Consider the following 60,948-nt stretch of genomic DNA (forward strand, 5'->3'; position numbering starts at 1 on the left):
GTACACGCTTGTTCGTGTTGACATGCCGACATGAAAATATGTACCTGCTCGTTAAGGAATGGTCACATGACTACAGATCGTCGTCAGATGTGTCCGCCCATGCATGTAGAAGTAGATGACGGCTCAATGTGTGAGAAGGTTGTATGTTTTTGCCTTCTCTGCAAGGTTGTCTCGTAAATGTACAATGTGGCCACGACATTGTCACATCAAACATGCAGACGAATTTTAGATTATAAAAAAACATCCCCTTGATTGATAAACGTTGTTGTTCTTTTTATACTTTTATGGGTAAAAAGTAAATCATGTACCACCGTTGGTGGTTCCTTTGAGTAATAAAGAGACTTTGAGCGTCTCTGGAAGGTTGTCTCGTAATGCACGATGTGGCAACGACATTGTGATATCAGACGTTTTAATAACCCATGCAGACGAATTTAAGATGGCAAAAACATTCGCTGCATTCATATCTCCATGTACATGCCATTCCCTTACAACCCCTTGGGGATTCCGGGTTAGAGTAAGTCCCAGCAAACTATGCTGGTCGTAAGAAGGGACTTTTCTAAGGATCGGGTGGTCCGGGTTTGTTAGATCCAGACTCGAACAAGGACTTTAATTTTACACCCGATATCGCTGTGGTGTTGATCGGTTTGTGATAATAGAGGAGGTAGAGCTATCTATTTCTGATATTTATATCCGATGTGCCATGCGTATTCCCGTCAATCCTTAGTTTCACATTTATAAATCTTAAGTGGAAACTTCCACCTGTGATAGCTTTATTCACGTTATTCATGACACAGAGAGCCGGGAGCACATCCCTGGGCAGAGTCGTGAAACCTTTATAAACAAGAGTATCTTGTAGAGGTTAAATAGCTTTAAACATTTACTCGGGTCAGGATGTGCCATGGCTGTAAATAACCCCTACTTGTCTGTAACAGGGATTCGGAGTTTTATGTTCGTAATAAAATGAATTTGCGCTTCCTTTTTGTTCGGCCCCAGTTATCCATGGATGTTGTTTTTATTCTGTTATGATAAATACCCTATAAATGCACGACGATAGCCGTCCAATCAAAGAACACCACCGTGCGAGAGAAACGATGTGCTAGGCTTGTCATAAGTGGACAAGTAGATGTAGATTGGGTATTTATCATGATACACTTTCGAGCAGGGGGCACGGGTGGCCCAGTCGTCTACGGCGCCGCTATTCGCTGTGCAGAGTTGCGTCCCTTGGGCACGCCAGAAACCTATGATTGTGGGTTCGATTACCGGTTCGCCCCGATTTTGTTTCTAGGTCACCGAAGTGGTAAACGTCTGAGACCTGCATCACTTGAGGCTCTCCTCCAAAATTAAGCTTACACGCCGCGATATAACTTGAATGCTGTTAAAAACGGCGTTAAATACAACTCACTCGTTCACTTCCGAGCAAAGAAAACTGTACACTTGAAATTGGATTTGACAAAAAATTACAAACGTTATCAAAATGTTTCTAGGATGAAAAAAGTCGCCGAAACACTGCAAACTTAAGGTCCAAAACGCAACTTTGATACCCGTATCAAATACATCACCATAGAATAACCATTTCTTGTTTGTTTAAGTTTAGCCACCATCAAACAAGGTGTATAATGCCCGGCAGTGTATAATGGAGTGAATACACTGAGTAAAAGATAATGGTTCGGTCCCTGTTGTATTTTGTACGGAACTTTTTATCCCCAGGATTCGCCATCCTTAAGTTCCTTTTAACTGTCCTTCCAACATATACTACTGAGTGGTCAAACGCCGCTTCGAACAGTATTTCGGCCATGTCACGGCGTGTCAGCTTCATGTGGGAGCTATCGCCGTAGGATGCGCGTGTTTACCCTGTTAACCACTTTGGAAAAACCACGAACACGGGTATCATGCTGATAAATCTGCAATCACATATATAACCAGGTTCAATTGAGGATTCGTGCCTTCCTCACGTTCACTATAGGAGGTCATTCTGCATGGCGGGTATCGGCACCTTAGTGGACTTGCAACATTCATATACCGTAGACTACGTTTATAACGAACACGCTTATAACGAACTGGCGGATATAACGAACTGGTTTTTAGATATCTGCCATTTTCTGTATATATGCTGTATGTATATATATATATATATATATATATATGCTTATAACCAACTACGGTTATAACGAACTGGTTTTTAGATCCCTGCCATTTTCTGTATATATGCTGTATATATGCTATATATATATATATATATATATGCTTATAACCAATTACGGTTATAACGAACTGAAATTTGTGGTCCCTTTGAGTTCTCTATAACCGTAGCTTACTGTATGTTATATTGTTGTCAAAAGCTGCCATATCATCCCATGTTCTTTTTTTTTTCCGATATTTCGCAATGTAATTTATCCAATGAAGATATATAGTTTACTTCCCACCCTCTCCCCTTCATGCACTTGTTACGCGTCAGGACATGACACACCATTTGACCTCCATCCTCATCCTCCATCTTCATCATGTGGCAAAGGGAATCTAATTGATTATAGTTTGTCTTCAAGAAATATCGACTATTTGAGTCTACCATATAGAGACTCGCCTACTGCTGTAGGCGACAAAGATCTAGATCGCCTCTTTTTCTCAAGTGGGAATGAAATTCAACAACACGAACATGAATGCAGCTGCACCGTGGTTACCGCTGCCAAACCAAAACTACACATTGCACAAATTGATATCATCATACTTTTTTTTTTATCCTTAACCAGGAAAAGTACACATCTACTCATTCTCATGCCAGGGCACAGAATCTCCTTATATATCACTAAGCCGCTTGGGCAGACACGACTTAGCGTAGATAGCAATCCAAACTGATACGCCAAGTGTACAGGGCTGTTTGGCAATTACAGCATGTCGGGCGCCGTCCACGACTAGATGGCTCTGGCTGTGTGATAACATCTAAACTGACGAACGCGACACCCGCGGACACTAAGAGACGGAGGATCATACTCCATTATATCACCTAGTAGAACGGAGGTAGTGATTAGTTGTTATAATTAACCGCCAGCAACGGCTTAATAAACAGCAGATAAAACTAAACTTGCGTGGAAACTAAACATCCTATAACACAGAGAGAGAGAGAGAGAGAGAGAGAGAGAGAGAGAGAGAGAGAGAGAGAGAGAGAGAGAGAGAGAGAGAGAGAGAGAGCGAGAGAGAGAGAGAATTATTATGAAGGAATATGATCTGAGAATAACTCAGTCTGGCAGATTTAAGGGCTATCACCGTCAGGAAATGAGTTACGTTTGTTGTTACGATACACGTTACACAGTCACGGACGTACCGTTAGAGGGGACCTAGCCATAGGCTGCCATACATCTGTGTTATGGCGGTCCATAAGTAATCGAGTCGGAGAAACCAGTGGTTGATAACATGAACAACGATTCACGACATCGGTATTGTGACCTATTCCTTAAGGGTCACGAAAGACATGGACGGGTTTTAGAGACAGCCATGCAGATGTGGGAACCCGTTCTATACCTAATTGTTCACTGTAAACAGAGATGGATGTTAGCAGACACGTAGTAGACCTATATATATGCTATCTCTGTATGTTCAGGAGGAGAATCAGAGGTACTGGCGGTATGTCCTATCCCGTGTCCCCACTGGATGTAGGACCCGTGAAGACCCGGGTAGAATAGGTCTTCAGCAACCCATGTTTGCCGTAAAAGGTGACTATGCTTGTCGTAAGAGGCGACTAATGGGATCGGGTGGTCAGGCTCACTGACTTGGTTGATGTATGTCATCGATCCCAATTGCGTGGATCGATGCTGATGATGTCAATCACTGTATTGTCTGGTCCATACTCGATTATTTACAGACCGCCGTCATATAGCTGTAATATTGCTGAGTGCGGCGTTAGAAAACAAACAACAACAAACCGTCTGCTTGCCCACTAACTCATACCAAGCAAGGATTATATCATATATACCAGGATTATATCATATCAAGCAAGAATTATATCATACATACCAGGATTATATCATAGACCTTCCTCCTTCCTAGTCTGGGGGCACGGGTGGCCAAGTCGTCAGCACCTTACCCGTACTCGTGGGTTTCACCGAAGTGGTAAACGTCTGAGACCTGCATCACTTGAGGCTCTCCTCCCACATTAAGCTTACACGCCGCGATATAACTGGAATGCTGTTAAAAACGGCGTTAAACACAACTCACTCACTCACTAAACGTCTGAGACCTGCATCACTTCGGGCTTGTTAACTCACTCACTCACTCACTCACCTCCCTAGTCTAGTGGTAGAGTGTCCGCCCGGAGAGCGGAAGGTCCGGGATTCGATCTTCGGCTGCGTCATACCCAAAAGACGTTAAAAGATGGTACTTGTTGCTACCCTGTCTTACACTCGGCATTTAGGGGTTAAACCAAAGACTGGTCGGCTCGCAGTCAGTAGACATGGTATCTCAGTGGGCTAGCACTATAAAATCTATATACAAGCAGTCACACACACACACACACTCGTGCATGTACGTCGCTATATAAGTGCAATAATATATATATATATATATATATATATATATATATATATATATATATATATATATATATATATATATATATATATATATATATATATATAGGCATCACACCTCAACTACTTTAAAAACCTAACATGTCAAAAAATGTTTTCACCAGCGAACAACGTATTACACGGTAGTGCATGGTGTTGAGAATGCCCCAATCCGAGGCCGACAAGCCTGACGACTGAGTGTCTCTTCAGGGCTCTGTCAGCCCCCGAGAGTATCGCCGCTGTCAGCCGAGTCGAGCAAGGCAGCGTACGGCGACACACGAGCACTGCGCTGAAGGGAATGCATTGGAAATATGATGTTCAGTGAAACTACTCGTGTACACCGGAGAGGGTGGCCAGACCAGTGCTAGCGAGGTATTTATTTGTGACGGAGTGACCCGCGTGAGACGACGTAGATGGTGTTGAAGGCGCAGGTGTCGTCGCCTCACAGCAAGCCTACATCCTGTACTTGGGATTTCCACAGCGGAGGTGTGACAGACACTAGTCAGTTGGACCGTTGTGATAATGTCATCCTGATAGAGAAAAGTTACTGGTGTTGCTCCCCGATGTGGATTTTCTAGTGTTGCCTTGGTGGATGTATGCAGCGCGTCACTGCTGTTTTCAACTGCTGATTACGACTAAAGGGTATGTGAACAATTTTAAAATCAGGATGTATATTTTCCGCAGGTTTGGATGGTAACAGGCGTAACTGCTTTCAAACGGTACGGATGATCTTAGATGCGCATGGGCCTTACCTGACAATCAGATAGAAGACCAGCCCCTCCGTCAAGGACGTTCAGGTGAAAGGTACAGTCTCAAGTGCTGACTAAAGATTGATGTGTTAACAGGTTTTTCTAAAATCCCGACAAAATCATCCAAAATTATACACGAGCTATACCCCGAAGCCAAAGCGCCTATTACCAAATGCACTTCTCGGGCATACAATAACGTTTGAGTGGTGTCTCTTTGCCACGGATATAATTATTAAGGTTGTGCGCTAGCCTGGCATCAAAGGAGGTCGTGGCTTCTCGGTTTGCTGGAACTATTCCAGTGACAGTGCCAGGATTATCAGCAGAAGTGATCAGAGAGGTGATGAATTAACGCCCGTGTGTGTCACTGTCGATGACGATGGAGCTGTGACGCTTTATCAGATCTGTAGCCTTCACCTTTCCGCGACAAGGTAAGAGTCGGTAGTTGTTACTTTTATGGATAGCTATTGATAAGATACATGTCGAAAAAGTAAACAAACATAACTAACATCGGTCGATCTCCGACGAATATGGAGCCGTGAGACTTTATCGGGTGTATAGTCTTCACCTTTCTGACAAGGTTAGAGTCGGTATAATGTTTTATTGAAATATATGTGGAAAAGGTAAACAGGAATAAGACGCATCATTTATGGATTTAAAGAAGTGTAGTGGACTGAAATGACGTCAATGTGATTTAAATACCATGGCGGTGAAGCATGACGTTATTGCGTGTGAAATCAAATTACTGCCGTGAGAGGGCAATTTAAAATGCCCGTTTAGGTTCTACCTGGGGTTTTAACTATTCAGAATAGAACAAATATGTCGTTATAGTAGTTAGGTTAAATTGTGATAGAAAAGGTTTTTTCTCTCAAAATTATTAGTCAGTTTATACAGTTCATGTCTGTCTAACATTTGGTGTGAGCGATGTGTGATGACGACTATCCATCAACTTCTGCAAGAATGGTCATTGCCATTGACTGTCAGTGATGTAGACAATTCATGTATTATAGCATCGAATGCTTCAACGTGTGGTAATGGTGGTAGTGTCGACAGCTCTTGTGTACTGGGCGATGCTGACTGACGGAGTAAATATGTCAGTTATACATCTACTGCAACGCACTACTTTTGTGTGATGCGAGTAAATATGTCAGTTATACATCTACTGCAACGCACTACTTCTGTGTGATGCGAGTAAATATGTCAGTTATACATCTGCAGCAACGCACTACTTCTGTGTGATGCGAGTAAATATGTCAGTTATACATCTGCAGCAACGCACTACTTCTGTGTGATGCGAGTAAATATGTCAGTTATACATCTACTGCAACGCACTACTTCTGTGTGATGCGAGTAAATATGTCAGTTATGCATCTACTGCAACGCACTACTTCTGTGTGATGCGAGTAAATATGTTAGAAAGTCTACTGAAAGCTAGTATGTGATACTACTGACAAAGCAAATAAATGTTATAAAGTCTTCGTAAACTACTGTGTATACTGAATCTGACAAGGCAAGTATATATGTTATAAAGTCAGTTAATCAGTTAAGTCTACTGAAAGCTAGTATGTGATACTACTGACAAAGCAAATAAATGTTATAAAGTCTTCGTAAACTACTGTGTATACTGAATCTGACAAGGCAAGTATATATGTTATAAAGTCGTCTGTAATCTACTACTGTGTTAAAACTTACAAGGCGAGTTAATATGTTATAAAGTCTACTGTGAGCTACTGTGTGATACATTCTAGTGTAACGAACAACCGAGGCGAGTTAATATGTTATAAAGTCTACTGTAAGCTACTGTGTGATACATTCTAGTGTAACGTACAACCGAGGCGAGTAAATATGTTATAAAGTCTACTGTAAGCTACTGTGTGATACATTCTAGTGTAACGTACAACCGAGGCGAGTTAATATGTTATAAAGTCTACTGTAAGCTACTGTGTGATACATTCTAGTGTAACGTACAACCGAGTCGAGTAAATATGTTATAAAGTCTACTGTAAGCTACTGTGTGATACATTCTAGTGTAACGTACAACCGAGGCGAGTAAATATGTTATAAAGTCTACTGTAAGCTACTGTGTGATACATGTTAGTGTAACGTACAACCGAGGCGAGTTAATATGTTATAAAGTCTACTGTGAGCTACTGTGTGATACATTCCAGTGTAACGTACAACCGAGGCGAGTAAATATGTTATAAAGTCTACTGTAAGCTACTGTGTGATACATGTTAGTGTAACGTACAACCGAGGCGAGTTAATATGTTATAAAGTCTACTGTGAGCTACTGTGTGATACATTCCAGTGTAACGTACAACCGAGGCGAGTAAATATGTTATAAAGCCTTCTGTAACGTACTACTCATAATAATAAGGCGAGTAAATAGTAAGCACTCGCTGACTCCAGACTCAATGGGTGTGTTGGGTTTTGTCAACACATCGACCACGAAGAAATCTGTGATGAAGGGCGGAGCAGGCACTCAGCAAGCCATCGCAATAATACTGATGTAGTTGAACAAGCAGTAGTATCACAACTGTGACATCACTGTCGCATAACTACATCACTGTCGCATAACTATCGAAATGTAGAATTTGCCGTTGATCAGTCGGATGGTAAAGCTTGTAACGACATTATGAGAGTGAGATTCAATGCTAAATGGTTCCTTGTGTGTACACATGACCGTCAATGTGTAAAATGACTGAAATTTCCACTTAGGCAAATTACAAAATGCTTAAATATTTCAGTTATTTTACAAATAAAAATTCTGTCCGTTTATTTTATCATGATAACAAATTTCAAACATTTTAATCTTAAATTTTATCACCGAATGACTGAAAATGATAGGATTAAAAGAAGACGAAAGTCAATGTATATGTATGTATTGTTTGGCTTCTAATCCTAGCATTATTACTTTATTGTGATGTTTTAAGCCCTTTTGAACTTGTTGATAATTTTCAGTCAGTCTGTCAAGAGATTTTTTAGTCAATTTGTAAAATGACATAAAATATTTAGGCATTATATAAATTGCCTTAGTGATTCATATATTGAACATTTGTTTTATACATAGACTTAACCTATATACACATATAACGCCTAACTGTTAGATTTCATGTTGTCATTAACACAACATATTATGACGGCGTCTGTAATACAACCCGATAGTCCAGACTGGAAGATACACCTTTCCAGAACCCCAGTTCAAAATAACATGACAGCCATCCACCGTCATTGAACATCTATAGGAGTGTGATGATTTTGAAAGAAAGAATAAAACTGGCACCTCAATTGGACAAAATAAATAACGGCAGGCATTCCGGTCGTATTATGGGCCCCAACTCATGTGTCACTTATGTTCTCTTAAATAAATACTCTTGGGCGAAATATTATATAAAATAAATATCCCCGATCCAAACACCCAATATTACCGAGTGCGATGCAAAACAACATCACCCATTCACTCACTGTTAACTCAAAGTAGTTCGCGGTGCCGTTGGGTTATTGGGGAGTGAGTGAGTGAGTAGGGTTTTACGCTGCTTTTAGCAATAATCCAGCTATATCGAACCCGGACGAGCGAACGCTTTAACCACTAGGCTACCCGACCGCCCCGTTGGGTTACTGGAATTAAGCGACATAACCCTTTCCATATCCAATAGAAATCTTTGCATAAAGCAGAGTCGATTGTACGATTCCGACTATATCATGAGCACTATCAAATAGTAATGACACGAGGTGTTCGCGAAAAGGTGAGCGTCACAAACACATACAAAGGCAAGTCAATTGTTCACCTGAAGACATTGTTAACACCCAAAGTGTCATTATAGATTTTTGATTGAGTGTATGGTCCATGTTACCGTCAGTGTTTGGGGGATTGCAACTAGGATATGATTGACTCTGACCCCTCTATAGTGTATAACATGACTTCTGCCAGTCCCACAAAGGTATCGCAGGGTCTGACAAGGCGAGATGTCTCTTATTTATCCCTTTATCTATGGTTTATACATTGCTTCGACCGACACTTGTGTGTGGAGGTGAACCACGCTTAACGGTGCAGTGATCCTTTTGTTCACATGACAATCGCATTGTGTAATTATTACATAGAGTGAAGTTTATTTGAACAAAATACGACACACTGGCGGTATTGCTGAGTCTAACAATGAGGGAGGAATCTTCGAGCCGCATTGATTACAGCCTTATCTTCTTTATATTCGTTTAAGTGTGTTTATAGCTTTACAATTGCGACATTGGGTTTGAACCAATTGGGTTACGATTTGGAGCGTCATACATCGTTTCTAATATAGACAAATAACCGGTTGCAGTTACATTGTAGTGTAGTTAGGGTGGTTAGAGCACCTGTTTATAAAGACTCATTTGTTTCCCGAAACTTTCAAATGTAGTTGTGTTTTGCTAACATACACCTGGTCTTGAAAGAAAGTACTAAGATGACTCTATTATTGAAGTCAGGATTATCTCTGTACTGAAGGGGCGGTAGGGTAGCCTAGTGGTATAAGCGTCCCATCGACACATCGAACACAGAGGTTCGATTCCCATTTGGGTACAATGTGTGAAAACCCTTTCTGGTGTCTCCCGGCGTGATTTGGGGGAATATTGCAGAAAGAGGCTTTTAAAAGCACACTAATTAACACGTTCACTGCACTGAAATGAAGTGGTGAAAGGTTTTCCTCAGTGAGTACAGAACTTTCTTTTCAACACACACGCGAAACATACAGACCAATATATATAAACTAGGATATAATTCTAATAAGATTTCTTATTTACATGCACCGAAATTAACCACAAAATGTAAGTTTAAAAAAAATGTTTTTCAGAAATTAATTGAGTTCATAATCTATTTAACGTCTGTCACCATTACTTAAATTTGTTCTTATTCTTATTCTTATATACACATGCAAAGAACACAACACCCCTTCTCACTAGGACATCATGTGATATATGAAGGCAGGTGAAGCAACTGAAATGGCCCACAAATAATTACAGCAACATTTACAAAATATTATATCGTCTATTTCGGTTGTTTGTATTTCAATATGAGTTTCCCACAATGTGAATACAAACAGGTAATAATATACACTGCAAAAGAAAGTATACACCAATGTTGGATGGTGGCTAAAAATGAAACACAAAAATGGTTATTCGATGATGATCTGTTTGATGCGGGTATCATAGCGATATTATACATGCATAATTTCAATGAGTATTTCACAACCGGTCGCAATTTCACAGTTTATCATAATGTTTGTTTGTTGTTTAACGCCGCACTCGGCAATATTACAGCTATATGACATCGGTCTGTAAATAATCGAGTCTAGACCAGACAATCCAGTGATTAGCATCATGAGCATCGATCCACGCTTTGGGATACGATGCGAGCATCAACCAAGTCAGCGAGCCAGACCACCCGATCCCGTTAGTCGCCTCTTACGACAAGCATAGTTGCCATTTACGGCAAGCATGGGTTGTTGAAGACCTTGTCTATCTCGGATCTTCACGGGCAGTACACCGTAATGAGCAGAGTGAAGCAGTTCTTGTCAATATCAGTTTGAGTGTATACTTTCTTTTGCACGGCAGTGTATTTTGTCACAACACTTATAAGGATACGATTTTTAGATACGACTTTTTTATATAGAATAATAAGTGCTGCATAACATTTTTCCACGAGCGTAAAGATGGATCTGCGTATGTGTCATTGTGACATTAATACCGTGTACCAAGACGCATGTCTCTGCAACCTTCTCAATTAACCCGGATATCGTGTTGGACAAGGGACATTAATGTGGTAACTGAAGACTTAATTACTGGCAACTATAGTGCCGAGTGACCTCCCAGTAATGGGATACCCCCATCCAACTACTATCAGGTAAATTGGGATTCAGTTTCCATTTGACGTTAGCTGTAGGACGTATCATTAAGTACTGGTTATCGTGGTTGGTTGCACTTAAACTAAGCCTGACATTGGTCGGTGTTGTCTGTATTAATGTTCCTGGATTATGAAGCATTTAAGATTCTAGTTTTACATCACAGTGTAATTGAAAGTGAACAGACATCTATTTGGTGTGATGCAAGGTTATGTGGTCGGGATTTCGTCATCGTTTCCGTCTACAAACCAAACTTACGTTACAGTCCATTAAATTGCTTTTAAGGTAATTGTTGGGTAATGGCACTTGTGTCAGTGGATGTTTCATGCAGACACAGACACAGACACAGACACAGACACAGACACAGACATGCCCTGCACCTTGCACCCGAGGCTGCTGTAGGTATGTTTTCAATACTTTTTTTTCCTGCGTACACTACTGTACTTGATGCAACACGATGCTAAATATTATTGTAGAGAAACCTGGTTTATTCGTACATATATATACATATATGAGATAGCTACGCGATACATCGCAAAGAACAGTGAAGAACGAAGCGTGCTTTATTTCATGATAAAACATTGTTCTATCATGACATCATTCTGGAGATTCATAAAAGGGGTTGCAACTTGATGACGTCGTGTTTTGGACGACGTTATTTTTGAGAGGGGAATGTTTAGTGAGTTACTCCCAATAGATGTAGCTGGGCAACGCAGATAAACGCAATGGCATCCAAAAGTGAGAGAGATATGACAATCGGTATAGGGAGAAAAGGTATAGGTAACCGACTTGAGGATTGTGAGAATATGCAGGAAATACCAACCTGTGCATAAAGTGGACTAGTCCCATATTGCCGAGGTCGGATTCTATTGAGGGAGTCATCTTTTTTTAAATACGGGCAAACATGTTTAAAGCTTGTACAATTTATCATCATCCTTAAAGAGGCTGTGCATTCCGTTGGTATCTCATATAAGAAATATACGACTCGTGGGAGTTGTTTATTGTACAATGAAACACTGATGGTAGAATATTCTCCCTGCACTGTTTTATTTTCGATAAACAGCTCCCACCCGTCCTTTATTTCTTACATACACCCATACTTGTTGGGTCCACGTTACTTGAAACACATGTGTTGTTTGTGTGGCCTTATATAATGTACAGAGAAACTACGTATACGTTTATAACAAACACCCTTAAACGAACTGACGGGTATCCCGTCCATTTGCTGTAAATATGCTTATTACGAACAACGGTTATAACGAATTATAATTAGTGGTCCATTTTAGTTCGTTATAACGGTAGTTTACTGTATATACATATATCAGCAAAATACGTGTATCTAAATACGAACCGCATTTTGAATGTAACCATATCTAGTGGAGCGTTCGACCCATTGTATATAAGTGTAGGCAACTATCATACAACCCACCGCATTGCTATGCCAGAAGATCGTGAACCAGGTAGATGAGAATATTAAACGTTTATGGTAACCCTACAACAAATCATTTCACTATTCATGCTTTAAAAGCATTAAATGTAACGTATAGCGTATAGGCTCATTTCAGTTCTGACCGCGTCTATGGTATAGTGGATAGAGCGTCTGTCAGAAAAAAAACGGATGGTCGGTGTTCGATCTCCGGCCCCATCACACTTAAAAGCTTTAAAAGATGGTACTTGTTCTTACCCCGCCTGGCTCGGCACTAAGGTGATAAAGCACGGACGAGCTCGGAGTCAGTATACTGTGTCTGGGTGGGGTATTCGTGTTAAATTACGGCATGTGTCTTATATTACACAATATCCTTCTTGACTCTAAAAATAAAAAAATTCAGAGTGTGGAATAGAGCTAGCTACAGCTGGCTAGACTTACTTTTGTATGCGTTTCTAGATTATTTCTTTCATAAAATAAATATATTCCACGGTCATGCTGCAGGACTAGCTAGCACTATAAAACCGGCATAAGTCTTGACTAGTACAAGCAGCCTCACACACACACGCATGCACGTCCCTGAATAAGTACAATAATCTTGAACGCGACGATAAACCCCATTTGACTTCAGCTCATATCAGCTCTCGAAATGCCTGTATACACCAGCATCGCGACATTTGTCCCCGAATCACCACATGCACCAACGCTATCAGATTAAAGCAACACTGAGACTGCTGAAGCTTACAACCTTTCCAATAGAATATACTGATGTATATTAATACAAGATCATCATAACATTAACTTATAAGCTTACCATATAGAACCCGACAACAATGTTGGTCCAGTTCTACGCTTGAGTGTAATTCATCTTCTATGCTACAAATCCCTTACCCTCCCTATACATTAACCTATGGTGATAGATAAACTTCCTGTCTTCAGAGAAAGTTGACTAACAAGGTTTGTGACGACGAATGTACTACGGACAACATTCCTGTGATGTAATATGGATTTATGTGGTCCTGCTAAAGTACCGTAGACATGTGGGAAGCATTGTTATCGTGATAGACTGCAGCTGCCCAACTGGACATGATGGGCGGGACAATCCCTGTGCTCTATTAACTCAACTACCTCTCACGAACAAGCCTCACTTTAATACGTCACCGGTTAATCATTTCTCATTAATTTTACTTATAAAAGTTGGCATCTAAGTCGAATTTAATGTATTTTATTCGATTTCCCAGCCAATATCACCTTAATTTACTATTGCACCAAACCTTTCTTTCAATACTTCGAAACCGCGCAGACATTCCTGATAAAATCACGAACAGTGTTACTGGTTGTCGAGATGGGTTTCCTCAAAAGTTTCAATTTCCGAATGGAAAATACCTTGAAAATAATTGTGAATCCGAATTTATTATGCATATGCAGATATTTATTATCCGAATTATATGTAAAACACAACCGCAGTGTCGGGCCTGTCCATCGTGCGGACCAATGAAGCTGAAACACCTCTTCCCTAAAAGACAACACCACAACATATTCAAGAGGTTCGATTTCGATTTCCAATATAGCCCCCATGTCATTACTCAGCTACTTGTGGTCAAAACGTATTGGAATTTGGTACGTGTGTCGTTACTATGGGGCTCAACATACCGGGTATTTTGCGATAGTTTTAATTGGTACCTTGATATGACATTTGCTCTTCAATAATACTGAAAGCTGGACGTTCTTATGGCCACTACTCGGACATCGTCTTTCATACTGTTAACATTGGGCACTTGTGTTGTAACAAATGGGTCACAACAAATGTGTTGCATTCTTCACGATATTTTATTTTTTAACCTTCATTTGACCATGTGCTTAAAATTAAAGTATCTCAAAATACATTTACTCTCTCCGTAAACATCTCCTCATCAGAAATCACGGGGCCAATGAAGCTGAAACTTCGTACGCTTCTTCCCAATGCTGACACCTGAAATTATGCAAGAGGTGATCGAATATGAACGCAAATGCATATTAAACAAGCAGTTTATGTTAATTACTAAGTAATGTTTGTACAAACTGTGATTAAATTTGGTCCACGTGCTCAACATATATGTTGCAATACAATGTAATATATATTTTGACCTTATATGGTCTTGATCTTGCTTTTAATTTCCTCAGAATGCATATTTGTTTCTGTAAACTTCTGCTCCCCTGAAACTGCCAGACCAACTGATGTTTGGCCTGTATGTTTCTCCTAATGATAACATCATACTCAATTTGTTAGATTTAACAACCAGGGCGCCGTTGTACAAGCGATCTTAGCGCTGAGGTGATCGTAGGTCCCATAGACATGCGACAGTCGTAGCGCTAAGGTTGTTTTGTACAACGGCACCCAGATCTGAAACTCCGATTCGCTACAGCTCTTGACAGGGGTGTCATATCGGGGTACAAGATCTGCTTTTAATGAGATTGATAGTGTTTATGACATACGGAGCCCATCACATATGTACAGATAAGTGTACAAGTACATCCGTTAAAGGGAATATAATTATGTATAATATTTAGCATTCCTTTACATTCAACGGTAGAAATATCTGTATCTCTAGGAGTGGGTAAAGATGCGATGCTGTCTACTGTAAGAATGCAATTATCTTTAGCCTTCATCGCAGCTGCGGTCGGCGTGAACGTAATAAATGGTTTCTTTTGCTTTGCTATATCTCTTAAAGACGCTATGCTTCACTGTCGGGTGTCCATTTCTATTCCAGGTCAAGGCGTTGTAATCTGTGCCGTTTGTTAAATTGAGACATTGTCTCTGTGTAATAAGAGGAATCTATTTGAATAATATCCTCGAGTGGTGTGGATACGGAGGGGGCGATGGGTTGATGGAAAAATGGAGATGGGAGGTGGACAGGGGTTTGTTGGTGGGTTGGTTGGTGGAAAAGCCGAGGTGGTGAGTGGTAGTTGTGGAGGCAGGTGGTTTGATGAAATAGCAGAGATGCAGGTGAGCTGGAGGGGTGGTAGATAGTTTGTTAGAAGGGCGACGATGGTGTGTGGGGTGAAATGTTGGGGTTGGTGGGCATTGTTTATAGGATGGAAGAGCTGAGGTTGGTCGATGTTAGAGCGGAGGTAGTGCTTTAAGTGACGTACACGTGTCTTTATGCATACGTGTGCGTGCATGTGTATGCATGCGTGTGCGTTTTTAAAAGCGTGTGTCTGAGTACACGTGTGCACGTGTGTGCTTGTGTGCGCGCGTGTGGATGTGTTGATGGAACAGAGAAGGTGGGAGGATGTAGACCGCACAGAGATGGTGGGTTGGAGTAGGCTCCTAAGGGAAGTAACGAAGGACGTGACGCAGTAGAGTTAGTCAAATGGCCAGCAGTGAGACAGAGCTAGCGTTCTAAGAAATGCCTACGCGATGATGCTCCACCTGCGGCCACTTGACATGTGTAGCATATCAGTCAGTGGACGCAAGTACTGTACATCCATGTAGCTCGCAGCCGTCAAGGACGTGTCTACTCAAGGTGACGTAGTTTTGTTTAACATCCACGTTACCGTGTAGACTGGGAGTATAGGAATTCCACTTACCAGTATTATAAACTATTCTAGTTGCCGGGGTGATATATATTGTTTATTGTTTATGTTTACCTTTGATCGACACGCACTGTTCAGTGAAACAACTCTGGTCAGTCAAGAAAGGCCCAAAATGGATGCAAGGGTTATGTAACCACAACTGGCACACCCCTATAATTGATAATGGAATAGCCTCTCCAGTGTCCCCTTAGAACGACAGTAATTATACAGTAATCGCTTATGAGTATAAGATAATATAAGAAATTAAAATATATTGATTAAATGAATTAAATATACTAATTAAACTAACTAAATTAATTAAAATAAATATATAATTAATTTTATTTAACTATATTAATACATATTTTTTTCTAGTGATGTTATTATGTATTATGTGATTGTTGAGTGGCTTTTTATAGAAACCAGTTACATGAGATTATTTTATAACACTTAGTTAATCGCTTTTGATTATCTTAATTACACGCTGCATATAAGACTTCAGACTTCAGTTTCAAATAGTTCAAACTATGGCTGGGCTGAGAACAGTTGAGTATGTCTTGTCTCAGAAGGGGTAACCCCACGTTTTTTTGTGTTCAATGACTATGCTGTGGCAACATGGGCTGACTATGGCGCTTTGTACGCTATCGGTCTGTGGAACCACCACCTGACAACTGGACCAAAGACAATTCCTTAAACACAACGCCTCATTGTCTCATTCATCTGTATTGTTGTAGCTGTATGTCAAAATGCAGGGATCTATCCAGACCTACTCAAGCAGATATTCGGCCCCAAGTCTGCAGCAACTGTTAGAAAATATTGGAATTAAACCATTCCCAATTTCCTGTCTTAATTATAACTGATAGCATGGCTCTGGTGACTTGTATTTCACTGATAACATGATTTATAGAAAGGGAGATGCTTTGAGGATTTGTTTATATCATTGCATTGAATGTTAACATACCTCTGAATTTAGGAAAATATGAACTTGAATTTGAACAAGAGCTTGAAAAAAATAACGGATGGTTTTGAATCTTAGATAAATCCCTGAAATGATAAACAATTTACCTTTCCCCTATATAGAATATTTATACGTCATAGCTGATCACTCTGGGGTACGCCTACAGACTTAAAAATATAAAGGTAAATTTCATGTACAAATTTTAGCTGCTGAATTGTTAAAGAAGTGATATGGTTACGCTTTTGACAGCTTGGTGATAAGAAAGCAGACATGCGTGATACGGTAGGGTAAAAACTGCCTCCCCAGTTCTCACAGTCCCTTTAATGATAACGAGTACGTGTGATCGAGATAGTCTCTTAACTTAACCTTATAATCTCAGCGCTCTCTCGGCCCCAAGTTTCAAACAAATTCGTCCTTTTAGGGACGTAGGTTTAACTGAGGACTACACACATACAGCCCGCGGCATGCTTTAGATAAATATGTACAAGAGGAATATCAAGGTTGTTTAGTGGATCGCACTATGACGCTCGCGCGAGGAGAGGCGCACGTGTGTAACGTGGGATGTTGCGCTCTGAATGGAGCCAGGTGTTGCAGTCATGGGGATGTTTTGAAGGGGACGAGGGCTTGAAGATCTTACCCATATTTCATAGTGATTTGTTTTCTTTGAAAACACAACTTACGAGAGACGGTCTTGGTTATTGTGGTGTCGCTACTGACACGACTTTAGGTTCGTGTTATCATGCGATGTGTCGGTTGCTGGGTATCTTCGTCTTAATCTTGTGATTGTTGAGTCACGTGGTTCTTCAAAGATGCGTATGACACGTTACTCATTGCATAGATGTATTTTACTATATTAACCCCCTTTCATATTCAATAATTGACAGATTAGGGATATCGGTTGTATTCAAATGGAGAGTAACTTTTCATTGTATTTTTAATGATACTGCTTATCCCTGTGAGTGAGTGAGTGACTGGGTATTTGAGTGAGTGGGTGAGTGTGTGTGTGAATGAGTGACTGGGTATTTGAGTGAGTGGGTGAGTGTGTGTGTGAATGAGTGACTGGGTATTTGAGTGAGTGGGTGAGTGGGTTAGTGTGTGTGTGAGTGAGTGAGTGGGTGTTTTAATGAAGTGAGTGAGTTTTACGTGGCAATATTCAAGCCTTATGACGGGACAAAGCCAAAATGATCTTCATGCGTTGTACCAATATTACGATTCGAACCCGGATCTGGAACCTGCTGAACATACGCTTTAAACACAGAGCTAACTGAGCCCCTTTTACAACGAATAGCAAGAAAATATGACAGTCATATTATTCCATATACATTATGCTTTTCATTCCATGTCACTTTGCCGCCACATTGATGTTATTGATCAGTATGCACAGATATGTAGTAGCGTATTTCACAGCTTCACATGGGGAGTGGTAGAGTAGACTGTGAGTCAGCGTACGGTGGCTACACCTTCCTGTAGACTCACCATCTTGTCAACATCCTGCAGTGTCCCTGGTTCTGTATACTGAAGGTCATAAGTTAAGCAACCATGTAAATCGTGATCAGGAGATGCAACAGTGGCATATGTATCACACGGACGTACACGACACTGAATACCCAAGACATGGGGATACATGACATTCAGTCACTATAACCTGGTATTGTACCCTCCCTGGATCTCTGTAACCTGCTGTAGTACCCTCCCTGGATCTCTATAACCTCTTGTAGTACCCTCCCTGGATCTCTACAACCTGCTGTAGTATCTCTATAACCCGGTGTAGTACCCTCCCTGGATCTCTATAACCTGCTGTAGTACCCTCCCTGGATCTCTACAACCTGCTGTAGTATCTCTATAACCCGGTGTAGTACCCTCCCTGGATCTCTATAACCTCTTGTAGTACCCTCCCTGGATCTCTACAACCTGCTGTAGTATCTCTATAACCCGGTGTAGTACCCTTCCTGGATCTCTATAACCTGCTGTAGTACCCTCCCTGGATCTCTACAACCTGCTGTAGTATCTCTATAACCTGCTGTAGTACCCTCCCTGGATCTCTATAACCTCTTGTAGTACCCTCCCTGGATCTCTACAACCTGCTGTAGTATCTCTATAACCCGGTGTAGTACCCTTCCTGGATCTCTATAACCCGGTGTAGTACCCTCCCTGGATCACTCTAACCTGGTATAGTACCCTCCCTGGATCTCTACAACCTGCTGTAGTATCTCTATAACCTGCTGTAGTACCCTCCCTGGATCTCTACAACCTGCTATAGTATCTCTATAACCTGGTATAGTACCCTCCTTGGATCTCTACAACCTGCTGTAGTATCTCTATAACCCGGTGTAGTACCCTTCCTGGATCTCTATAACCTGCTGTAGTACCCTCCCTGGATCACTCTAACCTGGTATAGTACCCTCCTTGGATCTCTACAACCTGCTGTAGTATCTCTATAACCCGGTGTAGTACCCTCCCTGGATCTCTATAACCTCTTGTAGTACCCTCCCTGGATCTCTACAACCTGCTGTAGTATCTCTATAACCCGGTGTAGTACCCTCCCTGGATCACTCTAACCTGGTATAGTACCCTCCCTGGATCTCTACAACCTGCTGTAGTATCTCTATAACCTGCTGTAGTACCCTCCCTGGATCTCTGTAACCTGGTATAGTGCCCTCCCTGGATCTCTACAACCCGGTGTAGTACCCTCCCTGATCTGTATAACCTTCTGTAGTGCCCTCCCTGGATCTCTATAACCTGCTGTAGTGCCCTCCCTGGATCTCTATAACCTGTTGTAGTGCCCTCCCTGGATCTCTATAACCTGCTGTAGTACCCTCCCTGGATCTCTGTAATCTGGTGTAGTGCCCTCCCTGGATCTCTATAACCTGTTGTAGTACCCTCCCTGGATCTCTATAACCTGTTGTAGTACCCTCCCTGGATCTCTATAACCTGCTGTAGTACCCACCCTAGATCTCTATAACCTGTTGTAGTACCCTCCCTGGATCTCTGTAATCTGGTGTAGTGCCCTCCCTGGATCTCTATAACCTGTTGTAGTACCCTCCCTGGATCTCTATAACCTGTTGTAGTACCCTCCCTGGATCTCTATAACCTGCTGTAGTACCCACCCTAGATCTCTATAACCTGCTGTAGTACCCTCCCTGGATCTCTGTAATCTGGTGTAGTGCCCTCCCTGGATCTCTATAACCTGTTGTAGTACCCTCCCTGGATCTCTATAACCTGTTGTAGTACCCTCCCTGGATCTCTATAACCTGCTGTAGTACCCTCCCTGGATCTCTATAACCTGTTGTAGTACCCTCCCTGGATCTCTATAACCTGTTGTAGTACCCTCCCTGATCTGTATAACCTTCTGTAGTGCCCTCCCTGGATCTCTGTAATCTGGTGTAGTGCCCTCCCTGGATCTCTATAACCTGTTGTAGTACCCTCCCTGGATCTCTATAACCTGTTGTAGTACCCTCCCTGGATCTCTATAACCTGTTGTAGTACCCTCCCTGGATCTCTATAACCTGTTGTAGTACCCTCCCTAGATCTCTATAACCTGTTGTAGTACCCTCCCTGGATCTCTATAACCTGTTGTAGTACCCTCCCTGGATCTCTATAACCTGTTGTAGTACCCTCCCTGATCTGTATAACCTTCTGTAGTGCCCTCCCTGGATCTCTATAACCTGTTGTAGTACCCTCCCTGGATCTCTATAACCTGTTGTAGTACCCTCCCTGATCTGTATAACCTTCTGTAGTGCCCTCCCTGGATCTCTGTAATCTGGTGTAGTGCCCTCCCTGGATCTCTATAACCTGTTGTAGTACCCTCCCTGGATCTCTATAACCTGTTGTAGTACCCTCCCTGGATCTCTATAACCTGCTGTAGTACCCTCCCTGGATCTCTATAATCTGGTGTAGTGCCCTCCCTGGATCTCTATAACCTGTTGTAGTACCCTCCCTGGATCTCTATAACCTGTTGTAGTACCCTCCCTGATCTGTATAACCTTCTGTAGTGCCCTCCCTGGATCTCTATAACCTTCTGTAGTACCATCCCTGGATCTCTATAACCTGTTGTAGTACCCTCCCTGGATCTCTATAACCTGCTGTAGTACCCTCCCTGGATCTCTATAACCTGTTGTAGTACCCTCCCTGGATCTCTATAACCTGTTGTAGTACCCTCCCTGGATCTCTATAACCTGTTGTAGTACCCTCCCTGATCTGTATAACCTTCTGTAGTGCCCTCCCTGGATCTCTGTAATCTGGTGTAGTGCCCTCCCTGGATCTCTATAACCTGTTGTAGTACCCTCCCTGGATCTCTATAACCTGTTGTAGTACCCTCCCTGGATCTCTATAACCTGCTGTAGTACCCTCCCTGGATCTCTATAATCTGGTGTAGTGCCCTCCCTGGATCTCTATAACCTGTTGTAGTACCCTCCCTGGATCTCTATAACCTGTTGTAGTACCCTCCCTGATCTGTATAACCTTCTGTAGTGCCCTCCCTGGATCTCTATAACCTGCTGTAGTGCCCTCCCTGGATCTCTATAACCTGTTGTAGTACCCTCCCTGGATCTCTATAACCTGCTGTAGTACCCTCCCTGGATCTCTATAACCTGCTGTAGTACCCACCCTAGATCTCTATAACCTGCTGTAGTGCCCTCCCTGGATCTCTATAACCCGCTGTAGTACCCACCCTGGATCTCTATAACCTGCTGTAGTGCCCTCCCTGGATCTCTATAACCTGCTGTAGTGCCCTCCCTGGATCTCTATAACCCGCTGTAGTACCCACCCTGGATCTCTATAACCTGCTGTAGTACACTCCCTGGATCTCTGTAACCTGCTGTAGCACCCTCCCTGGATCTCTATAACCTGGTGTAGAATTATCAAGGGCCCCCGTCAGACCCTTATGAAATATACATTGATGTTTTCTTCATCCATGGGTTCTGACGAGTATGGGTGGTATACTCGTACTCAGAGTAAGCATACACACGTACATACACGACTTCCTTGAAGCATTAGATCCGTTCCATGTGCCTAATGTGTGTACGCCTAGACATCTAGAGCTGTAGTTACATCTGTATGTAAATGTATAGCAGTGGGGACAGATCGGGTGTTGTTGAGGAATATCCCTCCACTGTTATGAGAACACAAAGCAATTTGTACAACACCTTGTCAAACACAACTACCCAGCATCTCAGGGGACACCATGATTTATGTTCTAGGGCTAACCATTGTTACTTACACAATGCACTGACCATAAAAAACCCAGCACGTTGAATAGTCCATATCTGTTAAAGGCTCATCATATAGTTTTGATAACAAGTTGATAGTATTGGTCTACAAGAAGGCCTTTGGTTCCACCAAAAAGGGGGCAATATAAGGTGTGAAATTCTTTGTGCGTTGTCGACGGCGTCTCTTTAAATCTCCTGTCTGCTGTTTTATATGTGTATAGACGATAACATAAAGAGGGATAAAACACTCTTAAAGTCCGCTGCCCAATGACCCACCAGACCACGCCGTTGACCGAACACGTGTGACCCGCTGTTTTGACAAGCAGTGATGCTGAACTTCATCTTTGAATATCCTTTCCCGATCTCCTGACATGTTAAGCATTGAGTGAACAGTAGATAACCTGGAATAGACATCCACACTGACACTCATGTCATCAAGGAGATGATCCACCTGAACTGGACAGGTGAGTTATGTCATTAATTATAAGGGATTCAACTTTGACACGCGTTGATAAGAAGTGAATTCGTTGCAACGAGAGACAGCGCCTTTAATTTATGTAAAATTTAGTTTAAGAAAACAAGCAACACGAGTAGAGATAAGCTGCAAGCAGTGGTGATAGATGCGATATATTTTTCTGTTACTTATAAGGTTGTTGCTTTAGCTATTTGTCTTGACGTAAGATGACGTCTCTACTTAGTCTAGCTTAGCGTACAGTACGCTTGCTGTCACTTACACTCGTGTGTAGTGTTCCAAACACTCTAAGTGGCTAACGTGCTCTCTGTGTGTGTATGCAACTGCAAGAAGGAACAATGATATTATGATGAACCTCGTCATATGTGGCAACGTCGTGAGCTTTGTTGCTGGGGACACGGTGATGCTCAGATTTCTCTGAGCGGTGTTTCTTTGTGTGATTACCCTACACCCCATATTAATGTCACATAAACAAAATTCAATTTTTGTGATTTATATCAATATTTAACACTGCTTCTTACCTTGTCGATTAACACGAAACAGTCGCGACTGAAAAATGTACAACGTTTACATCTTGCGAAACAGCTGTTTTGTAAATGCACAACATAGTTTTTATTTTTATATTCAGTCACTAGATGGACTTTGAGACTTAAACCGAGGCAAGAGTTGGAACTCTTCACCTTCAATTAAACTTGAAATTTGTTGGATTCTGTTTGGCGAATAGTTGATATATGCATAGATTTGATGGTAAAAGTATTGTAAGTGCCTGACATTTGTGAGACTAGAGAGTGAGTAAGTGGGTGAGTGAGTATGTTTTACGCCGCCTTTAACAATATTCCAGCAACATCACCACAGGGATAACGGAAATGGCCTTCACACGTTGTCCCCCTCTGAGACTACAATGATGCCGGTTACAAGTCCACATCAAATTTAGGATCAAGACAATATCATTAAAATCAGAATGCGTACCGCTAAACAAAGGTCTTAGGGCATCCCATTACGGGTCACGTCAGAACGACCTTTCATCCGACCAATCAGAATGTCGCTTACCAGATCAGGAAAGTGACAGTCGGAATGAGTTTTCTAATCATGCAACCTCAAACAATTTAACACGGGGTGTTCTGAACGACAGTTACGGGCTTTACGATTGAATCCGTCAAAATCAACGTCTTTTCTTGCTTCAGTGGGATAAACATTTGAACGGAAGAAACTCAGGGGAATTGCCCAGGGGAATTGCCCAGGGGAAATGCTACCATACAATCTCGGACATCTAGTTGACATTTCAGAATGTTCTTTTGTTCAGTTTTCAAATTTTGAATCGATTTTTTTTCAAATTGAAGTCACCAGATTAAAACTGTCATCTAGCTCGAGAAAGCTGTTTTCTCATTGGCTAATGTCGTCTTCATATAAGTCATTTCATTGGTCGATCAAAGTTCGCGAAAGGTCGTACTGACGTAACCTGTTTGGGATGTCCTCAGATCTTTGTGTTGCGGTAACGAGAACTAAGATCTGATTGTAATGAGATTGGGATCAAGAAAGATTATTTTACAAGACTCCATATTCATGTACAAATGGTTACGAAACAGTACTATCAAGATCGCCGTACTATATCACTCACTCACTCACTCACTCACTCCTTCACTCACGTACATGTATATGGAGCTCAAGGCAACATGTTCCCTTGGAGATAACTGAATCAATTTTGATCACGTTTAGTCAAATTTGGAATACTGCGTTCAAACTAAATGTACCGGTTCACTTGCTGGAGTTATAGATACATGTAGGCCAACAGAAGCTAATCTCTGAAGGAGAACACAACACACACCCCACAATAACATCAACGCTGATTCGAATACAGTTACAATGTCTGCATCAAAGAAGTGAAATTCCCATTAGCTTGGACCCGAACTGCATTTCAAAACGAAATATGTTAACAGTAATATTGATAGAAAAGCGTGGCTTCTCGACACGGGTCATTGTACACATGTAAGTTCACCAGTTTTACACACCCCAGGTGGTACTCAAGAATAGCGTACCTGAAACCAAAATTAGAAAACCAAATTAATACACTTTTTTAATTTACATTCATATAGCCGCATGAGCCAGTGTACGCTTTATGGTCTGTTTCATGAATAAACATGGCAGCAGGGAGCAGAAGCGGTGACTTCGCATGTCAAACAATGCTAGTAAAATAGGTCGAAACCCAACACAGCATTGCATGAATCTAAATCTACTCCACATATTTCATAAATCAAGGGGATCTCATTTCCAAGTACAATCAGGACATTGATACCCCAATTAGTGTGACAAGTCAACCGTAGAGGGGTTCAGGTAGACAGGTAAGTCGAACGCTCACCTGTGTAGCTATAAAGGGCGTGATTGTCATTTTGTAATCAGCAGGTAAATCTGTGAGTGTGGTTTACCTGTACGGTCAGCTACGCATACAGAAAAACACATGGACAGTTCATGTTTACTAGAGGGATTTTTTAGTTAGGCATGTACTCACATTGTATATACTATTTTATTTTAGTGTAAACATACTTGAGTATGCATGTATGAAAACGTTGTTGATACTTTAAGACAATATTTACGTAGGTAAGGCAAATATATCGTTTATGCAGTTATGAAGTAATATTCTGTCAAAATGTCTATATAGGTGAGTTTTTAGGTAAGCAGCACGGGGTCGTATTACAGTGCTACTCGAAGGACATGTCTGTCAATTGCGTCGGTATACTTTGATCTTGTTTACATCAAAAGTGCAGTAACCTGACACGCGCTCTCTAAGTGCTCCCAGCTTTATTCGTGTGCAAGTAGATGTATGATATAAACGGATTGCTAAGGCGTTGGGAGATAAATATGGCAGTATGGAAGACGTACAATTTGTATTTTACTCATGTGGTAAACGAGACCGTCGCCTGACGTGGGCCTTTAAGCTCATGTGAGAGTCTTTACAAGAGACCTTGTTTTCCTTTTAAGTTTATAGCAAAGTCATGCTTGCTGTGTTTAAGCGGTTTGGTACAAGTACATATTTAAAAAATGTAAGTACCCTTGACCGTTTTGGACCATAGATCCACCCCGATTATGTACCTTGGTTTGTCGTGGGTTGCATCAAAGAGTTTAATTACAACGAGATGCATCACGTGTTCCCACATCAAGCGTGACATCGTGATGTAACTGAAATACTGTGTTCAAACCGCATGAGCCCAACTCACTCACTCACTCACTGGCCGCCTCCGTGGTCTAGTGGTAGAGCGTCTGTCCGGAGAGCGGAAACCCCACCGCGTCATACCAAAAGACGTTAAAAGATGTTACTTGTTGTACCAAGCTAAGGGGCTAAAATAAGTACTGGTCGGCTCGGAATCAGTATACCGTGTCTGAGTGGGGCATTCATGTTAAACCTCGGCATGGTATCTCAGTGGGCTAGCACTATAAATCGGCATCAGTCCGGACTAGTACAAGCACACACGCACGCACGCACGCACGCACGCACATACACACAAACGTACGCACACACACACACACACGTACGTGCATGCACGACACTATATAAGTGCAATAATCTTGAACGCGACGTTAAACCCCATTTTACCTCACCTCACGTAGGCAAAGCTCAACACATTCGGACATACTATCTTTCATAAATCATACATTAAATTTGCATGAAGCTCACCTGGTATGTTTTTTTTCCAATCACGTTAAGCGCATGTATCAACATAGACAAGATTTCATATAAACCCTCCTGCCTTAAACACAGGGAGCTAGCCTTAAAGGAACAGGTACAGATTACGTACACAGTAGTGAACATATGCTAATTATTGCAAGTTATCCTTTCCGAGGCACATAAGACGTGCATAGACTCCTAACATGCTTCAGTTCAAATCAGTCTCCGACACTGCTGGGTAATTCAACCTGCGATGACTCATGTCAGTACTGTTTACATCCCATGACCATCTGACTTAAAACACGCTCTCGAGAACATGGAGGATAATGTGCAACATGAGAGCAATTGAAAACATTTGTATGGATATATTTCATGAAGAGACAAGATAGCGATGACTGAACAAGACCTTCCGAAGCTCATGTTAGAGGAGATGTTTCTCAGAAAGGTAAGACTCGCCTCTTGATATTGTCCGTGTTTCGCGACGGCTTATTCAGCCTTCCACCTCACCCAAGTCATGACAATTTAAATAACGACATATGTTCAAACAGCCATATAGACCGATAAAACTTTTCCTCCTGTTTGGAGGTGTGTTGATAAAACCACCTTCCTCGGGAAACTGCATTCATCATTGTAAGGCTTCATTGACAGGGACACCTAGGAAGAGCGTGTATACATATACCATTCAGTCATCAAACAAACTAAACACACAACGTATATAATGATACCCGCCGTCCTTGATTCTAATGAAATATTCTCACTGGCATACTTCTTTTATATGTCTAAAATTGGTCAAAATTTCAAGTCGAATAGGCACGCCGTGTTCCTTTGTAGATGAGCGATAGAAATACTGCCACAAAAGCCCCGGTTTCAAAGATGTCTTAAGATATATACATCCCCTTAACACGTGAGGTGCTTGTGGATGTGCTCATCCGAATAAAAAGTGATCTCGTTTACTGCTTTCTATTGAAGTGTGTGTGATGAACGAACGTGGAGTAGACCTACTAAGCGTGTGTTGGTGGGTTCAGGGAACTTAACACCCTGGGATTCCGGGTAGAATATGTCATCAAAACATCAGCCAGGTTCCCGTGAAAGGGGATCGGGTGGTTCAATGTGAAACCGTGATGCTTGTGTACTGTCTATCCCTGACGGAGATTATCGTTGTCGATATTAAGACACATTTATGTACAACCAGCTGTGATGTTGGGACTTCAGCGTCAAAGAGCAGTCATTCATTCAGTTAAGCCCCAATCTTGGATGTGTGTCATTTTTGCCTCTGAACTCTTTGAAGACAGGGACGAAATGTTAATGTTCAACAATTCACAGTGCATGGTTGTCTCGCTTAGCTGCCTGGTGTAGATGTAGGTTCGAATCCCCGATTGTGATCATTGGTCTGTCAGCACCATACGGCAGTCAGCGAGTTTCTCTGAAGTGGCATGCGTCACCCACCTGCGCGTTTCAGCTTATACTTACAGATTAGGATGTCAAGTAATGTACACAATCAGCGTTAAACCTTGTCCACTAATTCCCCCTGAGAGAGGAAGGTTTAAACTACGAATTTGTATAAGTAGTGCGAATAACCTCATTATACATTTCACAAATACCTGACCACTTGTAAACTTCTCTCCTTGCAATCAGTTGGACATTGATGCTTCAGTGTAAGCGCATTAAATCTTTTCCTGCGACAGCCCTCAGGCAATGCCGTTCCAATAAGAGATGTTTTGTATAAGTGTATCCCAATTAGTACTCTCGTATATGGCGTTACCATGGTGAATGTGAAATTGTTATGGGTGGGAGTTTCCTATAGCATTACATCGACAACATTTGAAATGTGAAATATAGTCTTTCTGTGTCGTTTTTCTCTTGTAGAGGTTAAGCTTCTTGGAATTCTATCTTCTTGTCCTGTTTGCTGATATCCTTTTTTTGGTCTTTGGACCGAGTTTGGGTAGTTAAACTTTAAATTGTTCAAAGCATACTGTTAAATAAAAAACAACAACACTTAATGGTATGAGGACACAAGTGGTCAAATGTAACAAATGTTATATTTGGGATAACACTTTCTGAGTAAAGTACCGATTCTCGTACTTTTTGGAGTTGAATCCCGTCCGGGATTCGAACCCACACTACCAGAGTGAAGCACCAAATCGCCAGCACACAAAACACGGGAGAATTTGTACTTTACTCATAAAGTGGTATCTCAAATATAACATTTGTTACATTTGACCACTTTCTAAATGGCATTGTATGTTCATACCATTAAGCGTCTTTTTAATTAAACAGTATGCACACAAACTTAGCTGTGGTAATGAGGTGATTTGAACTAATTGCCGTCATTACACTTGAGCAATGTTACCACACAGCAAACAGCTCGATCTGTGATAGCTGCACTGTGTAGAGGAGAGCAAATGACAAAACACCACTGTGGCATCGTTGGATTCCCTCACGGCGCTTTCCTGCCCATTTATCTTGTGACAGTGACATTTACGAATAGAAGTTAAAAACACGTCTTTGAAGCTTTGAACAATTTAAAGTTTAACTACCCACACTCGGTCCAAAGGCAAAAACTAAAACCGTTAACAGCTCGGAGAAAGGTAACAGATCCAATTACGCCCCCGCTCGTGTCGAGAGTGAATGACTATACGCCTGAAACTGGCCGGTTGCGGTCCACCTGGATGAAAGTGGTATTGCCCCAATGCCCTGTGCACGTTTGGTAGTTGGGTAGTCTAGCGGCTAAAGTGTTCGTTCGTCACACTGAAGTGCCAGGTTCGATTCCCAACATGCTCATTTTATAGCGTTGTTGAAAACGGCGTAAAACCCTACTCACCTTGAGTACACAAACCCAGGTTAACTAACAAGCCGGTTATTTCCACACAATGGAAGTGATGGCAGGAAACAGTAAGACCTGATGTTTATAAATAGAAAATGATGGTGAGGTGAGGTGAAATTGGGTTTAACGTCCCGTCCAAGGTTATTGCACTTATATAGCGACGTGCATGCACGTGTGTGTGTGTGTGTGTGTGTGTGTGTGTGTGTGTGTGTGTACTAGTCCGTGCTGTCGTCGAGTTATAGTGCTAGCTCACTTAGATACCATGCCGCAGTTTAACATGAATACCCCACTCAGACACAGTATTCTGATTCCAAGCCAACCAGTCCTTCTTTTAGCCCCTTAATGCCCAATACCAGACAGGGTTACAACAAGTAGACTCTTTTAACGTCTTATAGTATGACGCGGCCGGGGATCGAACCCCGGACCTTCCGCCCTCCGGGCGGACGCTCTACCATTAGACCATGGAGGCGGTCAGAAAATGGTGGAAATTGATGGAAGGGAAAAGAGGTTTGCGTTTATGTAACTAATCTAATAAACAATTCTAATTGAAACAGCTATGTAAATGCGCTAGGTATATATTTGAAAAATAACGCACGGATATGCAGCTAAATAGGAGGCGCTTCTTCATAACACACCTGCGTAACACCACATTCCTTTTCAGATAATCGCTGCATATCTCTGAAACCAAGGATAACGGAACCTCGTAATCGATGTCCTGCTAATAACGATATCACATCTTATCAGCGCATTACACAATATTCACGCGAGCGTGTTTAAAGATTTATATTCTCTAATCTAGTATTAACAATACAAGGTAATGGTTGACGATCATATGTTTAATAGAACGTTAAGTCATACTATTGAGTCCGAAGACCCCTGAAGTTACAATGTCACATCATCCGTTCAATTTTAATTCTTTTCAATGGCCCGAGACCAATGTAAGTGATGCACTCACGGTCTATCTATTCTGAAGTATAGATTTTCTGAGTAGATACTTTACACTACGTCGTGAACAATATCATCTGTTGAAAGTCTATAACTGCATTTCTGAATCAACCCTTAACGACCTCAGTCGATGGGATTCCAGTGATTGAATGTGTCCGTCTATCAGCGGCTGTTCCGTCAAATTCGGCGACATGTGGTTCATAGCGATGTTTTATCTGTTTTTGTCTCACCATTTATTGTTTTATGTCTTATAAATGCATATCTTTATCGACAGCTCGACCTATGTCAGACGCCGTGCTATTAAATTGGACTTGGTTAACGAGCTGAGCTTAACATCACAGGGGAACTATTGCACAGACGATGTCAACACCTATTTTTTTTATCTAGGAATAGACATTGAGTAGATTTCATAATCTTGCAATCCGAAAGCCTGATAGTTACTATGGTAACCGAAATAACAAAATTGAACGCGATACCTTCTTGTCGTCGGATGAACATCAAAAGCAAAAGCAATTACGAATGAGCGTAGCAGTAAGAGTAGACGATGTTATAGAGGACCGTTGTAGACGTCGTCGTTTATTTGCATTCGAGGAGGTTGAGATGGAAACTTTTGTCATTTCCACAATTGAAACACTGAGATGATATGTGTATCGTTCAACATCACGATTAGCTATCGATATTCTAGGGAGAGTAATGGGGAATGTGAAACTATCTTTTGTGTATGTTACTTTGTTGTCTGTGAACGGATACAAAGTTGACGCAAATTTATGAATGTCAACAGTCAATAATTTGACGGTCGGGTGCCCAAGTATCCAAGATGAATATCAAAGATTGTTTAGGGAGATTTCTTGTCATAAGATATTGATGACTCCCAAGGCGACACTGGAGAGGACCTTATATAGCAAATGAAATATGAAACTGCAATTCCTACTCTTGATTCATATAAACAATGTTTCGAGATAACCCAGTATGACATGAAAAGAGTGAAGTGACAACAGCATACATCGTGTACCTACAGCGTCTAATGGCTCTGAAGATCCGGGGTAAAATAGGTCTTCAGCAACCCATGTTTGCCGTAAAAGGCGACTATGCTTGTCGTAAGAGGCGACTAACGGAATCGGGTGGTCAGGCTCGCTGACTTGGTTGATGCATGTCATCGATCTCAATCACTTGAAGGTCTGGTCCAGAATCGATTATTTACAGACCGCCGTCATATAGCTGAAATATTGCAGAGTGCGGCGTTAAACAACAAACAACCTACAACATCCAATGGCTCTGATCATCTTCTCTTAGATATCTGTCCCATGTCATTGCTGTGGTGTTTGACGACGCCACGCGTCATGCATGCCCTGAAAATCCACCGAGGGCACTGTGTCTGCCCTGTTTTATGCCCTGATAATCATCTCAGAGCATTGGCAGCCACGATGTTTTGGCCATGGTTGAAAACGACACCCCTTATTGCGCATGCCCTGATAATCACCAAGAGCAGCCGATTTTTATGTCTGTAGTTTAATATGAAGCCACGGGTAATCCATGGTCTGGTCATTAACCCAACCCTATCGATCCCATGTCAGTAACTTAGAGCTGTCAGATCCATGTCCTAACTGAGGTTAATACGAAGCCACGATGTAGGCATGTCCTAATCGTTAACCCAGATCAACTTATCCATTGTAGACCCTGGGCTCCGTTCCACAAAGCGATCGTAGCGCTACGACTACGAACCAGGCATGCTACCAGCCCTATGTCATGGCTGTTTATTACAGAGTCACGATGTTGTCATGTTCTCATCATCAGCACAGAGCATTCGGACCTATGTCATGACTGATCAGTAAAATCGAAACAAGGGAAGTTGGCCAAGACGTTTAACATCGATGTTCTGATAGCGTTCAGTAACAGTCAACTAGCCAAGTCAATTGAACAGGTTTACCACTCTGAACTAGATAAATAGGTGAGGTGAGGTGAAATGGGGTTTAACGTCGCGTCCAAGATTATTGCACTTATATAGCGACGTGCATGCACGTGTGTGTGTGTGTGGCTGCTAGTCCGGACTGATGCCGATTTATAGTGCTAGCACACTGAGATACCATGCCGCAGTTTAACACGAATACCCCTCTCAGACACAGTAAACTGACTCCGAGCCGACCAGTCCTTGTTTTAGACCCTTAATGCCGAGCACCAGACAGGGTAACAACAAGTACCATCTTTTAACGTCTTTTGGTATGACGCGGCCGGGGATCGAACCCCGGACATTCCGCTCTCCGGGCGGACGCTCTACCACTAGACCACGGAGGCGGTCACTAGATAAATAAATGAGACCAGTGAAACCGCCTCAGATGTTTCATATTGAGATCTATGCATACATATGAAGAGTGTCACACAACTATCCACAAGACGGTATGGTACGGAAGCCTTTTAGGGCCATTTGGTTTTTATTATTTTCGATACTATCTTGAAATTTTAAGATACTAAGTTGAAATTTCTAGTTATTATCGTAAAATTTCAACTTAGTATCTTGAAATTTCAAGAACATTATCTTGACATTTCAACTTATGTATCTTGAAATTTCAAGTTAAGATCTTTGAAATTTCAACTTAGTATCTTGAAATTTCAAGACAACCCCCCCCCCCCCCCCCCCCCCAAATGGCTTCCGTAGTATGGCAAGAGAGATGACTTAACCTTTCCACTATTTAACTCTCCCTTAATGTCAGCAATATCTGAAGGTACAGTATGCCCTTTTCTACGACGATTTCAAAGAATGTCATATGACTCTTGCTCAGAAGTTGTTTGATCAAGGCCACAACATTCTAGGCCTCCCTCATAAAATAATAGAAACATTTTATGGTGAACACGTGAAGGACATTTCCGAATTTGAGGCAGGTGAACAATGAATTTGTCTCTGCATGTGTTTGTGACGGGTGTCAGATGCGGGGCATGGATATGCTTACATTTTCGCGAACACCTGGTAGCATCACTGTTTGATAGTGAATCATAGACACTTACTTATGATACATTTGAATTCGTATTCGCGTCGATTTATTGTGATTATAGAAGACTTTTGTCGTTTATATTTACGGAGTCACGATGCAGGTATGCCTTCGTTATCAGCACAGATCACTCGACCCTATGTCGTGGCTGAAGTTTAATACAGAGTCATGATGTAGGTATGCCTTCGATGTCAGCACAGATCTCTCGGCCCAATGCCATGGCTGAAGTTTAATACAGAGTCACGATATAGGTATGCCCTCATCATCAGCACAGATCAATCGGCCCTATGTCATTGCCAAAGTTTAATACAGAGTCACGATATAGGTATGCCTTCGTTATCAGCACAGATCACTCGGCCCTATGCCATGGCTAAAGTTTAATACGGAGTCACGATGTAGGTATGCCTTCGTTATCAGCACAGATCACTCGGCCCTATGTCATGGCTGAAGTTAAATATGGAGTCACGATGCAGGTATGCCTTCGTTATGAGCACAGATCTCTCGACCCTATGTCATGGCTGAAGTCTAATACGGAGTCACGATGCAGGTATGCCTTCGTTATCAACACAGATCACTCGTCCCTATGTCATGGCTAAAGTTTAATACGGAGTCATGATGTAGGTATGCCTTCGTTATCAACACAGATCACTCCGCCCTATGTCTTGGCTGAAGTTGAATATGGAGTCACGATGCAGGTATGCCTTCGTTATCAGCACAGATCACTCGGCCCTATGTCATGGCTGAAGTTAAATATGGAGTCACGATGCAGGTATGCCTTCGTTATGAGCACAGATCTCTCGACCCTATGTCATGGCTGAAGTCTAATACGGAGTCACGATGCAGGTATGCCTTTGTTATCAGCACAGATCACTCGACCCTATGTCATGGCTGAAGTTTAATACAGAGTCACGATGTAGGTATGCCTTCGTTATCAGCACAGATCTCTCGGCCCAATGCCATGGCTGAAGTTTAATACAGAGTCACGATATAGGTATGCCTTCGTTATCAACACAGATCACTCGTCCCTATGTCATGGCTAAAGTTTAATACGGAGTCACGATGCAGGTATGCCTTCGTTATCAGCACAGATCTCTCGGCCCTATGTCATGGCTGAAGTCTAATACGGAGTCACGATGCAGGTATGCCTTTGTTATCAGCACAGATCACTCGACCCTATGTCATGGCGGAAGTTTAATACAGAGTCACGATGTAGGTATGCCTTCGTTATCAGCACAGATCTCTCGGCCCAATGCCATGGCTGAAGTTTAATACAGAGTCACGATATAGGTATGCCTTCGTTATCAACACAGATCTCTCGGCCCTATGTCATGGCTAAAGTTTAATACGGAGTCATGATGTAGGTATGCCTTCGTTATCAACACAGATCACTCCGCCCTATGTCTTGGCTGAAGTTGAATACGGAGTCACGATGCAGGTATGCCTTCGTTATCAGCACAGATCTCTCGGCCCTATGTCATGGCTGAAGTCTAATACGGAGTCACGATGCAGGTATGCCTTTGTTATCAGCACAGATCACTCGACCCTATGTCATGGCTGAAGTTTAATACAGAGTCACGATGTAGGTATGCCTTCGTTATCAACACAGATCTCTCGGCCCAATGCCATGGCTGAAGTTTAATACAGAGTCACGATATAGGTATGCCTTCGTTATCAACACAGATCACTCCGCCCTATGTCTTGGCTGAAGTTGAATATGGAGTCACGATGCAGGTATGCCTTCGTTATCAGCACAGATCACTCCGCCCTATGTCATGGCTGAAGTTTAATACGGAGTCACGATGTAGGTATGCCTTCGTTATCAGCACAGATCACTCGACCCTATGTCATGGCTGAAGTCTAATACGGAGTCACGATGTAGGTATGCCTTCGTTATCAGCACAGATCACTCAGCCCTATGTCATTGCTGAAGTCTAATACGGAGTCATGATGCACGTATGCCCTCATCATCAGCACAGATCACTCCGCCCTATGTCATGGCTGAACTTTATTAAAGAGTCGCGATGTAGGTATGCCTTCGTTATCACACAGATCACTCGGCCCTATGCCATGGCTAAAGTTTAATAAAGAGTCACAATGTAGGTATGCCTTCGTTATCAGCACTAAAAACTCGGCTCTATGCCATGGCTGAAGTGTAATACGTACCCACGCGTCAAGCATGCCCTGTAGGAATTCCTACCCTTGGCTCTGGCTTGTGTCCCTCGTAACTCTACACTTAATCCTCTGCTATAACTGGATTATCTCGCGTGGATGGCTTCCTGCCTTGTTTTGTTGTTCATGACTCACCTTGGGGCCGTGTTACAGGAATGTCCATCACGAATCAGAGCAGACAGGAGAGAGTTAAACCACATGTGTCCCACAGTGTGTGGAGTGTGTTTCAATTACACGAACCATATCTAAACTTGCGATCAACTGTGACCTCATTTGTTGTTGACAACGTATTTGACAGTTTTATCGATGTTTATGCAATTGATGTTTCGGGAAAAAGTAATATATAACGACGTCCGTGAACTTTTGCAGTTATTTAGTCTTTAAGCGTGGAATAAAAATGTTTAAAGTGAGATACGAAGACATATGAAAATAGATACGTACTCATTACTTCGTGTTAGAAAAAAAGCTGTTTGAGAAAGTTATGCACCTTATATTTGTCACAACAAAGATTACATGAAACATGAGGGTTTTTTACAAAAAAAACCGGACATGATTGTAATTTCTGTGAAAACATATTGCCATAAATATATAGATTAAATGTCACTAACATTCATGGACCAAAGAATGTTGGAGAGAAAAAGGGAGTAAATATTGTTAACGTGACAGTCAGAAATATTCCAATGTCACAGAGACCTGTGAATAATCGAGTCTGGCCCAGGCACACCAGTGACTGAAAACATGAACAATGTCCTACGTTATTGGGACACGATGTCAAAGCCAAGTCACAGAACCCTATTCATTGTATGTCGACTCATACGACAAGCATAGACAACTGGGCACTAATTCTACCCGGACACCCCATGTTGCGAAAAAGTATTGGAAGATAATTTTACTGTATCGCATTCCTAATATGAAGGTATCTCTCTCTACATATTTTTCCCTTTTTGCTTTGTCAAAGGAATTACAATTACAGTCGTTACCCTGCATGACATCCACTGACCCACAGGCAGCGATGGGGAGTTTTCAAATTTCAAGATGGCTACTGATTGACACACGATCATCTCAATGTCGTCTGTTACTCCGCCTCCCACAACGCGTTGAGAATAACATCAGACATTTAGACCAGTTTACAACACAGCTCGTCGGATTAGATAACAATGTATTGTTATATCTACCAGATACAATCCTCAGTTGCCCGATGCAACAACGACGCAAGAAGATATCTATTTGTGAAATCGCCCGCGGCCGTTGTTAAGATCTCGTGATATATCGTTGTTGCGAGATTGACATGCGCTGACAGTATAACACACGTAACATGTCCAATTACGTCGGGGATATTCACAGCATTTCTCTTGTAATATGTCAGCGAATATGTTAAGAATATGCTTTGTATGTGAACGTTTTTGAATAGTCTCTGAGGGCTAGGTGTTGTCAAAATAGAAGGCGTAAATTGACAAATCGCAACAGGGTGTCGTTCCGTGTTCTGGTGTACGTTGTTTTCGGTGAACAGAATAGATAGAGTCTTTATTCACGTTGATGAATCCCTTTAAGGCCATGTGAACTGTAATCGGAACTCTTAAATATATTTTAACCATCCTTGCTTTGATGTTCCTACGCCATGCAACTATCACAGCGGAAGCTTGGTGCTCAATCACATGATCTAACATTTATGTTGACAGAGTATACATGAAGACATGAACTTTTTATGGATGACAATTTCTTCATCTGATGGAGAGGCAAGAAGTAGCCCTGAAACGTTGAACACCTTGTGTCATCATTGAGTTTCAGTAATCCAATCATATACTTTTCAATATCAAGACACGCCGGTTTGATATGGTAGGAAATCTAGTTAGTCGTAAGCGTTACCATTTTGTAAAAAAAATTAAACTGAATGTGGGAGCTGATAACACAAGCACACACACGTAGGGTAATGATTGGTATGTGAGGTACAGATCAAACGAAAGTGTTCACTTAAAACTGAATTTGACCAAAAAAATATAAAACGTTACAAGGCTGAAAACAGTCGCCGAAACACTGCAACCTGAGGTCCAAAACACACATTGAACTATGATGCTCGTGGCTAACACAAATATTTCTTGTTTGTGGCATTTGTAATCATCATCAAACATGGATGTATATTTTCTTTTGCCCGGCAGTGTATTTGGTTTAAACATGTACATATTTTTATTTCAAAAGAAATCTGGATCGGTAAACAAGCAAAACTTGCTTATGTAAATACCTCTCCAGGTAATAACTTTACAACAGCTGGTTATATATCAGATATATGTAAAATAGTGCTAAACATAAACATATTAAATGCACAAATGAAATATATGAAGCCAATACAAGTGGTGTCTGTGAAATGTGATATAGCAGTTTTCCATTACTACATGCATAGAATTAAGCTACTCGAATGTTTTGCTTTTGACAATGAAATCGTGAACTGATTTAAGAAAAGTCATGTTTGTAGAACTGTTAACTGAACTATTGCCATGTAAGACCGTTGGCAGTGTATTTGATGTGATGGAACATTACAGCTAGTCTTAAAGAAACACCCCGATACGATGGGGTAGCCTAGTGGTTAACGTGTTCGCTCGTCACGCCGAAAACCGGGTTCGATTCTCACAAGGGTACAATATGTGAAGCATACATCTGGTGTGATATTGCTGAAATATTGCTAAAAGCGACATAAAACAATACTCACTCCTAATGAAAACAATTTAGTGATGTTTGACAGGAGTTTTAACGGAGTTACTTCACAAAACCAATCTCCACTCTCCCCGCATTGTCCTCGTACAATGCCCATTAACAACAGACATTAACATGCCAGATTCTTACAATCTACGCGAGGTTAACACAACATGTGTTTGTCGTTCCTGGTACGGCCATTCTCGAAACCCTTTCGGCGATTGATCGATAAAGACTTAACACCGTTGAATTATGTAACTTGTTTGTTGACAACACTACCTGCGCGTGTGGGGTAATAACAGTACTCTTACTTATCTAAATAATGCTTAATGTACTGTGAATGTCAATTCCTTGTGATGTTTAAGGATAAAGACGGATTAGGATTAAATGCTTGGTAGTGGATTTGATCATGGTCGGACAAATGTTGTTTACACCTGTTGTTTGTTACCTGTTGATTGTACACAGGTGAATGCAGTTTTGACAGCAGACGCTGTTTATTTCATACCAACTGGACATTCACAGCAGATGTGACAGAGGTAAATGATTTTCTCTCTATTCTAATGGTTAAGTGTATACCAAGTGGCAATACGTGGTCTTGTGCACAGTGAACAGATCACTGATCAGGTGAACTTGGGCAATGTCGCTTGCGGAGAGTAGCTGGATGGGTGACCGCTTTTGGCAGCATGACTCCTGAGAGTTTCTAGAGCTTCGGTCCTGCCCCACACTGAAGTACATGTAGCACATGTGGTGTCTCCCTGTGTCGGTGATTTTGTTCGACACATGCCTCTGTGTTCACAAGCAGTAAAATGGGTACCCGGTAAAATGAAATTGTAATGTGAACCTTCTAGCGCCTGAAAATCGAGTGCAAACTGATCCATTGACCGACTGACCGGGGTTATAATGTTAGCGCTTTATGCCGGCACCTTGTGGATGGAGGATAGCGCAATATTATTATTGTATGCATATTTATATTATTATATACAGATTAAGATAAATAAATGCAGCAAAGAGGGTTTAAGTGATCCTGGCACGTCAGGTTGGTTAGGCTCATCATAAGCTCAGGGCCTTTGCACGCAGCCCAAATAGCGTATAAGTAAATCTTCTTTGAATATGCTATGAATTTCTATTTTCCTTGGGGCGGGGGTACCTTTGGTGTTAGCTTTAGATCAGCACGGCGATGGCTTGGTTTGATTTCAAGATGGGTACAATGTGTGAAGCCCATTTTGTGTATCCCCCATCGTGATATGGCTGGAATATTGCTAGACTCGGGTTGCAATCAATTTCACTAAGTCACCCTTTTCTGTGGTACGCTGTTTAGTTATGGAATATGTTATCGCGATCCCTTGCTGAGACAAATGTGTGCTTTGATAGCGTGTAACAAATGACATACATTGATGTGCAAATATGGTCTATGTTCAAGTGATGCATATAAATAACGTCGGGCATTAGCCGTGTTCATCCAAACAGAGAGGTAACGACAATTTCCAAAACCTACTCTCACAAATCTTCATTGACAGCAGGTGTTCGCTAACCGAGTGAACACATCCGGCCGTACAAGCAGCATCCGTCGCGCGTGAAGGTCGAGGTCACGAGATACGTGACTCCCGCAGCATCTCCGTCCAACAGTTCTCACTCCATTAGTCTCTCTAGGATGCCATTCCCACATTACTGCAGAAGATAATTTTACACATTTTCACAATAATTAGCCAAACATTCTAACACAAAAGTCGTTTGTACGATGATGTCGATTTCAGCTGAACATTTATGCAGATATGTCTCTGTAAGAAAGTAAACAATGATATCGACATGTGTCTGTGAGAATGTAAACAATGTTATCGACATGTGTCTGTGAGAATGTAAACAATGTTATCGACATATCTCTGTAAGAATGCAAACAATGATATCGACAGTTTCTGTGAGAATGTAAACAATGATATCGACATATCTCTGTAAGAATGCAAACAATGATATCGACAGTTTCTGTGAGAATGTAAACAATGATATCGACAGTTTCTGTGAGAATGTAAACAATGATATCGACATGTCTCTATGAGAATGTTATCAATGATATCGACATGCCCCTGTAAGAATGTAAACAATGGTGTCGACATGTGTCTGTGAGAATGTAAACAATTATATCGACATGTCTCTGTGAGAATGTAAACATGATATCGACATTCTTTGAGAGAATGTTATCAATGATATCGGATATCGATATGTCTATGAAAGAATGTAAACACTGATATTGACATTCTCTGTGAGAATGCAAACAATGATATCGACATGCCTATGTGAGAATGTAAACAATGATATCAACATGTCTCTGTGATAATGAAGACAGTGATATCGATATGTCTATGAAAGAATGTAAACAATGATATCGACATGTCTCTGTGAAAATGTAAACAATATCGACAATTCGCTGTAAGAATGTAAACAATGATATTGACATGCATAATTAATATTTATGTAAACAATGTTACATATGTAAGCAATGGTATGCAGATGCCTCTGTAAGAATGTAAACAACGGTATATACATATTTTGTCAACGGTAGACGATTGGAGATTATTTTCAGACTATACTGTCACAATTTTCCAATACTGTCTGAAGTATTTTAAAGTTTGAGACGTCTTCACGACGATATCGATTTCAGATAGAATATAGAAACAGACGTATCTCTGTCAGAAAGTCAGCAATGGTAAGGACATGTCACTGTAAGAATGTAAGCAAATTTTGTTTAGAAGGTAGACGATAATATACTTTCTGCGTATTCACAAACATCAGCGACACGTACATGTAGATACACGCATCTCATCATGGCGTGTGTGGAATACATTAGTAAATCTGGTTTAATCCCTCTCGTCAAAACGAGTCACTTTGACCGATTTCTAGGCCCGTGGGCTGCCCCCATCATAAATCTTTAATCCTCCTTTGATGCTTGTTGATATATAAGATAAACCGACCAATTGCATACTTTTTTTTCTAGTAGGAGAGACGTATTTACCAGGTGTTGTCACATCAATGTATCACAATGTCATGGTATAATCCCGGTGCCATACGTTGTCAGATCACTGTATCACAATGTCATGGTATAATCCCAATGTCATGGTTGTCAGACCTTGAACGTAAAAACGTAAGTAACGGAAACATACAAGAGGAGCATGATGGGAAGACTGATGAAGAGAACATTGTCACACTTAACTTAACAAATTTCCCTCGATATTCTCACTTTCCGACACATCAGCTTAAAAAGAAGTGTTGATTTCAAGAAAATAAGATTAAATTTAGTCATACCGTTTAGTTTTGAAAAGATAAGTAAATGACAATGTTATACTAGTATACCATTCGCGGATTAGGATATACTTATTGCGTGCTGTAGCATGGACAGGATTATGTCCTTTTGTGTTATTGTTCCTCTTCAGTCGTATTTGAAGATTTCTAGAAAAAAAACCTTAAATGTTATTATCTAATCTTAATTTTCTTATGATTATGATTACTTTCGGCGCTGAATGTCCAGAAGCGCTGGGAATTTTGATTTGCGAAGTCTGTATGATTAGTGTGGCATCTCTCAGTACCAGCGCATACCAATTGTGATTACATTACTGATGACACCTGATCGTGACTATATCCATCTCCACCTTCAGCCCCTGTGTTATGTAAAAACACAATGTTCTACGACGATTATTGTGAGTAAGTGAGTGAGTTGAGTTTCATGCCGCTTTGTGCAGCCTTTCACCTTTATCACGGCGTATCAGGTTAATGAGGAAGGAAAACCCGAAATGATGCAGGTCATAGACGTTTACAGTTTTCAAAAGAACTCCACCGGCATAAATATGGTACTAATTCGTAATCAAGGCGAATCCGGGATACATAGGATCCTGGCATGCTTAAGGGAAGCAGCTCGGCACTGCTAATTACACAGTGTCTTACACGACTGAGCCCTCTACAGTGCCGACAGTCCAAAGGACGATTTGTGTGATATGAGAACAACATTACCCTGCCGCTGATTCACATCTCTAGAACCTGCCCATCTATGTGCGGATTCAGTGACACTGACATACAGATCTGTATGTCCAACAAAGATTTATGAGGCCACAAATGTCACCATGAATCTGTGACATTACATGCTTCCCCAACCCTAGCGAAACTGTCGTCCATGTCGTGAGACTGTTTTTGTGAGAGAGGCACGCAGTAGCATGCCAACTGCCCGTTTCATGGCCTGCTGAGTTTTCCTGTTCTGCCCACCATTATACATAACACGCGAACAACTAGGTACAGTAAACTACGGATATATCGAACTCAAAGGGACCACTAATTTTAGTTCGTTATAACCGTAGTTCGTTATAAGCATATATACAGCATAACTACAGAAAATAGTTGGGATAAAAAAGTAAGTTCGCTTTATCCGCCAGTTCGTTATAAGCGTGTTCGTTATAAACGTAGTTTACTGTAGTCTCTTCAGAAACGTTTTAGTTCCTAGTAATGACACCTCTGAGAGAAAAGACAATTTTTAGAAGTTAAATTCATTTTTTAAACTCCACCTGGAAGGAATACCACTCAGTGTACACATGTCTGATGCTGGCCTTCCAATCTGAACATTCATCACGCAAACATGTAATCAAGACGACAGTTAACATTCCTTAGTCATCGTATATTGATCGAATTTCTTGATTTTAGGAAAGTCTAACTTGAGACAGTTAAACAATACGTTATTTATCTCGTGCATGGTTTTATGTCTGCCTTTCAATATTTGTGTTTCATTATTGCTTAGTGTTTTGCGGATTCTACAACAAAACACAGGCTAGGCTTGTCCAAATAAAGATGAAAATGTCACATATTGATTTCTTTAAAGTCGGTCCCTGGTGCGTCATATACCAAATAATGAAAGAAACGTCATATAGTTCTCATAAAGTGTTGGAGTTATGTCTATGTTGTATTACTGATAAAAACAACATACTGCTCACAATGGTACTGTTGGGAATTGTTAGGTCGGCGGATACATACATATACATGAATATAATCTGAATAAATCCCGCCTTGGTGTGTGGACGACAGGTGCTGGGAAGGGTTAGTGGTACCTACTCTCCTCCTCCTGCACGCCTAACGTTAGACTTGAGAAGTCTCTGTCATGTAATAATTAAATTGACTAAATGTCTGTTAGTTCGTGGGCTTACTCGGAATACACAATCAGATATTGTTGCTATCGAGTATACGTGTATATAGACTGAAGAGGCTTCTGATCTATTTTAACAAAATGTATTTAAGATGAAATAATAACTGAAACCGAAACGGTTTCAAAATCTATGAAAAGAAATATATTTTTTAATGCATATATTTAAGTAATCCATAAAAAAGAATAAATAAAATAAACCCAGGGATTTTAACATTATTTCATATATTTAAAAAAACTTCAGTTCAACTTCAACTTCAAAATTTTCTCTGTATGATCAATTTAATTTCTTCATGACCTTCCAGTAGACAAACCCGAATCCTAATCACTATTATAATGTTTGTAATTCGGGGACAGAGGTGGCCCAGCTGTCTAGGGGACCGCAGTACGTTATGCAGAGATGCGTACCTCAGGAGAGGCGTGAATGTGGGTTCGAATTCTAGATTCGCCCTGATAATTGGTTTCAGCAAGGTGGCAACGTGTTTCGGCCTTTCCTTCCACATTAAGTTGACGCGCCGTGATATAATTTATCCGCTCGCTACGTTATCATTGGCATAACGATGTTACAGCTGTAGGATTAAGTGCGTTGCGTGTAATGCTACATTGGACACGTTAGTACTTCAGTCGTAAGTCATGCAAATTGTAGACGTTACTAGTTTGGTGAAGTCCACAAACACGGGCATGGTGTAGCAGCGGTAACCGGGCCTCGTTCATTGTTCCTTATCCGCAGTTCTTTAAATCTATGTCTACATATAGGCTGCTGGTCGATTCGCTACAGCAGTGTATCAGTGTGCGCTGTAAGATTAAAGCGCAGCTGTTCATACTCACTTGGCCACAAGACATAAACTATTGTCAAACACATATACACATCTCTTCCTTAATCCTTTACTTCCAAATACGTGTACTTAAATCATCGAACTGAACATTAAACAAGATACGAGATCGAAATGAGAAACGACGTTATTTTAAAACAAGATGGCCGCCCAACGAAACAGCTACCTGTTTTTGTCGAACGTTTTTGTTTCCGATGATACCTTAAAGCTGACGGCGGACTGGCACGGGGATGATTGAGAAGACTGACAACTTAGAAGCCAACAAAGGTGTTAATCATGGCAGTGAGATGTTTAACCTCATGGCCAGGTAATCTAGCGTGTAACAGAATATATATAACGTCAACGGATAACCAGTCTCAATTATCTGCCCAAACAAGTTCCACCGGGATATCCAAAAAGGCGGTGACAGGTATATAAATGGATCACTGAAAACTCTGAATATATTGAAGCAGAGTAGCATCGATAAGTGGTGTTGTGCTTTATTAAGTACAGACCCTAGACGGTAGTGGGCCTGTAGTTTGTCAATGCAGTCAGTGCAGGTTACAGGGTGCACGGGATGGTGCAGATGTGGAGGGGGCTCGTCTTGCACATGGGTGTCGGTAATGTGTGCATTTTGCACGAAATTTGGATGACTTTTTGTGAAGGATAACCAGGTATTGACAGTTACTTCTTTGAGAGGCATTTTGAAGTTGGAGTACTAAGTAAGGATTAGATATATCGATGAACAACTTCTTTATTATGATTAGGTATATATATACTTGTCAGCCATACTATGTACATCAATTGCTTGATATGTGTGTTAGAACCTACGCCGAAACGTCGGTCCTAATTGTAATAAAGAAGATGTTCATCGATATATCTTGTCTCTACTCGGTTATTGACAGGTTTTTGTTCAGCATGAAAGACCGCTGAGAATACCAACAAAAATAACTAGTTATCTATTTTACCCGTGAAGATCAGGGATACAAGTATAGGTCTTCAACAACCCATGCTTGCCGTAAAAGGCGACTATGCTTGTGGTAAGAGGCGACTATGCTTGTCGTAAGAGGCAACTATGCTTGTGGTAAGTGGCGACTATGCTTGTCGTAGGAGGCGACTAACGGGATCGGGTGGTCAAGCTCGCTGACTTGGCTGATGCATGTCATCGAATCCCAATTGCGTGGATGGATGCTCATGATGTCACTCAGTGGATTGTCTGGTCCAGGGTCGATTATTTACAGACCGCCGTAATATAGCTGGAATATTGCTGAGTGCGGCGTCAACACCCCCCCCCCCCCCAAAAAAAACCAAAAAACCAAAACAAAACAAAAACAAAACAAAACAAAACAAAACAAAAACAAAACCAAACAAACAAACAAACAAAGATATCTATTTTATATTTTTCTGAACTAATAGCACTTGAAATATATCTCCACGATGGCGTTATACTTCGAATTAATTTAGTCGAAATGTATCCGCCATAGTCTTATATAACCGTGGTATGAGTTGTTCTCTACTTTCCTCAGTAATATAGGCCGACAAATAAGATAGTCGTCGTCCGCTGATTAAATCAGGACATGGGATATAGCTGTACGTGGCGTGAGTCTGATCAACAGAGAAATTTGCACAGGATTCACATCAGATCAGGATACTTCCGTAGTGTATTTTCAGGCATATAATATAACGTTGGCGAAAGTAAAACTACTGATTAGACTACTGTGGTAGCTGTGTATGGAAGCGTAGTAGAGCCACGGTGAAAATGTTTTTTGTCTAAGTATCTCTTACGTAGGACTTACTATCTCCTACGTAGAGCTAATTATCTCCTACGTAGGACTAAGTATCGATTACGTAGGCGTTACTATCTCCTACGTATGAGATAGTAAGTCCTACGTAGGAGATAGTAACTCCTACGTATTAGATACTAAGTCCTACGTAGGAGATACTAAGTCCTACGTAGAAGATACTAAGTCCTGCGTGGGAGATAATAAGTCCTACGTAGGAGATACTAAGACAAAAAGAAATTCACGTGGCCCTACTACGGTTCCGTAGCTGGGTGACGTTAACATATTTATAAAACGACTATAAGAATCCGTCTATTGCATTGTCCTCCGTATATTAGTGGACAAGACTATATTTACAGCAAAGGTGTATGATTGCATGATTAAGGGACCGTTTGGTATAAAGGTCAATGATGCGTTCATCTTCGGATGTACTATGTTTCAATCTGAATATAGCGCTAAATGACTAGTCTTTATCTTGGCCAATGTATTGTAAGCACTGCCACAATATATGTCTGTATGTAATGTAAATTCGTCCTACTTAGCCTGAAACGGTTGTTCGTATAATGAAGTTGCTTGCAGCGCTATAAATATATTGTCATATATATACGAACACGCTGGAGTTTCTATGTGACAATGGCGGTCTTGAAGCTGAGTCTGTCTCAGATACATCTGCAGTAGGAGAGAGTAATCAGGTGTGAATTAGGTCGACTTGGCATGACATTGTCTTGTGTTTATTCTGAGAGGTATAATAAACTCACTTGCCATTCGGTGTCTATTTTCAGCGCTCCTATCATCGCCACAGTGTAATGTATAGAATGTGAAGTTATTTCAAGCATTGTGACGGACATTAGACATTGTAAGTGGTAAGGCGTATAGTCTTTCAGGGTAAATACTTCTAGTTATGACACTGCTGAAACCTATTTGATAATGGGTTACATATCCGACATCGGCAGTGTCGTTGTAAAGCTCATGTCTCAATATGGCGGCAAGTTGGCCTAAAAGATGACGTCAGCCAGAAGAACATTTGTGTAGATGCTATCTATATAAGGGGTTGCATTTGGCCATTTGATACAGAACAGTATAACTGGTATGGGACAATTAATGTTATCATTGAATTGACATCAGCCAATATACGATAGTCTCCCTTTAATTTGACAGTGTGATATGATCCATGTGTCTGGACAATATGATATCACTACATCGCACAATATTTGATACCATGAGATATGTTATATTGGGAAATCACATCTATTGTTAATGAACATGATATTAAAATATCATCCATTTAAGTACAGAGACACTTGCTTTTATATATGATAATATTATTTGTGGATACTGGACGTTCTAATGTTATGATACTTAACAAAATGTGACATGACAATTCATGTAAACAACATGGACCAGATATTCCAATAAAACCAGGATATTAAACAATATAGGGATACTTGTCATAAGTGAAACTGCGAAAAAGCCATAGATGAAGCCGACAACTCGGACAATTAATGACATGTTGTGAAATTGGACATGTATGTCTTTTAAGCTTATGATGGTAATATATTCGGCCGTGGTCACATGTGGCCTGGGCTGTGACAGCCATATCAAGTAGGGATCTACCCTCAAATGATACGAGAACCTGTTTGACAGAAGCTCGGTGTAGCCTTACGGAAAATGACGAGGTTAGCCGAATAATGAAATATATCAATTCAAGTTAATGCAATTGTTTTCGACATTCCCGAATGAGTAGCCTAATGGAACACCGCGAATTGTTTTGGCGCTCAAACATTTCGTCCTATAAGGCTGTACTTAAGTGATATTTATTGTAAAGAGGCTATGCGAAGGCTGACTACCGGATAAATGTTATCGTACACGTAAATACATCTTTTGAGCTTCTAATCAGCGTCTGATGTTATCGACTTGTACAGCCTTTAGCCATCATGTCTGCCGGTAGGATTTACTCATTCAATTAACAATCAAGATTATACTTTCGCTGTAACTAAAGTGTGATTAAGTGACAGTATCTACTCAGATTTGATAAAATTAAATCAAGTAGATTAATTTCAAGCTTACTGGATTATGTGTAAGTACTTATCTTTAGATTAATACAAAGAATAGTATTGCTGAGTACATGCATATGTTAATTGTTGTGGTTGGAGTTGTAGAACACAGTGTCAGTGATGTAAATGCTGTCACCATTGTTCAATTCCGTTTCCTTCGACTCACAGTATTAGTCGCGTCCTGTTGCCTTTGTTAAGATTCTGTTTGTTTGTTGTTGAACGCCACACTCAGCAATACTCCAGCTATATGACGGCGGTCTGTAAATAATCGAGTCTGGACCAGACAATCCAGTGATTGACATCATGAGCACCGATCCACGCAATTGGAATACGATGACATGCATCAACCAAGTCAGCGAGCCTGACTATCCGATCCCGTTAGTCTGTGTATTATTGATTTGGTTAAAGAAAATACAATTGAATACGTTTAACATTATGACTCATTTAGATTAAAACACCAACCAGGTTTGTTTCATTGTAAAACCAAAGAAATTTTACAAACCGAAGTCATTTCGAATGTTGAGATGCTAATCTAGTATTCACCAGAATCAGGTCCTTACCAACAAACAAACCGTCCTTTTGCCATGAACTCTTTAATATCAATCTATTTACATGCACCTCGCAGGACATTTGAGCATTCGTAGAGGCACATGAACGGATAATCTTTCTTTAGTCGGCCTCAACCACAATCCCACGGCCAAACACTTTCCTCAACAGAAACCGCTTATCACTGTAGGGGGTAGTGGGCAAATTAGACACAAAGAGGCTTAGCCGGGGCGTTATGACCCCTAGGAGTGACCACCAGAAAATTAGGGGCAGGGTTACCTGGCCTAAGGGCTGATCCCTAATTCAGGGGCTTCAGCTACAGCGAAACCAAGTTAAAACGATATCATACTCATTCAGGGCTCGTTTGTTAAAAGGTACGTTGCCCAAGTCGAGATTTCCCCATAACTAATCCCGACCAGATTGTGCAGGTTCAGAGACCTAGTGTCTGAGATTGGGACTTGTTTAGTAACCAGGTCTAGCGTGTATCAAAGATGCTGAGTGGAGATGATATCTACAAAACGTATTGTGAAGTGGACAACTGAGGAGAATAGGGAATGGAGGGTGGTCGTCAAGCTTTCCAAAAGAGCCAATCTCAACATCACATTCACAATTGGCAGAACTTCTTTCTGTAGAATCAGCTGTGGGGCTTGTGTGAAGGCGTCTAATCAGATGGAGGTGGCTAGTTCGAGTCACAGTGATCGCGAACCTTCGATCAGTATCGAGGTAGAGGAACTCCTAATGTGACAGTTTTCTGGTGAGTTCTACGACGCTGTGGTACATGGGTTGGTTTCACTTCTTTGGAACATGTTATGATGTTTTATAAATGAAGTCCAATAGAGAGCAAGTAACAAAGGTGAGGTGAGGTGAGGTGAAATGGGGTTTAACGTCGCGTCCAAGATTATTGCACTTATGTAGCGACGTGCATGCACGTGTGTGTGTTTGTGTGGCTGCTTGTACTAGTCCGGACTGATGCCGATTTATAGTGCTAGCTCACTGAGGTACCATGCCGCAGTTTAACATGAATACCCCACTCAGACACAGTATACTGACTCCGAGCCGACCAGTCCTTATTTTAGCCCCTTAATGCCGAGCGCCAGACAGGGTAACAACAAGTACCATCTTTTAACGTCTTTTGGTATGACGCGGCCGGGGATGGAACCCCGGACCTTCGGACCACGGAGGCGGTAAGTAACAAAGGAGACGGAGAACGTTTGTGGATAACGCCGTCTTTATTCGCTGTCATGTCGTTTCAGGGCTACGTTTTGTCCCTAAGTGAATGATTTGTACGGATAAATATGAAACGTCAGCGCCAGAGAATAACTCTCGATTATCTGCCAAAACAGATCCGATTGGGCGTAACATGCAATGACATATATGACAAATGTGAATGGATCACTGGACAACCCATTCGAAGCAACTCTTTTATTGTTTGTAAGGGCATTTAAGGACTACTTTTTGCCCCTCCATCGGGTGAATACTCACCAAACGGAGGAGAACGGTCACCTAATGAAGGGACAGGAAGAAACCCTGAAACGTCGTTACAAAACGCTAACATACAGTCCAACTGTATGATATACAGTTTCCAACGTCTCTGTGCCACTTCGGTTATCTCACATATCCCTGTGTGTTTATTCACCTTATATATCTGCCCACGCCAATTGGTTGGATCGTCACGATATGGCTGAAATAATGCCGATGTGACGTTAAATTTTAACTCACTCACTCTTGGTTGGCGGAAACGAGCAGGTGTTTCGATTTCCAGGTCTCCACTGATTCTCCATCCATTTGTTCTAAACATCGTCCAGCCACATCATGTCAGTTCCCCATAGTTGATGATGAAAAGTATCACAGATTTAAACTTAGTTTTGTGTATTTACTGTCTGCCAGAACCTTTTGTGTCAGTTGTCCTGTAAAAGAATGCTACAATTAAGCTTCTTAAGAACCAAGTTTTTGGGAGGCCTTGTAACGTTAACAAATAAGTAATGAAGCAATCATGAACGAAAACCTGATGGTATCTTACCGACCTACAGCCTCTTATAGGATAAGGGCTATCCTTGAAGTTTGTATTGTGAGGTTCGCTACGCTCTGAATGTTTATGAATAAATATATCATTATATTTCACAATGTCATCATATGCCGCCTCCGATCTTGCACAAGGGCTGTACATAGTGTTGTGAATGATTTATTTTAAATTCAGTTGTTAGGAGTACATGAATGTTGGGAATGAATAAAATGTCAATAAAAACCCAACGACCAAGAGCCACAATTCACCTTTGTATCCCACGAGAAGAATGATGTTCACTTTGTGCAGGAAGTGGCTTTCTCTAATTGGTATGTAAAAAACACACTTCAAAGGTATGCTCCGCATGATAGATTGTGACACAGCCATTATGGTTTGTCCTGTGCATCTAGTTGGGCTCAATACAGGATCATTCAGGACACTCGCCTGTATGTTTGGACTGGTCACATAGATCCATCAGCAGATATAGTACGTCGATATATTGGAGGGCATGAAACCTGGTCATTAATAGACACAATGGATAGTAAAGCAGAACGGTATTTTATCAGTCAATATGCTTTTTTCACATATGCCTTTCATGTATGAAAAATACAACATAACGTTTTTCTTCCTGTAAAACGAACCTTTTTTATTTGAAATAATATTTGGTTATGTTTTGCCAGTTCATTTTCAGCGTGACTGCCATATTCATAGTATATGACAGGTGTTCATTTTACGAGACATATTCTTGTATTTTTGTTAATTGTACGACGTGTCCTTAGTAGGGGATCCTGAATGATGATTACAACATAAGATATGAGGTGTTTCTGATGCGTTGCCCATCAGTTGAGTGTACCAATGCTATATACTTTTCATATAATTTAAGCAACATTCTTAATTTTGTGTTTTATACAGTTTAGTGTTAATAGTGGTTTAAATAAAGAGTAAAACGCACCTGACGTAGTGATTTGGGTTAGTTCATATTATTATTGTTAGTACATGGACGAGGGAGTCGATCTTATCCTTATTCGGAAATTAACTATTAACATCATAACTATTTTATTTGGCATTTCAAAGTTGTACGATTAATTAGGGGGTTGTTCTGTGGACATACAACGACTTTAATAACAATGACTGCGACGTTTCAGTGTAGATACTATCAATCAAGTGATGTGCAGACATGTGACGTGAGAAGGCTAAATACATGTGGATAATGGATGTTTATACAAGGTTGAATGATAATATATTGTCGTTTACACAACAAATAAGGTTGAAGGATGAACTCTATCGATATGAATCCGAGAGAACAATTTTCCTCGTTAGGCGATGTTGCATTATGTTAAACTGATGAACATATTTTGGGTATTTTCGAGGTTGTTAAGCAGCGATCTTTCGTTCACATGACTCACCTCTTCATACAGTTGTGTGTAAAATATAGATCTGTATTGCTTCTTTAAGAGTCAGAGTTAGTTGACTGGGTTCACCGTATGACAGCAGCACACATTTGTGTTTATCTCCACGGATCATTCTGATTGATGAGTATGTTGCCTTCCACATGTTATGGTTGTTGTATCAGAAAAGACCACCATTAGTTTCAAAATGCATGCACACAGAATGGATCAGTTAACATTACGATCATATTTTAAAAGGAAACACCACATGAAACGATTTTGCCCCTGTATTCTCTGTAGGCAATAGATAAACGAGCAAGATCCCCCATGATTTAAATGGCTGTTAAATTTTATTTCTTGTTTGGTTCAATTTCAGTGCTGGTAATCGCATCTATTTGCTATTCCCAATGGGCGGTCGGAAGGAAGATACCGCCAAAATGAAAGAAAAACGCCGCCCTCTGTCTATCATAGAGGAATTCGAAAACAAGGACGATATCTTATCTGCGCCAGACACCAGGAAGTTCTCTGTGCCCAAAATTGTGATTACGTCAGAGAATGGCGAGCTCACGTCGGATCTCGCGCAACTGAAGAAGACTGCCACGAGACTTAATCTGAGCACTCGTAGGGAGAGTTATATCGCATGGCGAGCGGAACACATCGACAAACAGCACAACGTTCCTAAACCAGTCCTGAAGGTTGACCACGACGAAAGACTTACTGCCGAGCGTAAGAAAAAGATTGACGATGCTCTGGAATGGCTACGCAATGAACTTGTGAGTATAAGCACGACGTTTTCGACACATACGTGCATTTACGCTTCAGATGTGTTCTATCCAATTATGCGGTTAACAGAGAGATTCTATAGTTTAGTTTGAACCACTTAAAAATAACACCCTTGGCGGATGTAAATGTATAAGTTCATACAATGCGTTTACAAATAATAATACAAACTTGGAGTAAAGTAATCATTGAATAGGAGAGCGCGTTCAGACCATACTTCAAGGATACAACGTTATTCCCAAATACATAACATAATCGCGCTCTCTCTCTCTCTCTCTCCCTCTCTCTCTCTCTCTCTCTCTCTCTCTCTCTCTCTCTCTCTCTCTCTCTCTCCTGTCTCTTACATTTACATAGCGTTGGTCGCATAACCTAGCAGGTTCTGACATTTCTTGACGGAAGCTGCAGAGAAGAAAATCATGTCTAAGTGAACACATGGGGGTCTGTTTCTGTTCACAGAGAAACCTTATGTCAAGCAACGTAATGTGAATATATCACCTACAGCTATACATTGCCTGATTTCTGTTGACAGCAGATGACTTAATATGTAACATATATATATACATACACGTGGTGATTTCTGTCATCAGAAACTGACTGTGTATCCAACACATACTGTAATACACATATTTGTTTTTGTGTTGGCAGCAAGAGATGCGATCCCAGGATCAACAGATCGCCCGACGCTTGTTGTCTCTCCGTCACGACATCCACCAGCTTAAGTTGCAAAGGAGCTGCGCGGAGCATCAGGAGCTGCTGGAAGATGCGCAGTCGGAACTGGAAGAGCTTGAGGAGCTGCCAGATGTCCTCGACCTTCCTGCAGGTTGTCTGAACAACAACCCCTATAAACACCTGGGAGTCACTAGAATGAACCTCAGTACAAGACGTTTCTCAACTTGCTAAATAGTATGTGTCCATATAACATATTTTGATGAAATGACTTTTGCATCTGTCCTTCCGGATGCGATCTGAGTAGCCTGTGATCTTACGTGGTCCAGTGGAGGTTCCTGTGGAGGTGTCCTGTGGAGGTGTCCTGTGGAGGTGTCCTGTGGAGGAGTCCTGTGGAGGTGTCCTTTGGAGGTTTCCTTTGGAAGTTGTGAGCGGTCTGTGTTCTTGACGGGAAGGTTTGATACAGACTGTTTTCTTGTCAGGAAGCCTTGGTAGGCCTGTAACCTTGGGCAGTCTGTGTTCTTGAGAGGACAACGTGGATAGTATGTGTTCTTGACAAAAGCCTTGGATAGTTTGTGTTCTTGACAAAAGCCTTGGATAATTTGTGTTCTTGACAAAAGCCTTGGAGTTCTTGTTCTCTCGACAGGAAGCATGGGATAGTCTCTGTTCTTGACGACATGAAGCCTTGGACAATCTGTGTTCTTGGCAAGGGCAGCGTGTGACGATGGATGTTGTCGACTGTCCCCTGAAGATATTACAGCCAGGAGACAGCCTCGTGTAAGGCTTCCCAGCTGCTGCGATGGATGAAGCAAGTTCCTAAAAGTGATGTGTAAGGCAGATTAATCTGATTCCGAGGTGTTGCGAGGCTTTAACCTACATTTCACCTGTGATCCTACCTTGACACTAATGGAGTTCACCTTTGACCTCCATGTAGATTGAAGTGGTGATATGTTTCCATCGTGACATGACTACTTCTGTTTGTAATGCGTGTCGACAGTGTTCAGATACGTCATAAACATGTCACGTACATGATGACTGTATACACACAGCGCCACACTGTCAGAACCACGCCACTACCGTGGTCATAGTTGATATGGATGGTATGCACATATACATTGCCTCACTGTCATATGTGGACATAGTTAAGTCACCATACATGGTGGCCCACGCAAGTGTCAGTGCATCTCGGCGTTCTTCAGAAAGTGTCGGGGGAAGCAACCCCTTGCAGAAGAATTTAATCAGAAAGACACAGTATTTCATCCCTTTGGAAGTGTTTCATGTTTCATATTCAGTGAGTGAGTGAGTGAGTATGGTGTTACGCCGTTTTTAGCAATATTCCAGCAATGTCTCGGCGGGGGACACCAGAAATGGGCTTCACACATTGTACCCATGTGGGGAATCGAACCCGGGTCTTCGGCGTGACAAGCGAACGCTTTAACCACTTCACTATCTCGCCGCCCAATTTCATATTCAGAGAGTCCGTACCATATTCCAGTCAGTACAAACTGTAACGCTTTGTAAACATGCACGTACCTCAACACATTGTTGTACATAACGACAAGAGGCTCAATCGTGGTTCTGCTGAGTATTGAACATAGCTGATAGTATTTATTTAAAACAGTGTGATGGAAGGTTACAATTGACACTCTCACGCTCTTTTAACTGCACACATTTAACTTCCCTGGTTTATGTAGACGCTTGCTCCAAAACTTGTCATCTCTAGTATACAAATAACAATAACGAAAACCACGTGATACCAACTGTCTCGATATTCTTGAAAAGGATATTCCGAAAATTACCCTCTTATGTTTGATTGCACAAAGGTTTATTTGTGCTGCACATTTGCCAGGATGGCCAAGCAGAGTCTTGGGTGACAATTCACGTGAAGTTCGTGATCTTAAAATTCCCGAATAATATCAAATTTAAGGACGTCGATCATAGCTGTTCATTCAATCTGTCTGTCACTGTCTGACTTCAGATAGGGTTACCGCGTTGTGTAACAAGGTGATGAATTCAAATACGGTAGACTTTTTCAAAGTCATGGCAAGTTGAAAACGTTGGTAAATATGATCATCGAGAACTGCTTCTGGGACAATACTGAGTTGGGTTAGAGACAATGATTAATGTTGTCCACTGGATCCGGCTTTTCACACACCCTGGCCTTGAAGGGACATTCGGCAGTCAGGGCAAGTTTGAAGCAAATTATTTCAAAACCATTTGTGTCTAACGTAACAAATGCTATATTTCGGATAACACTTTCTTAGTAAAGTACAGATTCTCGTACTTCTTTTGGTTGAGTCCGGGATTCGAACCCACACTTGCCAGAGTGAGGCACCTAATCGCCAGCAAAAGTCAGCGATCTAACCCACTCAGCCACCAAGGCTTCCACAAAAGTGAAAGTCCGACAACTGGTAGTCTAGATCACATACTTTGAGTACCCCTCTGACAAGTGTAAATTGGCACGGCTCCCATGGCCGAAAGCTATGAATACACAATGCCATTTACAAAGTGGTCAAATGTAACAAATGTTATATTTGGGATAACACTTTCTTAGTACAGATTATCGTACTTTTCAGGGTTGAGTCCCGTCCGGGACACATTTGTGTCTGCTAACTCACACTGCGATGAGATAGATATCAGTGTTGTATTTCAATACTTACTCTTATTACACAGAAACACCGGCTCTGCTTCTCATATGATTCTGCATAACATCGTCTAGGGACTGGGTACTAGCACCCCTCTTTAAGCTTAAAGTTATTGAGACAATCGTATTGGACTATATATATATATCGTTTATACCTGTTATGTTCGACTGTGTCTACATTTGTCATCACTGAGCATACGGGTACTTTGATAACCTCATTATTGATGTTCTAGAATGTTCAGAATACTTTCTACTCCAACATATTCCTCAGATAATGTTATCACTCTTTACCAATGTTTGCAATATTTCATAAACAGGCTGGCGGAAGGAATTCGTCATGTTCATATCAGCGTCAATAATTAAGCGCCGCACAAACAAGTAGCTACAGAAAAGGGGGCATATTTACGGATGATGAATGAATAAATTTGTACCGCAGCCAACTTTATGACGGCGATATAATCGATTATCAACAAGCGTTGATGTCGTCAACGATAACCAGTGTCATCGGGGTACCTGACACAATCGAGTAGGTATCATTGTGACATCCGATCCACAGTTTAGCCGACTTCTAAAACAACATGGAGAACGAGGGCCATATTCTGTTGCGGGTTCAACATGGCGAGTCTAACATGGAATACTGGAAATCCCAAATGTTGTCGCGAAGTAACTGAAAAAAAAGGAAGACTAATATCATCACCACTTCGACACACAACCCGAGAATCAGCGCGTATTTTACTGACGCTTCTCTGATTTAGGTATTTACAGTTACAGTTCGTACCCCGAGCTTCTCAGGCTATACGCGATCAATCGATTGTAAATATTTTGTTTAAATTGTAGAGGACGATATACTTACAAATCCCATCATCCCTCTTCATAACAGGTTTCTATATATAAGTCCATTGTCCTGAAACAAGGTTTGAATGTGTCACAGTTATCTGAAATAAAACCCAACCCAACCCAAATCAGATTTACATGTGTAGTGAGTGAGTGAGTTTAACGCCGCTTTAAACATTATTCCAGTTATATCGCGGCGTGTCAGCTTAATGTGGGAGGAAAGCCCGAAGTGATGCAGGTCTCAGACATTTACTACTTCGGTGAAACCCACGAGCACGGGTATAGTGCTGACAAACCTAGAAACATAATCGGGGCGAACCGGGATTCGAACCCACAATGATAGGTTTCTGTCGTGCCCAAAGGACGCAACTCTGCAGAGCGAATCTCGCGGCCTTAGACGACTGGGCCACCCGTGCCCCCGATTTACATGTGTAAGTGTACAAGTATATGTACAAGCAATGAAAGACAAGAAGCGGCACCTGTATTTATTGATGAAATGATGTTATTTTATGTAAGAAAAATTTAAAGACGTGAGTTGATACGATATAGACGAAATCATCGATAGATATACAATCATTCCACATACTTTTACGTGATAGTTATTTTGTAATAATCTGTACATATGTTATATACAATGTATATTTATGTAGTTATATATTGTACATATGTATTAATAAATAGAACCATGGAATCAGAAGGACAATAAATATGTTTTATATGAACTATTGATCTGGAAGTATGTTTGCTTGGTTGTTTTGTTTATAAAAACCTCTCTGACGCAACATTAGCAGAGTGAGTGAGTGTGGTTTTACGCCACATTTAGCAATATTCCAACAATATCACGGCGGGCGACACCACAAATGGGCTTCACACATTGTACCCGTGTGGGGAAATCGAACCTGGGCCTTCGGCGTGATGAGCGAACGCTTTAACCACTAGGCTACCCGACCACAACAGAGATTAATGTGGTTGCACACGGGCGACCAATGGACTTTCACACCATAACACCATATAGTTAAAGTTGACTATTGGAACACTCAAAAGTCATCCATCTTGTCATGCAGACTTGTGTACACAATCACGTACACAATGTACATGCAGATCCTGATAACATAGGGGACATGGGTGGCCCAGTCGTCTACGCCGCCGCGATTCGCTGTGCAGAGTTGCGTTCCTTGGGAACGACAGAAACCTATGATTGTGGGTTCGAATCCCGGTTCGCCCCGATTATGTTTCTAGGTATGTCAGCACCATACCCGTGCTCGTGGGTTTCACCGAAGTGGTAAACGTCTGAGATCTGCATCACTTCGGGCTTTCATCCCACATTAAGCTGACACGCCGCGATATGGCTGGTATACTGTTAAAAGCGGCGTTAAACTCACTCACTCACTCCTGATAACACAACACAATTTCATATACTCTGCAAAAAAACAAACAACAAAAACAAACAAACGCAAAAGTGATCTTAAAATGTATATGTTATACATCATGTACATAATCAACAGATGGTAATCGATCGTTCACAATTAGTACACATCATTGTCATTGACCCAGGTTCCATATGGCACAGGGGCGGTCGGGTAGCCTAGTGGTTAAAGCGTTAGCTCATCACGCCGAAGACCCGGGATCGATTCCCGACATGGGTACAATGTGTGAAGCCCATTTCTGGTGTCCCCCGTCGTGATATTGCTGGAATATTGCTAAAAGCGGCGTAAAACCATACTCACTCACTCACTCCATATGGCACACATGGGACAAAAGATACTTGTATCTGAAGATGAAGATGAAGATGAAGGACGGTGCCAGTCAGATCACGAATTGTGTTCTGGGGAATGTTCACCCACTCTTCCTGTACTGCTTGTGCCAAATGTCGCAGGTTCTGAAACACAATGCCATTTAGAAATTGGTCAAATGTAACAAAAGTTATATTTGGGATAATACTTTCTTAGTAAAGTACAGATTCTAGGCCTTTTTTGGGTTGACTCCATTCCGGGATTCGAACCCACACTGCCAGAGTGAGGCACCTAATCGCCAGCACACAAAATAACCCACACAGCCAGCGAGGCTGGAAGCTGGGAGGGGACTCAACCCAATAAAGTACCAGAATCTGTACTTTACTAAGGAGGTGTTATCCCAGATATAACGACTGTAACAGGTTCTGTGGTTGTTGCTGACGTGCTCGCAGTCGTTGGTCCAGTGCATCCCTTAAATGTTCGATGATTGGGTTTAAATCTGGAAACCTGGAGGTGCATGGCAGGATCTGGATGTTGTGAAATGCTGCTGTCAGTCTTGCCGTGTGAGGTCGGGCGTTGTCTTGTTGGAAAATGACGTTCATTTGTTGCACAATGAGAAGGACGTGTGGCCGAATAATCTTTCCGTGTAACGTTGTGCCGTTAATTTCCCCTGACTTGCACCAAGTTTGCTCTACCAGTGTAGGTGATGGCTGCCCACATCATCACACGATCGCCACAAACTCTGTCCAATTCCCGTACTCAGTTTCTTGTTTAACGAGCAGTAAACACGACGTCTACCATCCGCACGGAGAAGCATCAAACGTGACTCGTCACTTTTCTCCATCGCAGTTGTGGCCATACTCTGTGACCTTGACACCATTGACGTCGCAGCCGACGATGCAGGTACTTAAAAAATGCCACCTCGCACCTGTCGCCAGCGCGTAAACAGTTCCTCACTGTCTGAGTTGATATCCTTCGCAATCCTGGTATTGCCGTAGTTGTAGAGGTGGCCGTGGTGGTTCTGTAACGTCGAAGTATGAATCAGCCTATGCTCTAGTAGTGATACACGGTCGACCGGATCTGGGAAGGTCACTTGTTGTCTGATGGATCTGATAACGGTTGTACAGTCTTGGAATGGTACTTGGTGGTACGTGGAAAAACCAGGCTACAGCTGAAGGTTATTCTCCTGTTTGCAGTCAGTCGATGACGTTATTGCGTTTGGCTTCCGTCAGTCATGTTTTCGCCGTCCACTTGCTGTAAGATCGCGCTGGCACGCAAATGAAAACCCGACGTTTTTACATCACAAGTGATGTTGCACGTGCATGTCATATTAGTGTGTTTCGGCGCCAGGCTCTCACGCTGTTGTGTTTTTGCGATTTTTCCATCTTTTCACCAAATTCCCTCAAATCAATCCCAATCCATGCAGTTTTGTTTTAATTGGGTATGTATGTCGGCAACATGTGGATATCTTTTTGTTCCAGAGTAAAAATTCATTTTATTTGTTTGTTATTTGTTTACGCCGCAGTCAGATATTCCAGTATCACATCGGCATGTTTTGTTGGTTTGTTTGTTGTTTCAATATCAGCAATATTACAGCTATACGACAGAGGGTTGAGATGAAGCGCGTGTTCGTTGCACACTCAAGGGACATAACTCTTTGATGACAGGCAGCGATGTAGGCGACAAAAACTTCAACATCAGTCGGCAGTGTCTTGGAATATTAGGCTTAAACTGTTTGTTTAACATATCAATGAATGGATAGTAATGCCTTCAGAATAACACGATGCACGCCAAGTCTGTTGCCTGGAACACTCCAATGTGATACCCGGGCTTGCTTGTGTTGACAACGGAGTTGATGTGCCCAGTGTTATTTTCCGTCAAATTGTGTATCAACCATCCGGTTTCCGCCTTCTATTTCGAGATGCTTACTTGTCAAATTATCCATTCACATCCGCGCATCGACAAATAAAACCTTTAAACTCACGGTTAATGTTTATGTAAAGAACATTCACCACACGGGGACTAAACTGCAGGGCAAAATAGTTGCGACAAAACCCTTTCCATATTCAACAGAAATATCTGTCAGAAGCAGAGTGGATTGTACGATTCCGACTGTATCATGACCATGTGTTTCGGGTCCCCTCACTGGACCAGCACATAGTGTTCTCCAGTTTAGAAACCGGGAACCTGGGATAATGCCTAAACAATGGGCATGCGGGGTATAGTCAATTCCATGTGACTGTGATATACTCTAACAAAACACGGTGAAGTTACAAGATTTGTTTACACATATTTTTAATTAACTTTTACATTCATTTGCACATGGCACTGATTCATCAATAAATCAATAAGTCCAGATACACTAAGATGCACTAAAAATAATAAACATTACAACATTTGTTCATATATAGTGTACATGTACTGTTCATCTATTGGCAGAATAAAAAGCCCCACACCCGTACGTG

The 60,948-nt window shown here is 41.4% G+C and overlaps 1 protein-coding gene across 2 annotated transcripts; it reads left to right on the forward strand.

Moving 5' to 3' along the window:
• Window positions 1-4,800: 4,800 nt before the first annotated feature.
• On the forward strand, window positions 4,801-57,443 carry LOC139471270 (protein FAM167B-like). 2 transcript variants are annotated; one of them, XM_071253606.1, is made up of 3 exons: window positions 4,801-5,201; window positions 52,203-52,599; window positions 53,252-57,443. In XM_071253606.1, the coding sequence occupies exons 1-3, from the start codon at window positions 5,152-5,154 to the stop codon at window positions 53,504-53,506; spliced, it is 702 nt and encodes a 233-aa protein (XP_071109707.1). In that variant the 5' UTR covers window positions 4,801-5,151; the 3' UTR covers window positions 53,507-57,443. The 2 variants fall into 2 exon arrangements, with proteins under 2 accessions (XP_071109707.1, XP_071109781.1); XM_071253680.1 differs by lacking the exon at window positions 4,801-5,201 and adding an exon at window positions 26,860-26,905.
• Window positions 57,444-60,948: the final 3,505 nt, after the last annotated feature.

This window comes from Haliotis cracherodii, unplaced genomic scaffold, assembly GCF_022045235.1.
Source record: "Haliotis cracherodii isolate W230 unplaced genomic scaffold, xgHalCrac1.p SCAF_1, whole genome shotgun sequence".
Lineage (NCBI taxonomy): Eukaryota > Metazoa > Mollusca > Gastropoda > Lepetellida > Haliotidae > Haliotis > Haliotis cracherodii.

Coding starts and splice junctions, on each gene's coding strand:
- LOC139471270 (XM_071253606.1), top strand. CDS start 5,152: ATGTATGCAGCGCGTCACTGCTGTTTTCAACTGCTGATTACGACTAAA. Junction 5,202..52,202: donor CTGCTGATTACGACTAAAGG/GTATGTGAACAA, acceptor GTTCAATTTCAG/TGCTGGTAATCGCATCTATT. Junction 52,600..53,251: donor AATGGCTACGCAATGAACTT/GTGAGTATAAGC, acceptor TTGTGTTGGCAG/CAAGAGATGCGATCCCAGGA.